This window comes from Micromys minutus (assembly GCF_963924665.1).
Source record: "Micromys minutus genome assembly, chromosome: 2".
Taxonomy (NCBI): Eukaryota; Metazoa; Chordata; class Mammalia; order Rodentia; family Muridae; genus Micromys; species Micromys minutus.
This window is the reverse complement of record NC_137971.1, coordinates 71,801,946-71,874,034: the sequence shown is the minus strand read 5'-3', so window position 1 is coordinate 71,874,034 and position 72,089 is coordinate 71,801,946. Positions and strand designations below refer to the sequence as shown.

At 46.6% G+C, this 72,089-nt stretch overlaps 3 protein-coding genes across 3 annotated transcripts; all 3 read left to right on the top strand.

The window, feature by feature from the left end:
- Nucleotides 1-35,987: 35,987 nt before the first annotated feature.
- On the top strand, nt 35,988-36,733 carry LOC308417663 (protein TNT; the record flags this gene model as incomplete). The annotated part of the gene is given in 3 exon segments (XM_080913002.1): nt 35,988-36,048; nt 36,252-36,679; nt 36,683-36,733. Coding segments are annotated over 3 exon segments (540 nt in total).
- Nucleotides 36,734-57,694: 20,961 nt separating this feature from the next.
- Nucleotides 57,695-58,645, top strand: LOC308417054 (aldose reductase-related protein 2-like; the record flags this gene model as incomplete). The annotated part of the gene is made up of 1 exon (XM_080912150.1): nt 57,695-58,645. One exon carries the CDS (start codon nt 57,695-57,697, stop codon nt 58,643-58,645), a length of 951 nt encoding a protein of 316 aa, XP_080768276.1.
- A 506-nt stretch (nt 58,646-59,151) lies between these two features.
- Nucleotides 59,152-63,268, top strand: LOC308417662 (uncharacterized protein; the record flags this gene model as incomplete). Its single annotated transcript, XM_080913001.1, has 2 exons — nt 59,152-59,643; nt 63,134-63,268. The coding sequence occupies exons 1-2, from the start codon at nt 59,173-59,175 to the stop codon at nt 63,266-63,268; spliced, it is 606 nt and encodes a 201-aa protein (XP_080769127.1). The 5' UTR covers nt 59,152-59,172.
- Nucleotides 63,269-72,089: the final 8,821 nt, after the last annotated feature.

Below are 72,089 nucleotides of genomic sequence, written 5' to 3'. Positions count from 1 at the left end.
GGCCACCTTTGAGTTTGTGGGGGGTTTTGATTTGTATTTTTTCCTATTGGACTTGGGTTTAGTTTGTGGTTTTACTTTAGGCTTATTATCACCCATTTTTATAATCTTGACTATTCATCTATCCTCAACATTTATGTTCTTGTTTTAAAGTTTTTGTTATATTAGTTATACAAAAAGTAATTTTAAATCCCTCTCCAGTGTCTTCTGACTCCTCTCTCCACATACTTTCCCCATGCCCCTAGATCCAACCGGGATCCCACATTCAGTTCCCAGCCTAGTCTTCTAACCCGTGCATTCACAACAATCAGCTTAAATTTGAAAAACAGCAATGGAAATGTACATGGGTTTGTAGAGAAGAAAGGGGGAATGTAACCATATCCAGGAGGTTATTTTTGAAGAAATCTCGGCATGTGTTTTGATCATATCCAACTTAACCCCCACTCTTACCCCCAGTCTCTTCGTGAACTTAAAAGTCTATTATGTTGAGTGTCCATCTATCCTTCATCACTGTCACCTATGAGGCAAAAGATGCCCTGGAGCATCGTGAGTGACAGGACATTTTCTTACATCACAGTAAAGAAGGGGGCCGCCATCCTTTTGATGCCCATAAATTTAAAACAGTTATTTCCAGAGGCCACACTGGCCACCAGAAGTCCAGATCATCAGACAGACTTCCTCCAGCAGTTGGCGGGTGCAGACACAGAGACCCACAGCCATTGTTAGGTGGGCTTGGGAAACCCCAAGGAAGAGGGGGAGGAAGAATTGTAGGAGCTAAATGGGTTGTGAACACCAGGAGAACGCAGCCCTTAGAGTCAACTAAGCAGAGCTCCTGGGGGCTCACAGACACTGAACCATCAATTAGGGAGCCTGCATGGGTCTGCACTAGGTCCTCTGTATTTGTGTTATGGTTGTGTGGTTTGGTGTTATGGGAACCCTAACAGTGAGAGAAGAGGCCTCTTTTGCCTCTTGAGACTTTTTCCCTCCTACTGGGTTTGCCTTGTCCAGCCTTGGGAGTTTGTGCCTAATCTTACTGTATGCTTTGCTGTGTTTGGTTGATATCCCTGGGAGGCCTGCTGTGTTCTGAAGTAAAATGAATCTGGGGAAGGAGGGAGGTGGGAGCTAGGCAAAGAGGGAAGAGAAATTGGTCAGGGTATATTATATGAGAGAATTAGAAAAACAGTATTTCGTGAATATAGAGATGAAGTCTGTACAAGCCTAAAATTTCCAAGAAATTTTAGTGAAGATCACTGGGGCAGCCTACACCACACTCTGCAGAGCTAATCCCCACTTCCATGCCCCAGGGCAAAACAAAGATTTTGTCTGTAGTTTGTCATTGCCTAGGCTGCTCTTATGAAAGGTCCAGATGTCCTCCTTAAGGGTCGAGTGTGAAAACTGTCACAGCCTGTCATGTGACTGACTGAATGCTCAGCTGGTAGTGCTGAGAGGTAGTAAACACATCCAGAGGCAGAACCTACTAGAATCAAGTCACTGGAGAAAACTGAGGTTTCCAAAAACCACAATGCCTCAAATATAGCTCTTCAAACTGCTGGCTCCTCCCAGGACAATCCCTTCCCTGTTCTCTGGAAGCCTGAGGCAAAGCCACCCTTCTTTAAACTGCTTCTTGTCAGGTTTGGTCACAGGCATGAGAAAAAATAACTAATGCACTAATGTGTCCTTGGGGCCAGTGAAGTCACACTGGGTTGTTCCCTACTGCTGTTGGTTCTTTGCTTTGTGACATCACAAAAAAAAAAAAAAAAAAAAAAAAAAAAAAAAAGGTTGTGACAGACACTGGCTTAGGCTTGGATTTGTCTCAAGTTCATGTTTGTGTGGACAGCCATTGGGCTCCAACATTGATTTTGAAAACCTGTATTTCCCAAATTTGTGGGACTTTTGATGTACTGAGTTTCCCACTTTGCTGCTTTGTGCCTTGGTGCATTTTGTTTGTTTGTTTGGTTGGTTGGTTTGGTTTTATTCATGCCCTTATTGCTTTTGCTTTGAACTTTATGCAAGTGTGCATTTCCCTTCACTGTGATTTTTCAGTTTCATTTAGCCTGTGGTGGAACATGTTACTAGCTGTGAAAAATGAGAGACTTTATTGTGACACTTCCATGCATATCAATTTTTATTATTTCCCCCTGCTCTGTGAATTTTTACCAGATCCCTACATGTGGCTAAAATTCTCTTTACATTAAGGCCCCATCAACCACCCATGCATGCCATATTACAAATAAACCAATGTCATCTATGTACCAGAAAATGACAGTATCCCGCTCTTGGTGGCTGAGTTTAGGGCTCTTCCCTTGAACCTGCCTGGACACATGAGTTGATGTGGAATTTCTAGCATTCCTTGCTGAATTCACCTTGCTCATGAAGCTTTTGAATGTGCTGGTGAGCTTGGCAGTCTCATTATGGATTTTCACGTGTATGTTCATCCGGGACACTGGCTTGCACTTTGTCTTGTGTCTGGGGTTTAGGGACGACAGTCATGCTGTCTTCAGTTTAGCAGCATTCCTTCCATTTCTATTTGATGGAGTAGTTTCAGGAGCACCGAGTCTTGCTCATCTTCAACGGTGGACAGAGTACATCAGTGAATTCTTAGTTCATCAACTACTCTTTGATGGGAGATACTCTATTTCAGTGTGTTCCCTATATCAATGTCTTGAAGTGTTTTAAAATATCTTTCTCTCAGTATTGTAATCCCTCTGTAATGTAAGTTGGCCCAATTGTCCCCTGAAGATCCTCTGGATTTTTCTTATTTGGGTAACAACTTTTGTCTTTATTGGTGCCTTCTCTGTTAGCTGAGCTAAGGGGTGTCAGTTTTCTTGATCCTTCCAAATAAGCATCTGTTTCTTTGGTTCTTTGTCACTTTGGTGCCTACTCAACCCTAGCTCTCATCTTCCCTGTGCTTTGTTATCAGCTGTCTTGGAGTTTCCATTGCTCTTGCTTGTCAACAACCTTGAAGAGCATCATTAGGTTATTTGAGGTATCTGGGATTTTAAGAAGTAGGAATTTGTGGCCATAAACTTTCCTCTTAGATTTGCTCTAATTTTTTTTAAAGCATTGTGTACTGCTGCCATTTTCCATCTGTAAAGGTAGCAAACACAGGGGAAGAGCTTGGAGAAAGCCCCTGTGAGGATAGCCTCAGTTTATTATGTCATAATGGCCCTGGCCCACTGCTTATTGTCAAAGGTTAAGCAGCATGCCACATACCCACCAATCCCAGAGTAGCTGTGAAGATCTTGGACAAGGTCATCAACAAAGCCACCAGGATGAGCATTAAGAGAGCAGTCCTAAATCCAAACACTGTGAAAAGTTTCCGGCCGTTCTACAAACCAAAAAAAGACAGATTTGATCATGGAATTTGTGGCATGGGGATGTGGTCAACCATATAGAGGCATGTGGCTATATGTAGAGGGGAGAGATGGTGGCACCTGCAGTTCAATACCTCCATAAAAGAAACATTGCCCATAGGACATGAAAGCAGACAATGTGCTCTTGAATGGAGACAGAAACAACAGACTCTGTGAAGTCCTGATGGTCATAAGTGTCACCTCTCAATAGACATTGTCATGGGCACACTTTTATACTTAACAGTAGAAAACTTGGAGACTATCACAAACTTGCCATAGATATGGGGAGCCTCAGCACTCTGATTTACACTGTGGTCACTGGGCCCATACCATACAAGACTTCAACCTCTTCAGATCTGCACCATCTGGGCACAGCCACAAATATATGAGTCTATGAAACCTACCAAAAAAACTGAGAAAAATTCATTTCATGCCTGTGCATTATAGAGCCTGGGTCCAAGGTGACCATCAAACATGAGACCCCCCATGAGAAACCTATGACTGTCTCACTGTGATGAAGCCTCACCGTGAGCCTCCGGAAAATAGCCTGCACAATCCTAGTCTCCAAGACTGTGGACACTAAGTTATTGCTTTGGCTACAAGGTTCAAGAAATCATAGAATCTGTAGGAAAAAAAAGGCATAATGATATCATGGCTACTTACAATATAATCTATGATCAATTCAACAATGTGTACCTCTATCAGCAAACGTGGAAATTTGTGAAAATCCATTCAAACACAAGCCCTGCAGGCCCTTCTAACCTCCCTCTCCCCATGAGGAGGAGGAAGAGTGAACCTGCCCTGCCTTCCTACCACCATCTCATCTAGAAAACTTCAAGAAGTTGTTGAAAAACAAAAGAACACAGGCCACACAGGGGACAGCTTGCCTGCCATCACCTGATCCTATTGGCAGTGGTAACCAACCCTACTGTGCATCCACAGTCAAAAATCAACTGAAGAAGGGGTAGAAGTGGGTATGGGTGTTGATTCTTCACCTGTTTCGCAGTTTATGTTGTTGCCTCCTTACCCCAAAGAAAAGAAGCACACACCCCAGTGGAGGGACTACAAAAAAAGAAAAGAAAAAATTGAGTCGCACAGGAAACCTGGTAGGCATGGCCACCAAGATTTACTTCTATGTTGTGTTCCCCTTGCTTATTAAATGTATTCTGCCATTGGCAAACTGCATCCATTGGTAGAAGATGAACTTTTAAGATGCCCTGTGGCATCCACCTTATCTGGGAAAGTTAAGCCAGAAACAGACAGCAGTTGTGACCAGGGACTGTGAAAAAGGGAGGAGGGTTTGGTATGAGGGGCATTGGTTCAGAGGGTGAAATTGGGGAGCAAACCATGGTACAGTGGGGCTAGGTTGGTGCAGACTTCAGTTCTGTTTCTGTCATAGTCACTGACTACACTTTTCATCTTCATTCAAGAACTGAAGAACAGACTCACATATCCACCTGTTAAACACTGGAACTGGTTTCCACCTGGTACGGACTGAGAACCACAGGAGAAAGACAGGCTAGAACTTTAGAGGCAGTGCACCCAAACAACTGTCAACCACTACACACCAAGAAACATGACACAACCTCCTATCCACTGCCCACCCTCTAACAGCAAGGTTCGAGCTAATAGTCCCGCCCTCCTTCAGTTCACTGTGACATCAAGTTCTGGAGAGAGATATGGTCTGCATGGCTTCCACCTTTTGAAGTACCAACCCTCCAGGTTTTATGTGTATGACTGAACACTCACACGGAACTGAGTGACCCACAGAGTTCAGAGTCTTTACCAGCTAGTCCCTTCTTCAACACCAACAGTATCCCTGATAAGTAGAACAGAAGTACAGAAGCTGTATGCCCACGAGGAGGAAGAGTTGTAACAAGAAAGGGGAAGGGGGAAGTGAGACAATGTGAAAGAGAGGAAGAGAAAGGGGAAGGGGAAAGGCATCAAGCAAGGTGAAGCAGGAAGGAAGACAGTCTGAGAGGAAATTCTGGTTACCAAGCTGAGGAGAGGAGGATGCACACACTGGCTAGGGGCAGGAGCCTTGAACTAGCAGGAACAGAACCAACACTTCCTTTGTCGAGCAGAGTTGGAGGGCTCAGGGGAAGAACCTGTTCCCAGTGGAAGCCCAGCTTATACCAAAGGGGAAATGTGGGGTGCTGCCCTGCAGATCTACTCCTGGGGCCAAGCTAGAGCCACAAGGTGTGTCAGGTGGGGTGAAGGGAAACCCAGAGCCATCTCATCCTCCTCCTCTTGCCTGACCAATGCTTCAGCGGTTCTGTCATCTGTGTTTGTCTCCACAGCCTTCTTACCCCAGCACCATTTGATGTCATCTCCTCCCTTCCTGAGCTTCCACAGTGGGATTTCTGGTACTTCCCTTTGGCCCAGCTGGAAAGATCATGCGTATCAGATAGAAGTCCTGAGGATGTTCATGGGGCTGGCAGCCAGTAGGCTCTTTGCAAGGTCCTACTGGGGGAGGAGCTTGCAGGTTTCCTGGGTGGCATTCAGTCAAGGGATACCTCCCGGAATGAGCAGGATTAAGCCATTTGCTGACAGCAGGGGGCTAATCTCTGTGGCCACAGGGTATTGACTTCAATACTGAATGGTAGAGGACAATTTTCTGATGTGTGCTCTTGACTTGACAATGGTCTGAGTTTAGAGTAGGGAGACATGGGGCAGCTGTAGTGAGCCTCCAAGACAGCCAGGTACCGTCTGGTATTTTCCTATTGAAGACCAAAGGATGGCTGAGAGACTGCGGAGGTTGTGCTTTGGGAAAGGTCCTGGTATCTGTTGTCCCAGAATGTGGTTGAACACCAGATCACATTGAAGGAAGTTTCCATGTGACAAGAAGGCTGAGTTGTCATGAGCCAACCACTACCCTATGCATTACGATCTACAATCGTGACCACCAAGTGAGTCCCACAAGTCCTGCCATGGGAAACAGGGCTAGAGAACATTGCTTGAAAAGGCCAGAGCAGATTTGGGCCAGTAGGTGACTACTAAGTCAAGCCTCCGGTCTATAATAAAGCCAGCAGCTGGGGAAGGTACATGCTTGCTTTCACTATGTTAGGAAGTCTTGGTGGATAAAAACCAAGTAAACAAGTCAATATAGTACTGACTGAGTCTTTGAGATGCATAGAGGTGTGCACCAAGAGGCTGAGTGACTTTGTACATGGCTGCAGTCATACTGCTTGGGACATGTCCCTAATTCCTTTGACCTTTTACCTAAGAGAATGATGGGTACACAAACCTAGCCAGCTCATAGACTATTTTCTGGCCTTTTCTTCTGTTCCTCGCTTTTCCAGTGGAAGAAGATTCAGTCACTGGGAACTACGATGTACCAGGCATTTGGCAAACATGCCCTCTGAGGAGCCCACAGAGAGAATACACTATACACCTTGTAACGAACTCTAAGTAGTTGCTCTGGGTCACAAAGAGTTTTATCAGAGAATCTTATAACTGTATAATCCCGTCACCGTGCCCTCTGTAGCCAGAGGTCAATTCCAGAACTCTTGGGGCCGTTTTTTCTTTCTTTGGTTTTCTTGAAGTATGTGCTCTCTGGGAGTCATGTGAAGGTTTTGAATGGCGGAGGAGCCATGGTCAGGCATACGGATGAGGAGTTGTTTCTGAATATGTATTCCCACATTCTGGAAGCCAAGACAGTAGCCGGGCAGTGAGCCTCAGTCAGCTCTGCAGAGCTTTCCTAAATAGTGTCTTCCCAGGTCAGGTCCCAAAGGAAAGGACAAGATACTGTCCCCGCTATGTTATGTTAGCCCCTGAGCTCCGGCCAAAATGAACTTGTTCTTTGAAGTGGTGGCAGGCCTGGGTTTAGGAGAAGAGGAAACTTAATGCCAGCTATCCGTTTATCTCAAATGTTCCTTCTCTCTTTCATATCCAGACAGTTCATCTATGTGTCTTTCTCATTCGGCCTGAAGAAGCTCCTCTGCCCTGTAGGAGATCAAGATGGGTTAGAGTGGCATTGTTCATGCCTGCCCTGTTTGGAAAACACAGTAACTGAACACCGTAGGTAAGTGCAAAGCCCAACTCAGCAGAGATGAGACCTCAAAGAGTAAATAAGGCTTAATACTTGCAGCAGGTAAGGAGTATATAAAATCTCAGTCAGATTACAATGTCTTCTTTGACCACAGAAAACATTGGAGTTTATCCACAGAACCTGGACATATTCCTGAATAATTAAACCAAGCATGTTAAGTGGTGTATCCACTACATCACTGAGCTGATAAATACCTTCACCTCTCCTAACTAGTCAACTTTGGAGCATATGAGCCCCTGTGCATGTGTATATGTCTACTTAGGGTGCATTCATTGTACAGTGGGCTTTCAAGAGAAGCACCTTTCCTTCCTAGATGTGTCCCTCTAGGGAAGGAACAGGGTAGGACTAACGGGAAGGTAAAACCTGTGAATGCATACTGTAAAGTCAGCTTGTTTTGCAAATATCTTCCTGGCTTGCGCTCATTAAAATCTGGATGCTTGATATTCAACTGTATCCTATCTGAATTCTCTGTTTTAGCAGCACTGGAGCCCTCTCCCTCATTAAACTATGCATTGTCTCACAGGCTTCAAGCTCGCATCTGGCCCCCGGGTGTTCAAGGCTCTTGAAGGCAACAGTTTCTCCTCATGTGCTCATGAAAGTCAGATTGAGAAGTCACCACCTCTAAAGGCCCTGGCCCTCTCCATGACAAGCTGAGTCTTCAGGACAGAAATTATATCCTCCACAGTTGATACCCTACTCCCCAACACTCCCTAAGTAGACACTATCTCTCTAGTTTTTCCCCAAGGGCCCATGATTGAGACTCTCCATGAGGAGCCCTGTTTCCTACAGTGCAGGGCTAACCCAAAGGGAAGGCTGGGCACTGAAGACAAGGAAGATCCCATGAAGGTAGTACAGGCAAAGCTGTGGGAGGAGGAGGAGGAGGCTTTCATTTGGCTGAAGTTTCTCCTAGGCTTGTTTTGGGGATAGCAAGAGACGGGCGTGGGAAGGAAATCGTAGCAATGGTAGGGATTAGAAACTGAAGCTCGGACAAGGGAGAGGAACTGAGAATTTCTAGGGATTCAGTGGTCATCCCGAGATCTCCTATGAAGCCTTGAGAATACCTGACAGCAGAAACCAAGTGTATGCAGTAAGAGAACGCCGCAGGCCTGGGGCACGCCAGAAGCCCTTTCAGACCAGGAGAGGAAGCCTAGGTGAGGAGGCACTGACACCCCAACCCACCCCCAAATCTGAAAGCCCACCAAGTACCTTGGTGAGCCAGATCCAGTCAACAAAGTAGAAAGCTCTGATGAAGATCCTGGGGTGGACCGAACGCTCTCCAGAATCCCCCTAAGGAAAAAACAGGAGTTAGTATGGGGTCAGAACTACCAGGTGCCTGAGTCAGGGCCAATGCACTGGATCAAACCTCAAGGACATGAGACTGAGCATCAGGCAGCAGCTGAGCCTGCTGGCCGGTGTTATTTTAGGAAAGGCAGGACCTGGTTGGAGGACGCCAGTGTGTCTTTGGAGGGAGGCAGCATCTTCTCTGAGCTGTTCCTTGTTACAGGTCACTCCATTTTCTGTCCACCGTAAAGTGCTGCTCCAGCACAGTCTGCCCTCCAGGACACTGAAGATCCTGAAGCTGTGAGTTAAAACCAACCTTTCAGCCCTTAGCAGTTTCCAGCCAGGCATTTGGTCTCAGCACCCAAGGCTGGCAGGCACACGGTCCCTCCTCCAATCTGCATTCAGAAAACTATCACAAGGGCCACCATGCATCCACAGCAAGCCATGACCAAAAGGATAGGGCACGGGTGCTTTCTTGGCAGCTGTCTAACCCACCCCAGTCCTCAGGCAATCTCCCAGTTTTTATTCCTGCCTTCTGTGCTATATACAGCCATCTTAAAACAAACTCGGCATCTGCTCAGTGCCATCCTTACCAAGCCATGGCCATGCACCCCAATGCCAGTGCCCACCACCATCATCATGGCTGCTTTTTAGGGGAGAAATACAACATCTCTCCATGTTACAGATTAGGAAACTGAGGCACAGAGAGATCGCCTAGTTCTACAGATCTAACCCAGCTACTATCAAGATATGAACCCAGGAGAGCTATAACACCTGAGACATTGGCCAGTCGCACACCCTTCACTCCCGGGCCCGAGGCACAATTCTAGAATCCCGTTTCACCTCCAGAGGCACAGCATGGGTGGGAAGCTATGGGCGGACACAAATTTCAGCTGGGTGAGTAGTTCTGTGCCTCAGTTTCCCCATGGTGAAGTGGGGACACTAACCTTTACTTTACATAAATATGAAGCTTAAAAATAGTGCATCCTGCCACATGCCTGGACCATGGCAGGGGCTCGCCAGTGCACAGCTGACACCATTCACGATGAATCTGGGAGCAAGTAGTAGGTAAATGAGGGAACAGAGGTCTCTTCCCAGCCCCACCACAACTGCCGACTGCATCCGCAAGCTCTCCAACCCCACCCATCCAAAACAAACAGCCGACCCACAGCCAAGGACAGTGTGCCAGCAGTCACTAGCATTCATTCTGTGCATACTACAACCCTCTGTGCCGACAGGGAAAACTGCCTGTAGAGTGCTTCAAGCCCATTTGGCAAATGCAACTAATTTGGTCAGCATTAAATTGTCTTTCCATAATTGCACGTACAGATGCCCAGGCAGGAGAGAAAGGACAGAAGAAAAGGCCATTAATGTCACTTGCTTGCCAGTGATTAGCTGGGCTGGCAGGAGATGCAAAGCCAGCCAGACCCCACAATGGAGGCCCGACTGTCCACCCACTTGCCACACAGGCTGCAGGAAATCCTGGGAGGCAGCAGTTCATCTGCAGAGTGCCTCTGTGCCGCTGGCCACTTGTGAAGAGAGATGGCAGGTTCTGAGGCTGTGCCAGCTCCTCCAAGCCCTGGATCTTCACGTTGTGGGTACATTTCCAGCCACGGCTGTGAGCCAGGTCGGGAGTATTGAAAGGATCCTCTCTCATGGGGGAGAGTCTGGCTGGCCCAGGCTGAGTCTCCTACGCACCTGGAGGAGATCCTGGCTGCTTATACCCACAGAATTCCTACCTCCCCAATCCCAGCCTGAGTCATCCGGCTGCACCTCATAATTAACTAAACTGTGGGGCTGAACAAGCTTTCCTGAATATTCCCCCTCTGGGGGTTCTCACAAGGTGCTACCCCTACCTGAGGATCTATGGGCCTTGCTGGGGGAAGAGGAGGTCTTTTGCCATTGCTGTAACTGATGTTAAGGTGCCCGTGCTCCTCTGTAAATAATTCCTCATTCATGTTCCTGTAAGCAACCCTACTGAAACTAATGGGTTCACCACACACACACACACACACACACACACACACACACACACACGTAAAAGTGAGTGGGGGCACTGGAAAGATTCCTTAGAGGTTAAGAGTCCTGGCCACTCTTCTAGAAGACCTGGTTCAATTCCCAGCATTCACATCTTGGCTCACAACCATCCACAACTCCAGTTCCAGGGCATTCTGATCACCTCCAATCTCTGTAGACCCTAAACACACAGGGTACACAGACAAATGCAGGCAAAAACACTCAGATACAAAATAAATATAAGTAAAAAAAAAAATTAAGTAGAAATGGGACTAGTCAGGAAAAAGGAAGGGATCTACACAAGTGGAAGAGGACAAGAGAAAAATGTGAATAAAAATGGTCAAATACATTTATTAAATACAGTATATAGGGCATGATGGTTCCGTGGTTAGGAGCATTGACTGCTCTTCCAGAGGTCCTGAGTTCAATTCTCAGCAAACACATGGTGGCTCACAACCATCTGTAATGAGATCTGATGCCCTCTTCTGGTGACTAAAGACAGTGTATTTACATATTGAGAAAAATTTTAAATATAATATACATATGTGTGTATATATGAATAGCATATCAAATACATAAACACACACACACACATGTGTTTTTGTGCGTGTAGAGCCCAGGGGCTGATAATTGTAAAATGTCACAATGAAACCCACTATTGCACATAAATTATATATGCTAATATATTAAACAATTGCCCTCCTATGCACACCCAGTGTGTGAGCTCTCTGTATTCATCCAGGCCTCTTAATGCATAAGCAGACCTCCAAGTCAAACAACCCGGGTACAACAGAACACATAAGTGGAGGGCCCAGTTGGAAAGGGCTGGTCTGTCTGAATCATGGCTTTGTTCTATAGATAGATCAGGGTGATGGGCATTTTTCATTGTGATCTGTAAGAGTAGAGCCGTACATGTCAGAAACCCCACCCTCCTCTACGTGAGCCAAGCCTGGCTGGGGTGGGGCAGGACCTAGATCCATCTCTGGTTCCGTGCCCCAGGACATAGCATCATCCCAGGCCCTCCCCATCTCTTTCCCCACCAGTCAGGTCATGAGTGAGATACAGGAAGCCTGGGGAATTCCTGGGGGGACTTCTGGTTCTTCCTCCCAAGGCCTCTTCACATCAGGACTATGCCCTTGGCAGGCAAATCTGCTCCAGCTGCACCCCACTTCTCAGACTTGAGGTTCTAAAAGCTAAGCGCATCAGAAGCACCCGAGGGACTCCTTAGGTATGGCACAGAGAGCCCAACCCTGAAGGCCAGCAGACCTGGGGCCACCAGGTCAGTAGGGTTTTTACCTTTACCAGGCACCATGTGGCATGATTACACACACACAGCATGAAGAGGGGAAGTAGTGAGAAGAGGAGGAAGGAACAGAATTGACTATTCCAGCGCTCATTCCTGCCTGACAGGCCTCCCGCTTTCACCCAGATCACCCTGTCAGTGTCTATGAACGCCCCACCTCTCACCCACAGTACCCCTCACCTCCTTCGGCAGCCACACAGCCAGCCCACCCACCAGGGACAGGGCCACTTTGCCCGATGATTTTGAGACACACAAAGCCCAGAGATGATCTTCCAGATGCAACATGGCCTGCATCCCGTGAGCCTCCTTGTCAGTCCTGGAAATCTGCCACCAACTCCAAACTCTGCTTGCAGTGCCTCCCCTGGGCATCGCTTGCCCGAGACTCCAGCAAAGGAGCGGCTCCCATGACAGAGTGACATGAAGCCAGCACAGCCCACAGCGGGTCTGCCTGGTCTAGAAAGTGTCTAAACACTTAACTAACTCACATTTAAATAGCAGGAAACCACACCAGAACCACCTTTAGCAGGAGAAGATGTAAATCCACGCCCCTACACAGGCCGGCAGCTGAAGCCCCTTCCAGCTCCCTCCCATTCCCATTTGCCACCAAACTATTCCATCTGGCATTCCGGTGTAGGAATTCCAAAGCAATAATGATAATGAACTCCAGATACCCACCTGTTCGCACTGGAAAGGAGGAGATACAGTACTTTCTCTTCGAAGGCACTGTGAGTGCAAGTGTAGGAGATCCTAATTGAAACTGCACATATACACACACAGGTCCTCCTGAGAATGCAAACACATACATGTGCATAAACACTCCTAGAGCTAGGGAGTCCAGTAGGACGTGAGATCTGCACACAAAGGTCCACCGTGTCCTTGTCTACGAATAGTGAACACATCTAAACCGAAACTTAAATACCACATTCAATTACTTTTTTAAAAAATGAAATACTTGGGAATACATTTAGCAAAATACCCCAGGGCTTCTATGCTGAGAACTAAGCAACGAGAGAAAAATCACAGACTATCATAAGAAATGGAGAGGCGCCGGAGAGATGGCTCATCCATTAAGAGCCCTGACTGCTCTTCCAGAGGTCCTGAGTTCAATTCCCAGCAACCACATGGTGGTTCACAACCATCTGTAATGGAATCTGATGCCCTCTTCTGGTGTGTCTGAAGAACGAAAAGAAATTTTAAGAAGAAGAAATGGAGAGGCGTGCCATGTTCATGGGTGTGAGGACATGACCCAGTACAGATTTCCATTCTCCTCACATGAATTGCACAGGGAAGCAATCCCTATCAAAACCCTGTGATGATGTATGTTTGCAGAAATGAAAACAAACAATCCCCCCCACAGGGACAATACATGCCACCCACTTTTTTTTGTCTTTTTTAAAATTAGATACTCAATATTTACACTTGAGATGTTATCCCTTTACCCCGCCCCGCTCCCCTCCCCCTTCCCCTCTATTTGTCTTCACAAAGGAGCACTCCCTCCTGATCACCCTCTCCACCCCATTGCCTTGGCATTCTCCTACATTGGGAAAACATGCCCTCCCTGGACCAAAAGCCTCTTTTCACACTAATGCCAGACACTGCTATCTTCAGCTACATACATGACTGGATCAACAGGTCTCTCAAAGTGTGCACAAAGTTTGATGTTTTACTCCATGGGAGTTTTGGAGGGTTTGGTTGGTTGATAATGTTTTTCCCATGAGGTTGCAACCCCTTTCAGATCCTCAGGTCCTTTCTTTAGCAACCTCATTGGGGTCCCCGAGTTCAGACTGATGGTTAGCTGCAAGCATGCTCAGCTGTATCTATATGACTCCAGCATAGTCTCTGAGGGGGCATCTCCATCTGGTTCCTGCCAGTAAGTACTTTTTGGGATCAGCTATAGTGCTTGGATTTGGTGGTTATGTATGTGGTGGATCCCAAAGTGAGGCAGCTTCTGAGTGATCTTCTCTTCAGTCCCTGTTCCTCTATTTGACCTTGCATTTTCTCCCATGAGAGTTTTTGTTGTTTTTTTGTTTTGTTTTGTTTTGTTTTGTTTTTTCTCTTTTCTAAGGACTGAAGCATCCCATTTTGGCCTTCCTTCTTTTTAAGCTTCACAATGTCTGTGAATTGTTTCTTGGGTATTGGGTATTCAGAGCTTTCTGGGGCTAGTGTCTGCTTATCAGTGAGTGCATACCATGTGATGCCACCCACTTTTGAGACTTACTATAGAGACATAGTATCAAGACAATATGGCACAGATAAAGGGACAGACACACAGACAAGCAGAACAGATAGACAGATGTGGTAGACCCACAAATACACCCCCCACAAACAAGGCCAGAGTTTTTTTTTTTTCAGTATGCAGGGAACTATGGCCTCCTGGACATCCAGGAAATGCTCTACCACTGAGCCACACCCCAGCCCTGGCCTTGACAAGGGCCCAAAGCTCCCTGAAGGAAAGATGGTGCCTTCTGCAAGCACTTGGGGGCCTATAGACAAAAGGCAAAGGGAAGGTCTGAGAGAGAGGAGCCCTTGCTCTGTCCACAGCTTTACGCTGAACACCAGCATCAGCAACAGGCACTCAGTAAGCAGTCAAACGTGCTAAGTGGCTAAGTGTGAAATGGCTATTTTAGCATTTTTAAGACTATCACTTTTTGATACTGTGCATGCCCTGAATGTCTGACATAGTTAGCCTTAACTCAGATGGGTACCACCCTTCTGCCTGACAGAAGGCAATCTGAAGTCCATTATTTCCCAGTATCAGTATCACACAGCAGTTAAAAAGTTCAAGCCAGACAGGGTCCCAGCTCTGAGAAGGGGAAGTGGACATGGGCTTCCACCCCTAACCAAGAAGCTGTCTGTAATTGACACTGGCTTGCAAGTTTTTTCCAGTGGAGTCTCACTGGATCCATTAACCACATTCAGATAGATCTCGTGCCCAGGGGTAGTTCACTAATACAACACAAACTCAATAGTATTTTCATACACGTTTTGTCTCATATTGTGTTTGAGCATTTTTTTTCCTTGTTGGTCTTTTGCTCCTATATTTTGGTCTCTGGATTTTGTGTGTTTGGAGGATGGTGTCTATGGTTTTGTTGTTTGGTGTTGTTTGGTTTTCTTAAAGGAGAAAGGGTCTTGAAGTTGGATGCGTGGAAAGGGAGGGAGGATCTGGGAGGACTTGGGGGAAGAGAAAGCATGAACAAAATACACTGTATAAAGTTTTGGGGTTTTTTTCAATTAAAAAAAGTAGTACCATGAATGGGGAGATATAGCTCAATGGGTAAAGACCCAAGTTTGACTCCCCAACACCCACATAAAAAGCTCCAAATCTTCAGATATAAATGCCCTCGTCCTGCACCAAGGGAGCTTCTCACAGCAACAGAATCCATAACTAAAAAGCACAACCAATCAAAATGCAGAGTTTTAGAACCCAGTCCCATGGATATATCCACAAAACACTCCTGAGACACCCAAGGCTCAGGGAACATTGTACAAGAGGAAACAGAAAGATTGTAAGAGCCAGAGGATTGGGGAGTTTGCTGTGAGATTGTGTCTCCTACACCCATAAAAGCTCACCAGTGTGGCTGTTCAAATGTGAGCAGAGATGACAGTGGGAAAGGGGCACTAAGGCCCAGGGGTCTCAACCTCCACAGAGAGCTACAGAGGACTGAGAGATGCTGAGAGCCAGACAGATAACCTTCCCTAGGGAAGGGCTCGCCAATTGGGTGTCTAGTGCCAGAGGGTGTGCCCTGGAAACATACATACAAGTAACATTGTACAGACTGAGCAGATTCTATTTAAGAATATATATATATATATATATATATATATATATATATATATATATATATATTCATATATACACATATGCATGTAACAATGCGGGGAGGTCATGAATTTAAAAGAGAGCAAGAAGGGGCATAAGGGAGCCTCTGGAAGAAAGAAAGGGAAAGGTAAAATGATGCAAATAAAAACAAATGAATAAATTATAAAGAAAGAAAGAAAGGTAGACAGGACGGAAGGGAAGGAAGAAAGAGAGAGAGAAAGGAAGGGGAGGGGGGGGAGAGAAGGAGGGAGGGAGGAAGGAAGGAAGGATGCAAACTGGGTGTGGATGTGGTGCCCTTAACCTCAGTGCAGGGACTGGGAGCTCACTGGTTAACCGTATGAATCAGTGAGCTCCTAGTTCAGTAAGAGGTCTTGTCTCACAGGAATGGGGCAGAGAATAGCAGAGGAAAACATGTTCTCCCTGGCCTCCAACTGCATAGGCAATGGCAACTTATGTGCATGCAACACACACAGAGTCTTTAAAGGACAACTAGTGGCTACAGGAAGGATACAAACTATCTAGTTTAATCCTTCTGTTCAGCCCTTTCCTCTGAGGAAGGAACTGGAGGCCAGGTATGGCAGCGACGCATACCTGTGATCCTCCAAGAGGAGGAAGGGGAGTTGACTGGCAATGTCCCCAGGCCCTACTATGGGCAGACCAGAGCTTCAAACATTCCCCACACCCATGCTTCCAACCCCTGCCTAGAAACTGCTTGGTGGATTCAGTTTAATACCAGGACTCCCGGCGGGGCACGGTTCACCAAGCCAGCTCATTTATTCATTAATTTGCTTTCCATATTTCCAAACAGAGGCGGCTGCAGGCGGGGCAAATCAATATTGCACTCTGTGATTCATCTTCGTTCCTGCCATTCCCCTGCACCAGCCCCTTGTGCGGGTCCTCTGAGGGTCCCGAGCACTGACGAATGGGATCCTCTGAGGCAGCCACGGCACGTTAGCAGATTAAATCATTAATATCTGCATCGGTCATTTTTACGAGCCGCCCTGTTTAGAGACCCATGCAGACACGCCGAGGACAGAATTGCCACTTCTGTGGCATGATTGGTTGTGAGAGTCGAAATATTGATTTTTTTTTTCCTTCTGCATTTCGAAAAGCAGGTATATTGCCCACAGTTGCAGAAACTATTGAGACGAGGTCTGAATTCTGACCAGGTGACCCCACCCACACCCAATGCCACAGGGTTTTTCTACAGAGGAGGGAAAAAAATAACGGCCTTGGAGTTACAGCTTCAAATTACAGCCTATGGATTTCAGGCTGAGTTCTACATCGGGCCCCAGGGGCCTCCCAGCCACCCACAGAGGAACCACCTGAGAGGAAACTCATGTTCTAAGATTTCCCAAAAACACAGTAAACTTGGATCTTGGGCACCTGGCCCCCAAACTGCCCTGGTGACAGTAAATAAAGAGATGTCAGGTGTGGGGTCTGGTTGGTAAAGTACCCGCCGCTGCAGACGTGGGGACCTGAGTTCTCATCTGCCACAGTCACAGACAAGCCAGGCATGGTGGACCACACCTGGAATCTCAGTACTTGGATAAAGCATAGGTAATTTTCTATAATATGAATAAACACAGACCTCACTCTCCCTCTCCTAAAGCTGGGGGCTATCAGGCAGGCCGGATAAGAATAAAGGTTCTTCCCCACCCCACCGGCTACTCCTGCCACTGGAACCAAGAGAAGTATCAAACCTCCTCCGAGGAACAAAAGCCAACTGGAGCCACTAGGGAAGACATGAAATAGAAACTGAACAGCAGCATTTTATGCTTGACAAGGGGCTCCTGATATCACCCCATGCCTCATTCCCCCTCTATTGCTGACTAACCCCACTTTCCACTCTGACATATACTATCCCAGCCACAAGGACCTCTGGTCTGCTGCATCACACAACAAAGCTTGCTCTCACTTCAGAGTCCTTATGTGGTCTACTCCTTCTCCTTCTGCCTGGGTTCTGAAAGGCCAGCCATATGGAAGAGAGTCTAACAGGACCATGCTGTTAAGTCCCAGCCAGTCTACCCTCGGCCTCAATGAGTTCAGGCAAAATCATCAAAAACCTGCCCCATGTCAGCAGAATACCCCAAGCAAGTGATAGACTCAGAGGAAATCGTCTTAGTGTCTTACATCACTCCATCGTGGAGTGTGTCCCTTACACAGACATGGCTGCTGACACAATAGGCAACTCTGCTCAGTCACAGTGGAACTTGACCACAGCATTTGTTCTATACATTCCTCATCGGAGGGACAAGAGAGTTGGAAATTTCAGTCTGCCTTTGCCTGACATCTCAGAAGTGCTCAACCTTTGAGGCTTAGCCTTTTCCTGAAACTCTCCCTCCCTTGGCTTGTGGGACCTTCTGTGTCTTAGTTTCTTTTCCTGACGCTGTAACAAAAGCCCCTGACAAGAGCAACTGAAGCCAGAACGGGTTTCTTTCGGCTCACAGTCTCAGGCCCACTGTGCCAGAGGAGTTCTAGTAGCAAGAACTCCAGGCAGCCGGTCACGTCATGTTCACAGTCAGGAATCTGAGAATGATGAAAGCTGCTCTCAGTTTTCTTTCTCCATTTCCCCAGCTCTGGGGATGTTGCCCCCCACAGTGGGCAGGCCTTCCCTCCTTAATTAACCTAATCAAGATAACCTCTACAGGCATGCCCAGAGGCCCATCTCCTAGGTGATTCTAGATCAAGCTGACAGTTTAGACTAGCCACCAAAGCCCATGATGATCAGAACGCTGCCCCACCCCCACTCATGCTTCCAGATTCTTATGTTCCTTTAGAAGAATCATTCGCCAATGACTGTTTAAAATACTGTTGAGTTAGATGGCTTTCCTGACCCTATGATAAAATACCTAAGAAAATCAACCCACAGGAAGAAAAGGTTCATCTTGGCTCACAGCTCAGAGGTTTCAGCCCTTGGTTTCTTGGTACACTTGGTTTGGAGCCCATGGAAAGGTTCTCTCATGCCTCATGGTAGCTGGAGAACAGAAAAGCTGAGGCCCCAATATCCCCTGAAGGGCATGTGCTGAGTTTGCTTCCATTAGGCCCCATCTCTCAAAGGTCCCACCGCCTCCCAGAGGTGCCTCAGGTTGAGGACCAAACACATGGGCCTCTGGGGACACAAACCATGGCATTCCTCCAGCCCTGGTCCCTGTCCATGGTACTCCTGACCTATATTGTAACTCAGAGTATTATCCCACTCATAGGTCCGCATAGCTAGATCCAGGGCACACACTTCCCTTGATCCTTCTCAAGAGCCACAGCCAGGAGAGAATTAGCAAGTTCAGAACCCAGGTCATCCAGACTCCAGAACTGAACTCACTTCATTCCATCTGTGATCATCAACTGGGTTCTGGATTCTGGAACTCATTAGGGAGACATCTTAGGAAGCAGGGAACCTGAAAAGAGTCAGGACTTGAGATGCCATGTTCATCTCTCTGCCCACATTTACTCCCCCCAAGAAGAATGGGCCTGTGCATCCTCTAACTGTTCACAGCCTCGCCCTGAACAAGATATCACAGTCCGTCTTACATTTGTCTTCCTAGTTTGTGTGGTCTCCCATGGTTCCCACTCAGGTCTCCTGCTTACTCTGTGATCTTCCCAACTCTGTCACTTAACTTCTCTCTAAATCCTCCAGCCATACTCACTCACTAGAGAATGTCTCTTCAGGGGGCTGGAGAGATGGCTCAGCAGGTAAGAGCAGTGCCTGCTCTTCTAGAGAAACCAGGTTCAAATCCCAGCTCCCGTATGGTAGCTCACAACCACCTGCTAACTCCAGTGCCAGGGAATCTAATGACCTCTTCTGGCTTCCTTAGACACCAAGCACACACATAATGCACATTCATACATACAAGCAAAACATTCATACACATAAAACAAAAATAACTCTCTGTTAAAACGCCCATCAAAGAGCAGTAATGAGGACCTGAGTTCAGGTGCCCAGGACTCATAAGAAAGCTAGACATGGCAACACAGTCTGCAATCCCCGTGCTGGGAGGATGGAGACAAGATGCCCATGGCTTGTTGATCAGCCAGTCTCTCCAGTCGGGGAGCTCCAGGTTCAGTGAAAGAGCTGCCTCAAAAAGAAGGTGCAGGGTGACTGAGACGTCACCTACCATCAATTCTGAACTCCATAGGAAATGTCCACACCTAAAGACAGACAAGGCAGATACACACATTAACTACTACATACCCACTATATACACAGAGGAGAAAGAAAATGTCCCCTCAAGCTGATCTGACTTGGATTCTTTCCTGGCAAGAAGCCAGTGGTCAGATACACCATCCTTTGGTTCAGCCACATACCTGATGATTTCAACTCCTATTAATAACAACTTTGGCAGCTTGGTTTTTTTCCCTCAGTGTTAGTTAATTTTTGCATAGTCATAATCAAAATGTCTAAAGAAAAATAACTAATAACTAAGGATTTAGCTAGGCTCACAGCTGTAACGGCAGTGCTTAAGGGGAAGGAGGAACTCCAGGCTAGCCTACCTCAAACAAAGAACCAAAAGGCTTTTAAAGGAGAGGAGGAGAAGGCAGCTCTTCAGGCTGGTTGAGAGATTTCGATGTGCAGTCCTGGGTGTCACAGATTTTGGGACTGTAGCAAAAGAGAACATCCTGGTTGTAGGTGTGTGTGAGATGCTGTCTGCTTCATGGCGGATGAATGCAGAGGATGTAGAGGATGAAGAAGGGGTTGGAGACCAAGGCTGTTCAACTTCTGCATGGACTTGGATCCCAGCCACTGCAGACCAACAAAAAGGTCCCTGCCATGTCCTCCAAGCCCACCAATTCCACACTCAGTCCTCCTATTCTAGAACCACTGTCCATCTCATTTTCGTCTCCGGCCTCTCTCACCCATCCTCAACACGCCATCGTAACAAACTGGCTCCTCTAGAAAACACAAGCTAAGCCCTCCCCTCACTGGCACCTCCAGGACCCCACCCCCCCCCCCACACTCCAGCTCTTACCATCTCATCCGGTTTTGAAATGCTATGAAATTTGGGTCGAGACATGGTCATCTAGGATTAGCACTGAGGTCACTGAGGCGTGGGGGGGGGGGGGGTTGTGAGACAAAAGATTGTAGATCTTAAAAAGGCTCACTCGGACAAGAGAGAGGAGAGGCATGGGGAGTGAGGGACTCTAACAGTGAGACTGCTAGAGATCTGAGGTTAGGAGCCCTGAAATTGCAGCCAGACAGGTGAAAAGGCCAGAGATTTACAGGTTTCCGGACACAAAGTAACAGAATCCCGTCTGCTGGCTGTCCCACCCTCTAAGAGCAGTTACAGACCGGTGGGCAGTGACAGGCATAAGAGCGCTTACAGATCTAGGAGCAACCAGCAGAGTGAAGGCCACTGAGAAGCACCAGGCTTGGAAGATTGCTATTAGAACAAACAATTCACACCCCCTTGATTAAAGATCCCCCCCCCAGTTAGGGACCCACCTAAGCTCTGGGTTTGACTTTTAGAGGCTCCAGGGGTCCTCCTCTGTCTTGCCTCTTATGGGTTGACTCTTCCCTAGACTTTATTTTAACAATTGCAATCTCCTCCAGAATATGGGTGGAAACAAAACAAGGAGCATCCCTGCTTAAAGGGGCCAGTCCCTGTTTTCCAGTTTCCTCTGACCCTCCTTTATATACACCATCAAGCCTTATCTCTTTTGCCTGGTGCTTTCCCTGTGGAAAAGTTAGCAAATGACCGCCCGTCCCAGATCAGCCACTGACAACAATAGAAATTATATCATCCTCATCTAGCTCGATCAACCAATAAATCTATTGAGGTTACTTACCATGAGTGTGAATAAGGTGTTACAGGCATCACTGGAAAGCCCACTCTCAAACCTGTATCTCTGAAGCTGCCCCCACACTAAGCAGGCAGCTCCACCCCAGCAGAGTCTCCCTTCTTCCGTATAACGTTGAAGAGAGGGATTGAATGTCTTATGACTGAGCTTCCAGAGTAAGGTTTTTCAAGTGTTTTGGGTTTCCGGAACCTCCCTCCTCTCTCCTGGGGACAGGAGTCAATTCAAAGAAACAGTACACAGCACACTAGGGTTTTGCCTTGCCACCAGACCCCATTCTGGTGCTGTGAATGGCTGAGCAAAGACACCTGAGAACTGACGTATGTCCGGTACAGAAGAGACAGAATCTCTACCAGTGGCCAACTGATGGGACATTGCTACGATATGTACCCCACGCATCTGACGAGCTTACCCAAGAAGATGAATCTTTACTTCAGCACACTGCTCACTAGCTGACAAGCCTGAGTTTCAATTCCTGATTCCCTACTCCCTGTGGTGTTTCCGGGTCAACTCCACATAATACTCCATCCTGTTTGAGCACCCGACTGTGAAGGACCAGAAAGTCCTCATCTCTGGGTACCACGCCCCCCTCCCCACCACTTCTGGGCGCACAGGGGTGCATGTGTACGTGTGTGTGTGTGTGTGTGTGTGTGTGTGTGTGTGTGTGTGTATTGCTCTCATTTTATTCTCATGCCCTCTATCAGGTGCTGAAGTCCACTGTCTCACCCAAACTGACTTTTAACTATACAAACACAGTCCTCTCTCGTGCTTGATTCTTCTATAATGTTCAGTATGTGTCACTCTCGGCTCCCATCCCTGGTTTCATATCACCCTCTGCTTTTCCTTCCACCTGCCATCCCTTCCCGAATACTCTAACTACCCTTTGAATATCAAAGCTCCCAAAGGCTCCACACCTTCGGCCTTCTCCTCTTCTTTTGAGTGTATATGTATCCACACTTTCCGGCTTCTTTATTAGGTATTTATATCTACCACCCTTCTACCTAAGTTGCTGCCTTCCTGCTGAGTCACAGGTGGCTCTCCACTGCCTTGTCCATATTGAGGACCAGGCCTTAATTCTAGCTATCAATCAAATCTCTCTTGTTCTTCTCTGATTAATGTCCCAAATACCCACGCACTCACCAAGGCATCCCGTTTCCCACCTCGACCAGCCCAAACACCATAATTTGAATATTAGACCCATGTTGTCCCTTCATAGACCCATGTGTTTATGTTTAAAGCCAGGGCATCTGTACTATTTGGGGATGTTCTGGAAACTTCAAGAACTCAGCCAGAGGAATTAGGTCACAAGAAGCATAGCTTAAATCTGGAACCCAGTACTTTTCCCTCTGTTTGCTTTCAGTCTACCATGAAACAAAAAAAGCTCCTTGGCTCCTTGCAGCCAGGATGGTCTGTCCAAGTAGATGGGGCTGAGAAATAATGGGTGGGACCCTCTAAAACTATGAGCCAAAATAAGTCTTCCCTCCCTTCAGTTGTTCTCTTGGGGGTTGGTTCACAGTGATAATAAAGCTAACACCACAAGGTTCATATTCTAGAATTTTCCATATCGCCTCCTATGCCTCTTCTGTCTATTGGCACCGACTTTGCCACTTGGTCAAGCTTTGTCACCATCACCATTTAACTGTTTATTTGCCTCCCGAGGCCATGTCCCCTCATCCACAGTCAGTGTTGCTATAGCACAACTGTGAGCAGTTAGCTCCTGATCCTGCTGTAGTCTGTGCTTATTGCCAATCCCAGGCTTCGGTGACCCCGCCAGCCCCCACTTCAAGGCTGTCCTCCTCTCCAGTATCTCTTCTCCTGAAAAGGAAAGGCTAATAATTTTCCACCAGCCTCAAGGAGCCAAGTAACCCCTCCCCTCCAGGAAGGAATCCTTCAATCTTATCTAGCCACAGTTCTGGGACTGTCTCCAGGGCACCAAGCAGTCCTTCCTTCCAGGAAGAAATGTCCCAACCTTATCTAAACACCCACCCCTATTTCGGCACAGCTTAGCCCCTGGAGTATGGGCAGAGAACCCCCAGCAGCCAATCACCTTAAAAGTCAAATGAGCCCACCAATGCTTGTATGCCTAATGACCACAGCTATAGCCCACCCTTTACAACATGTATAAAAACTGTACTAACGAGAAGTTCAGGGTTGCCTCTGGATGTAGGACACCCCAGTGCACAGGACTAAGAAACCTCTTGCTTTTTCATCGATCCCCTATCTCTTGTCTTATCCATGGGAATCTCAAGTAAATAAGACTCAATTTGGGTTTTACACTCCCACAGTGGACAATCTCTACCTTAGCAGCTGTCCATCCCAGCTAAACATCACAGCCTCCCAGGAATACACCTTCCACAAAATGATAACTTAGAGCATCAGATATGGGACAGACATTTGCACGTTTTCAAAGCCCCAAGTAAGACTAGCAGGAGCCCAGACTGAGAGCACTGTCTAGGTCAAAGGATCAGGGTCTTTCATCCCTTCAACAGTAGCAGCCAACACAGTGTAGCCCACCTTAAATAGTACAGGTTTGCTGAGTGAGTGAATCATCTCTAGCTATGAGCATGGGAACTTTGTCATCTTTGCATCTCCCTATCCACTTTCTCTATTTTGGTTCCATGGCATATAGTAAATGCTCAATAAATAAACATTCGTTGGGTGAATTAATACAGAGAAGGCAGAGTCAGACATCCACCTAGCCCTCATTTTTATAGGCAAGCTCTAGGGGAATAGAGACAAATCAAACTAAACTTCCTACAGTTTTGCTAAAATGGAATTTGCCAAAGACATGCTGAAAAATGGATTTAATTAGGCCCTTTAATAGGGGAGCCATTGGTGGCAAAGATTTAAAGCCAGGGCTAGAAAAGGTATCAATAATTTTACCATTTTAAATTATAAAGGAGGTTATTTCTCACTCTTGCCTTAATTATAAGAACACTTCTCAACAAAGCCTCAACTTTGGAGGGAAATAAAGCCAAAGGTAGCAATGAGAGCTGATATATCTCTGAGGCAGCATCTGAGGCAGCAAGGCAGGAAAGGAGCTGATCAGTCCTGGATGCCCACCAAAGGGGAAGTGTGGCATTGTGGGCCACACAGCTGGGTCTCATTAACATAATGACTGTCACTAAAACCCAAGTGACTCTTAATTGCAAGATCCATCAGTAGAGGGGAGGTATCTATCCTTGCAGCAAGTGGGGAACTGTGGCTTTGGCCGTGGGTCTCCCAAACCCCCCCCCTCCTTTATCTACATTCAAATTCCAAGTTCAGCTCTGCTCCACCATCAGACCCTGGTCAGGACATTCTTGTCCATCATTTACTTGTCATTAGAAATCACAGCTGCCCCCAGATTACGATGTTCAGATTGGGGCTTTGGCTTCCTTCAAATACACGGGGTATTGAGCAATCATAGGATGCAGGAACCTCTGTTATCTGTTAACTCGGGAAATGAGCCTCCATATGTCCACAAGGTGCCATTCACTGTACAAGTCTTCATTGACTGTTGACCCATGACGTAGTGTGGTGTCCACAGAGGAGTAGGGTGAAGCAAGAAAGAAAAATTTTAGAGAGCACCAAATATATAGTTACTAAAATAATCAAACTTTTAGCACAAAATGATTAACAATAAAAATCAATTTTAAATCTTCACCGTAGCCTGGTGAGGTGGCATACACCTGTGATCCCAATACTCAGGAAAAAGAGGTCAGAGGATCATGAGCTTGTGGGGTAGCCTGAACTACAAAGTGACTCAAGACTGTCCTTTCTCACCTGGACTACATAATGAGACTCTGTCTCAACAATACACATTTGCATGTGCTCACAATGAATAACACGCAAAGCTTTTTGCTGTAACATACAGGCCTGCACTTGGGAGAGCCATGCGCACTCCCCCTCCAAGCTCTGGGAGCAGGCACCAGGGATACAGCTGTGAACTGAGTAGCCTGTTCCTATAATTGCAGGGCTAAGAGGAGAAAATGAGAATTGGGTATTGGAGAAAAGCACGGAGGATCAAAGGAAGTCATGGGAGAGGCAGCCATACTGAAAACATCTCCAGGCCTACCCCGGGAGAGGCGGCCATACTGACATCTTCAGCCCCCAGTCCAGCCCAGACTTCTTGCCATCAGTTGTCAAGAAAGAATTTATGATTTTTTTTCAATTTTTTTCCAATCTATGATCAAAATCCTGAAACCATTTCTGAAAGGAGGGGTCTCATTTTCTTATTTTGGCTCAAGTCCTTAATGGGTCTTAACCCACTTCTACCTGCCAGGTCCCCCCAAGCTCCCCAAATAATACTACCAGCTGGAAACAAGCATTCAAAGCATGAGCCTGTGGAGCTCAGGTTCCAACAATACAAAGGAAACTCCTTCTGTCACCCACTGCCCTGTAGCCCACGCAGCTGTGCCCTCTTGGTGTGTTGTGAGGTGAGGTATGGAAACAGTGGCTGTGACTCAACCTGTCCCTGTGCTCACCTGTCCCCTACTCCTAGCCTTGAGCAATCTGGGGAGGGGTGCGCTTCTGCAGTGTGGGAAGCCACTTTAGATGAAAGGAGAAGCTTAGGCTTTGGTCTTATTCAACCAACACAAGTTCCCAGTGGAATGCTCCATACTTCAAGCTGAAGCCAGACTCCATCCCTAAGGGTCCTGAACTAAACTTCCGGATCTTTCTGAATCTTATTGTCCTCATCTGGGAAATGGGAATCAAACATTGCTCCCATGTCCAGTAATTCTACTATGAAGTGCAAGTGTTCCTGCTAGGGCAGGCACGAAGGAAGTGTGCATCTCTCTATAGCCAGTTCAGGCCAGCACCTCTGTCTCCAAGGTGACTAGACTCCACAGGTGAAGTTCAGGGGCAGCCCATTTTCTGTTTCCCTGACAGCCTATTTCATGGATCACAGAGGCAGATACAACAACAGCTGCTTATCCAACGGAGAGAAGAACAGATTCATTTTCATTCCTTAATGCCCACTGTGACCTATTCTCGTCGATTTCTCCTTTTGGTGGCTACAACTCCTTCCCAGGACATTCAATTTAACCAAAGACAGAAAACAGGCTCTAATGACAGCAGGTCCTGATGGGAGGGTGCCAGGAGTCCAATGGCTGCCTCCCTGGGAATAAGTCCAAAAGAAAGATATTATGTCACCTCGTCTGAATTAAACAGAGGAACTATCATCCTGGACCATTAAAAATGAACCGGTGTGCTGGAAAGCAACCCAGCACTCTGTGCCTTGCACTCCCCAAAACCTCCAGGATCCAATGGGGTTTTACATCCTCATCTTCTGCCAATAATTCTGCCTTTTCTAACCCCTAGGGATGAAATGGCCCTTCAACCTTCTACATACGAAAACATCCCACAAGCAGGGGCTTTGAAGGAACTTGAGAAGCACCAGGGAGTTAGGGGAACACAGAGCAGACACCCAAGTGAGTCTGGGGGCCATGTGATGAGTAACTGTCCCCTGGAAGTGTTCTCTATATGGGATCAGGGGTGCCTGATCTGCACCCCAAAACCAACTTGTTGTCTCTTACAAAGGAGGAGTTCTGGACAGTGAAGCTCCCGGTGCCTGTACCTTCTGAGCAACCAACTCCCCACCCCTACCTTCCCTCCAAGGATGCTGTGGTCTCTCCTCAAGAACTGCCACTGTTGTGTATGGCCTGACCAGGCTCCTCTCTGAGAATCTCCTCAACCCGCACACCCTTAACGGGTCACTAGAGTGGGTCTGAATCCTAACTGCTGCACACAGCACAGACCCATCACCCAGGTAAACTCCACCCCAAATGGGCAAATCCAGTTTGCCTTGGACTGCCCACGGAGAGTAATAAAAAGCCAGGGCAGCCGGTGGTCAAGGTGTCCCTGTTATTCAATCGCTCAGCACTGATCTTTCAGCACGTGTCATAGGGGAAGTCTCTCCTGGGCACTGGGACAGCAGGGACAGAATGAACACTTCCAGGCTGGAGAGTGTTACAGCTCCCACTGAGCAGGCCTACATATCTTACGGAGGAAGACTCTGAAGCTGAGACAGATGGAGAATACTGGAGCCTCCATTTACCCTCAGGACCTAAGAGTACTTAAAGATATAGCAGCCTTTTCTTCTCCTTCTCCCTCTCCCCCTCCCTCTCTGCATCTCCATCCCCCTCTCCTTCACTCTCCTGCCCTATTGGGTTCTCAATCTTTTGTGTGCCTCGGTGTGAAGAGAACCAACAGGTTAGTTCTTCAGGGGCATCTTGGATACACATTGGGATGAGTAGCTTTCAGCTTTGATGACAACTGACCTTATGAATGACTTAAAGATCCATGTGATAGTAGCCTCTCATGTCATGTGCTACATGAAAACAAATTAAGCTGAACCTAAGTGCTCAGTCCCTGTGTGATCTGTGCCAACCCTCAGCTGGCCAGAGTGGCTGCTCTGCCCGCAAGGCCACTGCTTTCTCTCTCTCTCTCTCTCTCTCTCTCTCTCTCTCTCTCTCTCTCTCTCTCTCTCTCTCTCTCCCTCCCTCCCTCCCTCCCTCCCTCCCTCCCTCCCTCCCTCTCTCTCTCTCTCTCTCTCTCTCTCTCTCTCTCTCTAGTCCTCTGAGACCCACTAGGTTTCATGTGTCCTTCCTGAAGTTGACATGAGAGATAGACATCCTATATCCACCTATGAGAGCTGTAGCCACTCTGGGCCTGCATACCAAACCCACAGCAACCTGGGAAGACTTCACATCCTGAGGCTGCAAACCACGGTCCCAACCTCTAGCGGTCTGTGACCAGGGTCAGTTTCGCACCATCTCTCTAGCCTTTCACTTCAGTAGGTCTTGCCATGGCCTTGCTGCAGTATAACATAGAGTTCTGACATTTGGCACTCAGTGAACACCTTCTGTATACCATGACTGGCTTCTTAGGATCCTCACCACAATCTACAGCAATCAGTCCCCTCTCCACCCTCATTTACAAGTAAGAAAAGTCCTCTAGTGTCCTCATATCCTATGACCTTCAAAGAACAGAGTCTGGGGGGTCCCTGAGTACTGCCTGATGACTTGACCCAACCCATATCTGCCACCAGACCTGCTCAGATGTCATCTTGGGAAAAGCCAGAAACACCGGCAGCCACTACATAGGGACACAGCAGTGGGCAGCAGTGGTGTCAGAGGTACATCCCATAGCTCTCTGAAGCCCCACAGAACCAAGCTCACATGACACATTCTCCCAAAGGTCCCTTCCTGACTTTCCTCCTCCCCTGTCTTGCTTGCTGGGTCTTGCTCTGGATCTCTTGCCACAACAAAACTTCCAAACTTGCCAAAGAAACTTCTGGTTCCAAGCCCTTCTCCCAAGCACTGCTTTTTAGTGAACACCGAATGAGCACAGAGGGGCACAGGAAGCTTGTCCAGAGTTACTTGGCTACTAAGTGTAGAGTCTGGAGTTGAACTTGAGCCTGTGGCCTCATATATGCAGGCTCCTAGTTACACTGCTGTGTGGGCAGACCTCGTTCTCCTTGGAGATCATCACACCTTGGCCCTCTGAACTCCTTGGATATCTCTGTCACCATCTGCCTTTTTCCCTTCCCACCTCCACCTCTGAAGAGAATCCATAACTGAGAGTGTGGAACAGTGTCAAAAACTGGGGCATGGGAAGCTGTGTGACTATCCTTGAAGAAGAATAAAAACATCTTTGGTGGCCTGTCACCTTTGAGCCTCCTCCTACTAGCTTCTCCCCCTGTTCCATCCCCTACCCTACCCAAGTAAGTTAATTCTGTGACCTCTCACTTAACCAAAACAGAACATCCTTGAAGGACCATATTCCATGACCAAATAACAGGCAACGGACATCTTGCTCATCCCTCCAATCCCTAAGCTGGACCTCACAGAAACTTAGAAGATGAGTCCCAGGGGATGTGGAGAAGTGTCTGCCATGTACACTAGGAGCAATTGAAAAAAACTGAAGCATCATGTTCTGTTAAGTAGCACATTCTCAGAAAGCCTTGGGGAGGAGGGACAACATGTGACAGGGTCACATAAAGGAATCTTTATCGAAGTAATCTAAAGGTTCACCAGTGGGGTGAGTAAATGACATTCCTATAGAGAACACAGTAGTGGATGTGAGCTTGAGATGCGTGTATCAGCAATGACGATTGCATAAATGTTGCATTGATGCAGGCAGCATGCAAAGGCTGCCACCTACACCAAGATGAATGGCAGGCCAAGTTTTCCCCGCCCCCCCCCTCCCGCATACTTCAGCTATAAAGACGTGATGTGTGTGACAATGCTGGGCATGGCATTCAGGGTTTTCATAGAGACACACAATGTGGAGGAGTAAATAGATTTGGCCTACGTGTTAGATTTCCACCACTGTGACAAAATATCTGGAAAGCACACTTTCAAAGTGAAAAGGTTTCTTTGGCTCAGAGTTTCAGTTCATGATCCCATGGCTTTGGGCCTGTTGCTGTACCATACACCATGATGGGAGGGAGCCTGAGAAAGAGGTCTGTTCTCCTTGTGCCAACTACAAAGTAAAGATAGAAGAAAGGACTAAGTCCCAACAGCCTCTTCCAGGACATGGTTCCCAGACAGTCACCTAAGGGTCTCCCACCTGGCCCCTCTCCTAAAGATTCCACCATCTTCCCATTGTACTGGTATCAGGATGACAACCAAGCCTTTGACACATGGGCCTCAGAAGACATTCAGAATCCAAACCACACGGAGATGTTTCCGAACGCCCCTTTCTCACCCTGGCCATGAGTACGCGGGTCTTCTTAGTGTTTCTCCATTTTACTTCTCCAAAGCAAATGAAATAAAGATGGAGCAAGGGCCCCAGGTCAGTCCACTTGCTGGTTCTTCAGTCTCAAGGGGACCTGAGAGGCAAGCACTGCTATAATATTAAGATGGCACTTGTTGGCCTGTGACAAAGTATCTTGTAGTCTAGTCAAGTTAGTTAGGAGTGGGGACTGCATTGTAGACTCTGATGGCTAGTGCTTTGTCATCTTGACATAATAGAATTATTTGGGAAGGAGAAGATGTTCCCACCAGATTGGCCTGTAGGTAAGACTGTGATGCATTTTGTTAATTAATGATTGATATGGGAGGGCCCAGCCATCGTGGGTAATGATATCCCTGGGAAGGAGGTTCTGGGTACTATAAGAAAGTAGACAGAGCAAGTCATGGGAAACAAACCATTAAGTTTCCTCCATGGCCTCTGCTTCAGTCCCTGCCTTGATGATGATGATGATGATGATGATGATGATGATGATGATGATGATGATGATGGTGGTGGTGGTGGTGGTGGTGGTGGTGGTGGTGGTGGTGGTGGTGATGATGATGATGATGATGATGATGATGATGATGATGATGATGATGATGGACTGTGGATAGAAATATAAGCTGAGATAAGCTCTTTCCACCCCAAGCTGCTTTTGGTATTCATGTTTTATCACCATAGTTATTCAAAACAAGGTACAGAGAGCAGAATCATCAGATGTATGGCTTTGATCTCTGCTTATTGCTCATCCTCCAAACTGGTGATGCAATCACAGCATCCCATGAAGCTATGTGAGTAAAGAAGACAGTACAGGGAACAATAGTCTATAGTGGCTGCCACAGAGCCAGCTCTCCAAGCCTTCGTGGAACTCTAGCTGTGATGCTGGAGGAACCCTCCAGGCTGGGGTCAGGTACCAGTCCCATGTTGACCCTGTGAGTGTAGGGCTTCCCTTGGCTGAGGACCCGGCATGTGCTCAAGACTTGATGTGGAAGTGATGGAGGTACTTACTTACCCAGACTGAGGCTCCATGGGAGGTGCTCAGTGGAAGAGAAGGGCGAGCATCAGAGGAAGACAGGGGAGTCTTACATAGGAACCAAGTTCCTCTCTCTCTCTCTCTCTCTCTCTCTCTCTCTCTCTCTGTCTCTCTCTTTGTCTCTCTCTCTGTGTCTGTCTCTCTCTGTCTGTCTCTCTCTTTGTCTCTCTCTGTGTGTCTGTCTCTCTCTGCTCTCTCTGTCTCTCTCTGTCTCTCTCTTTGTCTCTCTCTGTGTGTCTGTCTCTCTCTGCGCTCTCTCTCTCTCTCTCTCTCTCTCTCTCTCTCTCTCTCTCTCTTTCTCTCTCTCTCTCGGTAGGTATTCCCAAGTAGGGCTTCCTGAAGGATAGAGGGTTTGCCATTTGAAAAGCTCCATGACACCCTGACCAAGCTTCAGGGAACATTGCAGAAAAGGGAGCAGAACCAGAGATTGGGGCAGAACGCTTTGTAACGTCAAGTCTTCTGGGAATAGCAGGGCTGTTTTTATGTCTCAATGAGTTTGATTTTTCTTTATTTTAAAGAAGATGCAAAGCAGGGAGGGTGTGTACAGTGATCCAGGGGGAGTTAGAGGGGTGGATATGATCTAAATATATTATATTCGTATATTAATTTATCAATAGTAAATTAAAATTAATTAACTGAGAATTTTATGACCCACTGCAGCTGTGACTACCTGGTTGAGGCTGCACAAGATTAGCCCCATAACCCTTCCATTATCATGCATGGAGAACATATGCAAATGCCTTTGTCCCGTGCTGAAGGGTCCAACGAAAAGGAAAAAAAATGTAGAAAGTGGATTTTTGAGAAGACGGCAGGATGCCATGGGAGTCAGGAGAGAGGAAGATGAGATTAAAATGTTCCAAAGTCACTATATACATGTATCAAACTGCCAAAAGCAAAACACCTCAAGTTGTACACTCATGTACACATTCATACACACTCGCATGTATTCCCATACACATACTTCCATGCCCACACGCATGGCTGTGTGCTATTCATATGCACACACATACACACACATACTCTGCTTAAAGCAGAAGGTTCCATGAGGGCCAAAGCACCATGTGTGGAGCCTGAAGGAGCAGGCTGGTCCTGACTACTGTGTCAATCACATCAGCCCTGGGGGAGCAATACCCGTTACCACTCATTTTCGGCATGTAGGGCCTGAGGTTTGGTCAAGTTAAGTGGATGCTGCAATGTCTCCTCAATGGTGGTCACAGATTTTGAACCATAGCATGCAAGAGTACAACCATTTCCCTGTCTCTGCTGTCCTGGCCCGAGCCACCTCATGCCCAAGGTTACCATATCAGTCACTCTGTGCATCAAGTCATCCTGGCTCCAAAACTACCATGCCGACCTTGCCCACCTCACTGTTTGCCCTGATCCCCCAGACTTCCCTTCATATGGTATCCTGAGCCAGATGTTGTGCTGGAAAGTTCCAGCAGTTCCCAGGGCATTTAGAAGAAATTCCAAAGCCCTTTCAGAACCGGCTTCTAGAACTTGTTTGTTCTGATTGCAGAAATGAATGTGTGCATTCACACACACATACACACACACACATACACACACACACACACACATACAGATGCACATACACATGTACATACACATACACATGCACACACACACATGCACATATAGGCACATACACACATATACATGCACATACACATATACACACATACATGCACATACAGGCAAACACGCACACACACACATACACATACATACATGCACACACAGGCATACACGCACATGCACATGTGCACACCAGTACTCTCTACTCTCTTGTTCTGCTTTATTGTCTTCCTAACATTTCTTGTCCCATAGCACATCCGCTCATTTCCTCATGTCTGCCTCTCTCCATGACTGTCATCTCACCGAGGGCAGATAATGCCCCACCTAAGCATTACCCCATACATGTCTGTGGAAGAAAAGAAGAGTAAGAATCTAGACATCACTTTGGAAGGGTGAATGAACTTCAGACCTAGCATCTGACCCAGCCAGTGCTTCTGCGTCAGTGTTGGGGATGAATGAGGCTACAGGAGAGGGCTGAAGCTGAGGGCCAATTTTCCGAAGTCATGTTGACTGCTACTGTCTTTCCTCCTCTGGATATGTAAAAGGGCAGTATCCCTATCCAGACATTTTGCTCTGAGATGTCCAGTGTAGGAGAAAGCAGAACAAGGAAGACATTGCAAAAACCTCAGGAATAAAACTGAATTCTGCAGAAGGTACACTGGCCTTGTTGGAGTAGGTGTGGCCTTGTTGGATGAAATGTATCTCTGTGGGAGTGAGCTTTGAGGTCTCTGATTCTCAAGCTACCTCCAATGACTAAGTCTCCTTCTGTTGCCTTTGGGTCAAGATGTAAAAACTCTCAGCTCCTTCTCTAGCATTATGTCTAAATAGACACTGCCTGGCTTCCAACTATGATGATAATGGACTAAACTTCTGAAACTGTAAGCCAGCCCAAATCAAATGTTTTTATTTATATGTTCCCTTGGTCATGGTGTCTCTTTACAGCAATCAAACCCAACCTAAGAAAGAGGTTGGTACCAGGAGTGGGGTATCACTATGATAGGCTTGACCATATTGTTTGGAGGAATATGAACTTTGGGACTGTGAATTAGAAAAGCATTTAAAAGCTTTAAGCAGGCTTAATGGGCCATTCTAGTAGGAACATACAAGAAAGTAGTGCTGAGGGTGATTTGAACTGTGGGAGCCTGGCTCAAGAGGTACCATAGGAGAAGAATTCTAGTATGTTGCCTAGAGGTCTTGTTATATTTTGATGAAGTGTGTGACTGCTTTGTGCCTTGTCCAAACATTCTAAGGTGACAAGATTTAGATTAATTGCACTGGCAAAGGAAATCTCAAAACAACTTAGTATAGATTCTGTCCTGTGGTTCACTCTTATAAAAAGTATTTTAATCAAGCACAGCAAGCCGAGGAAGTAAAAATATGGTTCAAGGATTAAGGGGTACCATAAAGTGAAATGAACCTAAATCCTGTGTTCAGGGGGGATAAACAGATTAAAGAAAGTAAATGGAACTAAGGAAGTGGTGGCCTTGAAGCAAGATTCCCACGAAGCTAGGCTTCCATTTTGTGAAAAGGAATTAAAGAAAAGCTTAGGTCCAAGCCTGGTAGTGGATACAGATCCTTGAGTTCAAGGTCAGTCTACAGAGAAAGTTCCAGAACAGCCACGCTTAAGCAGTGAAAGAAACCACTGAAAACAGAAAGCTGGTAAAAATAAAACTGTAGGAGGGCTCATGTTCAGCCAGCAGCAGAACTTGGCAGCTTCAATCATGTGGTTTTGGCTTTAGAGTCAAGAAGAGAAGAAAGGGGTTAAGAAATCTCCCTCTGTGACTAAGGCTGCTGAGTTCAAGTGTGTGTCAGGGGGTCCCTGCATGGCAATCCAGAGAGGCTGCTGTGTGAAACTGTGAAGGTGAAGCCTGGAATGTTTTGAAGACTCCAAGAGGTTAGAGATGCCAGAGCCCTGGGATACCTGCCAAGGAAAGCTGCTGAGAGGGAGTGGAAGTAGCCCAAGGGAAAGAAGTGTGCTGCAGCCCACAAAGCTGAAAGGAGTTGATCTGAAGAGTATTTACACATCAGACATGGAAAAGTAGAGTTTAGACTTTGCCTGGATGATTTTTTGGTTTTTTGTTTGTTTGTTTGTTTGTTTGTTTGTTTTTTGTCGTCCTTTGGCTTTAGTGTTTCCTCACTAGTCTTCCTTCCCTGCATTCTAGAATGGTAATGTATATCCTGTGCTGCTGTATATTGAAAGTATGTGATCTGGTTTTGCTTTTGTAGGGGATAACAATTAAGAAATTACATGAATCTCAGAAGAGACTTTGAACTTTGGACTTTTAAACATTGTTGAGGATGTAGTAGGACTTTTGAAGTTGGACTAAATGCATGTTGTGGAGTATTATAACTACAAGTGCATGGGAACGTGGTTCTTACCACCAGGATGATAATGAACTGAGCCTCTGAAACTGGAAGCCAGCCCCAGTTAAATGTTGTCCTTTACAAGAGTTGCCTTGGTCATGGTGTCTCTTCACAACAATGGAAACCCTAAAACACTCCCCAGCACCTATCAACGGTCTTTTGCTTTCTGAACAGACCTGTTCTGAGAAGGGGAACTTGGTTTTTTTTCAGTGATGTGAGAAGGAAGAGGTTGTCAGTTATCTACTGAGCCATCTCTGAAGACCAAAGAATTACCAAGAGAAAGGAAGACTCGACCAGCATGACTGGATGTGTAAGGATACAAAAGAAATGGCTATACCAAGACTGGGAGACCCTGGCTCAGCAAGACCTTGGAGGTCTGGAAGGGAATTAGGGTTTAAGCTCACCAAATCTCTATAGTCCTCATAATTTCTTCATCAAGGATACAGAGGCTTGAAAAGCAGGCTGAAACCATCCAGTCCCCACACAGTGCCTGGTCTTCTCAGTGAAGCACCCAGGTGGATAGAGAAGCCCAGTGTAGGTGCCTGCACATGTGTTTCCCGAAAGAAAATCACCCACAATGTCAGCATCAGCCCTTTGGTCTGTGAGCATGAAGTGTATGCAGAGGAAAATGACAAAACCCATGGCTCAGATGTCCTCCCTGCCTCTGTGTGCTGGTTGTCATGGTGGCCTGGGACCTTCAGAAGCAAGGAAACAAACCCTCCCTCCTTAAGCTTCTCTCAGGTGGGTCTTCCCTTACAACAACTAGAACTCCAATATGGCCACTAGCCCCTTTTCTGCCCAGGCTGACCATTATCACTGAAGTGACTTAAGTTGTGTCAGAGAGGCATTGTTCTCCCACCCACCCTGCCTCCACCTCACAGGTGCCATCACCATGGGAACCAAGCTGGCCAATGAGAACAAACCCTGAGCCACCTCTCCCCAAGACAGGCCACAAGCAACATTCAGAGGCCTCCAGGGCCCCCTCCTGGATAAACCAATCCCACTGCCCCCACCCATCAAGGTGGAAAACAGGGGGTCTTCTGTCTGCAATGCTCAAGAGAAAAAGTCAAGCTCATCTTTATCCAGTGTAGAGGACCAGGTACGTGTGGGGTTCTGCCATTCAGCAACCATTCAGAAGCCCCTAAAGATTGTCCGTAGTACCTCAGGACCATTCCAAAGCGCTGAGAGCCTCAAGAACACACAGTGCAGCACCTCTGACCTGTCGAGCAGTGGCTATGAAGCCGATACGGAGAGCAGCAAGGACAACCTGGTTAACAGGAAGCAAACAGTGAGGCTGACGAAGCGCCTCACCACCCGGGCGGAGAGCAGCAGCGAGCTAGTCCCTGTGCCCCATCCCAGCCCATTCAAGATCTGAAGGCTGGCCAGGAAAGGCCAGTGCACCCAGAAGTCTGGAGGGGAAAAGTGAGACCAGCCTGCCAGACGGCAGAGGCAGCAGCATGAGCAGCATCAGCTTCCTCAGCCCAGGCAGCAGTTTCCTATCCTACCAGGTGAGCAGTGGCCTTCTCAGCTCCACCACCAGCAGCAGCAGCAGCATCAGGTCCTCTAGCAAGGCCAGCAGCAGCCAGAACATTATGGTAAACTGTAATGAGCAGAGGGAGCCGAGAAGCAACACCAACCTCCAGGAGGAGGACAAGGCCAGGGACACTGTGGAGAGCAGCAGCCAGTCCAGTCAGGCTGAGCAGCCCACCCAGGAGCCCATGCCTTTATGAGGAGATTTCTCAGCCGCTGGTATCTAGACACTAGGGCCCAACAGACACCGGTTCACCTGGGACTTAAGTAGGAAAAACTGAAGAAGTGGAGGCTGTGCCTTCTATGGCCGTGACCATCAACAGATAGGTCATACACAGGACCATCTGCTGAGAAGTGGCTGTCTGTATGAGGTGTTGTGGGAAGAGATGGAGCAAGAACCATGCACACCAGGCCATCTTTATCAAACCACCCCGTAGAAAGAGCGTCAAGTACCGTGAACCTCAGCACAGGCTATCCATAAGATCTGTCCAAATTATCAGCACCAAGATCGGTAGTGACAATTGACAACTGTTTTAAGAACCATTAGAAGGTAGAATCTTCCATGATGAACCCATCATAAACATTGAGCACCATTTACAACTGCCATGCGCTCAAAAGAAGCATGTCACCTATACTGGGAGTGGCCCAGGTCCAGAAGCATCTGGAATGATAAGGACCCTGAATGGGGATCTATAACCGTGGGGAACCCTGTCCCTGCTGAGCTCTAATAACATGCAGGCACGTATTAGAGATACTGTACACAAAGAACGTCCATGATTCCCAACTGGCCCATCTCGGGGATCATCAAAAGCAACTGAGAGTACCACTAGTCCAGGGGCAAAGTGTCTAGAAAACTTCTGAGAAGATGTGTCAAAGGACTCAGGTGCCCAAAGAACATCATCCATTGGAGAGCTGTGCTTCCCTGTCTAATTCTTTCAAGGCAACCGTACCCCACATTCCATCCAGGATCAAAGGCTGAGAGCACTGTTCCTGTCTCTGTGTTGGCTTCATAAAAGCAGAAATCAGAAGCCAGGGACAGCCCTTTGCTGAGACGGTTGGAACCAGGCTCCCTGTGGCAGTTTGTCACTGTAACCACCACCACAGACCCAGAGACCAGTCTGCAGGAACTGCCGGAGTGGGAACCCTTCACCATGGATGAGTGCTACAGACCTGGATGAGAGGACTAAGACTCTGGCCCTTCCCTTCTCAGAACAGTGGAACCCTTCCCCCGGCTAAGCACGTAGATTCGGAAAACAAGTGGGTGCATGAAGAGAAAAAGCCAGGGGTAGCCAATGGAAGCATCCACTGGGCACCAGAAGGAAATTTGAGGGGGCACCAAACACAATAAATGGTGTCTGGAGAGGTCACATGTACATGGGTCCGTGTGTGTCTTCCTATCCAGGTCATAGAGAAGGCAGCCCAGACTCACTAAAGAAACAATAGCTACCACTTGGGCCACTGCCAAGCCAGCCACCTGGGGTAAAATACAGTTTCAGAGCCATGTTTCTTACAGGCTTCGAAGTCCAAGGTCAAGGCACTGACAGGAGGGACCACTTGATCATAGATGGCTACCTTTTTCCTGCAATATCACAGGGAGAAAGGGCGCAAGGATACTACTGTCTTTGGTGCATCTCACAAAGATGTTAATCCCATTCATGAGGGCTTCACCCCTGTGACTCCATTTCATTATATGATCAGTAGCTGGAGAGATGGCTCAGCTGGCAAAGTTCTGTCATACAAACATGGGGCCTACTCTTGATTCCCCCAGAATCCATGTTTAAAAAAAAAACGAAAGTCCAACAAGATGGCATATACCAGCTATCCTAGTCTTGAAGAGATGGGAGTGAGATGATCCCTGTGGCTTACTGGCCAGTCCACTCTGCCTGCCAGCAAGCTCCTGGTCCAGTGCCTGGTCCTGAGGAAGAAACTTCACATCAAACATCAAACTCTGTGTATATATATATATATATATATATATATATATATATATATATATATATATGTATGTATGTGTGTGTATGTGTATACATATATATGTATATATATGTATACACACACACACACACACATATGTTGAGTGGGGTACAGAGACCCGACTGCAGCACTGAGGCCCCCTGTTCTGCATGCCTAGCTGTGAGGCCTGGTCACTCCTCTCCCATCAGAAAGATGAGTACACAGGTAGAGATGGAACTGTGGGAGCTACAGCACTGTATCTCTCATCATGGAATCCACAAGCTTCTTAAAAATGACACCAAGACCAAGCCTGGTCATTTCCCCAAACAACCTCTCATGTCCCTCACCACAGATACATCCTGATACACAACTGTCCCAGCAGGACCCTGTGTGAGGCAGTGTCCCACCAGTCCCTGACACTTCTCCTATCCATTGAGACACCCAACCTACAACTTCATCTTCTTCTGCACTTGTGGGTACCCTACCCCATGGGTCCTTTGTGTCTGTGGGTCCCCTGTACTTGTCGGTCCCCTGAATCTGTGGGTCCTTTGCACCTGTGGGTACTTTGCACCTGTGGGTCCTTTGCACCTGTGGGTCCTTTGCACCTGTGGGTCCCCTGCACCTGTGGGTCCTTTGCACCTGTGGGTCCCCTGCACCTGTGGATCCTTTGCACCTGTGGGTCCTTTGCACCTGTGGGCCCTTTGTACCTGTGGATCCTTTGCACCTGTGGGTCCCCTGCACCTGTGGGTCCTTTGCACCTGTGGGTCCCCTGCACCTGTGGATCCTTTGCACCTGTGGGTCCTTTGCAACTGTGGGTCCTTTGCACCTGTGGGTCCTTTGTACCTGTGGATCCTTTGCACCTGTGGGTCCTTTGTACCTGTGGATCCTTTGCACCTGTGGGTTCTTTGTACCTGTGGATCCTTTGCACCTGTGGGTCCTTTGCACCTGTGGGTCCTTTGTACCTGTGGATCCTTTGCACCTGTGGGTTCCTTGCACCTGTGGGTCCTTTGCACCTGTGGGTCCTTTGTACCTGTGGATCCTTTGCACCTGCAGGTCCCCTGAACCAGTGGATCCCTTACACCTGCTCATCAGAATCACTGGAGACCATTTAAAACTCCAGATACCTAGGCTGCCTCACACTGTGGACTGCGTGTCAGTTTTTAAAGTTCCCAGACTGTGCCAGCCTCATGCTGATGACAAAATTCCTGCAATGATCAGCTTGAAGATGAGGCTTGTGGGGGCAACTTGTTCCAGAGTGTTTCATGCCTCCCTTCCATGTTCACTTGGCCTGCCTCTTTAGACCTGTGCTGCATAGTGCATTATGGGAAAGCATGTAGTAGAAGAGGTTTATTGACAGCATCACAGACAGGAAGGAGAGGAAAAGAAACTATGACTCCAATATCCCCTTCTAGGGTGGTCTAAAGGTAGAACCACCTCTTAATGGTGCTGCACAGTGGGTCTTTGAGGGACACTCAAAATCTAAATGCCAGCATCAAGTGATGTTTGTGTTCAAGCCAGAACTGGGGAATGTGTCTCTTTTTATTGCCTTTAAACCTTGAGTGGAAAAAAAAAAAAAAAAAGCAGGGCCAAGGAGGTGGGGGTGGGCAAACTGAAAAGAATAAATTCTGTACAGAGAAGCTAGAAGTCTGAAGACAGTCTCCTGGGCTTTACATTATGCTCCCAAATTCAAATGAGAGGAAGGGAGGGTCCTAAAAGGACACAGGGATCTCCCTGAAATAAGCATCTGCTTCTACTTCTCAGCTGCTGGGGGGGGGCACCAGCACTTTCCCAGCAACTCGCTACCTCACCCCTGGCATCTCAATAAACCATCACCTCCTTCTTATCAACCTCCACCCCTGAGCCTCCCATAAGGTGCATGTAGCAAACCCCACCCTGGCTAATGTGCCACTGTGACTGTGGCAAACGCATCCAGTCCCACACCCCTCCCCCTGCCATAGAGTGCCAAGCAGCTTCCTGATGCTCTGTATGCATCCGGGTCTATTCCATACAGCATGAGGTCTCTCTGCATTAGCTCTCCTTAGGCACTGAGAATCAGCCCAGACCAAGTCCACTGCAGAGAGTGGTGCACTGTGCGTGTGCTTTCTGGCTGAAAGGCACCTGCGCTGCTCCTAGTTTACACATTAAACTCTAGAACCATTGGATACAAGAGTTTGTGTCACCAGGAACTGTACAGCTCACTGCATCAAACTCTGGGACTTGAGTTTGGGATAGTGCAGTGAGTGACTTTATTTAAAAATGAAAATGTTTGGAGTTGCCAGTGAGCAGTGTGAAACTTATTACCCAAGAAAGCCAGAAAGGCAGGACTGTGACTGTGAAGTCACATGTATATAGCAAGAATTTGTCTCAAACAAAACTCAGTAATTTTCCCCATCCCAATTCCTGCCCGCTTCAAGTCTCAGCAACCCTCCAGGATCCAAATTCACAGTGCTATAGTACTAGAATTTGCAGGGTTCTGGGATCCAAACTCCAGTCTTAACTGCTATGTGTTCTCTGCCTGCCTGCCTGTCTGTTTCGGTAGATATACAGATATAGACGAATGGATGGATGACAGACAGACAGATAGATCTTCCTTCTCTCTGCCATACACACACACATATATATATACATATACACATACACATTACATATACATATACATATATACATATACATATACATCATATACATATACATACATATACATATACATCATATACATATACACATACACATACACATATATTCCTTCTCTCCTCTATTTCTCCATCTGTCTCCCCTTCATTTCCCATATTTTGAAAGTTGCTGTCAATTTGTTCACTGTATTGTAGTTTGGGGTTTTCCTTAATCATAGATAAGGGTAATTTATGTAACTACCATTGTTAATTACTTTACCTATGGGGATCTGAGGCATGGATAGCTCTGTGTATGTAGTAGAGAGATTGGGATTTAAATGCAGAATGTAGCTCTGGAGTGCTTGACCTTAACCATTAAACTCTGCACCCTGACACTCTGCTCTAAAGGTATTTGCATACTCCAGTGGTTTTGGGGACTCTGGTCATAGCACCTCTCCTTCCTACCTGAGGCCTGTGTGCTTGCAGCTTGACCTCATCTTTCACCTCTCCAACACTCAGTTCTGTGTCTTCAGCATCCCTGAACAGAAGTTGGATGAACAGCCAAATCTAAAGAAGCAAGTTGCACCTTCCAAGGCCTAGAGTATGGTGTGATGTCACAGATGCTTCAGAATCCCTCCCACCCTAGGAGAGGAACCAGGCAGGCATGTGAAGAGAGTGTTTGTTAAGTAGACAGGTGATTTTTCCTTTCCTGTCCATTGCCCCAGCACTGAGGGTGTCGGTGGGCTTAGAGTAATGGGTGGCTGTAGGTGCTGGCTCCTGAATTATTAACTGAGCTGGGGAGAGAGCTGCTTGCCAGTTCTGCCTGACCAGCAGACAAAGGAGACCCCAAGACTCTATATAGGTATAAAATAGCAAAGTATGAAAGGCCAGTAGACCTCATAGACCTCAGCAAGGCCTCCCTTCCCAAATTCACCCTTGGCCTCATCCTGCAACCAGGAGGTACTTTATCTTTTTCCTTTGTTGGAGTACCTATTGCTCCAGAGATAAGCACACAACAGCTCCTCCACGGGCTCCTCCTGAGCAGCAGCTCAGTGCATACAATGCCTCAGGCTGGGTCCTCCAAAAGCTGGCCCAAGCTGGGGACTGTACCAGCTTGTACCCCAAGGAGGCCAGTGACAAGGGAAGACTGGTGAGAATGGGAGGAGGGGAAGTATCTGGGTGTGACCTAAGCCTGGTTCAACCTCAACTTAGAGGGACTCTGGAGTGAGAGCCACATGGCAGAGCCTGCCCAGCTCCAGCCTTTCCTACCCAATGTGCTGAATGTGAGCCCACACCACCAGGGTGTCCATGTGTAAATCTGTATGTATCCTCAGGCATGTGTGTTAAATGTTCTATCCTTTGCTTGCAGTAACACTTTGAAGGCTGTGCAGTCTTTATGAAGGAGCCCCTGGCTGGTAGACATAGGTCATTAGGGGTAGGCCTTTGAAGGTTATATCTACCCCAGAGTTCCGGCCTGTGTGTTCCTCTTTCTGATTAGGCGTGATGCGAACAGCTTAGGTCGTTCACTCCCATCGCCCCAGATAGAATCACTCTGCACTACCTTCCCCAACCAGGAGGGACCAAATTCTCAGTCTTTGCTCTTGCTGGATGTCTAGCCAGAGAAACACAAATATATATATAGATATTTATACAAATGCTAAGTGGTGAGTATCTAGGAGCCACCAGCAGCCTTGGCCATAGCCAAGTTCAAGGTGATGCTGTAGCTCCCAATTCCCATTCCTTCCAGCCCTACAGTCGCTCACACTTCAGATGGCATCTGGGTGAAAGACCCATAAACAAGCCTAGTAAAGGTGAGCTAAGCACCAGCCAGACCTGAAAGCCACCAGCTGAGCCCAGCCAGGTGCCAACCTGCAGGTCTCTGAGCTGCAGATGAGGTTGTGTGCGAACACTATTGCAAAGCTGGGGCTGATGTGACCATTCTCCTCCATTTCAAGCTAGAATTTTCATCATGGCCACCAAAAGGCCTGTCCTTGTGACCACTGTGGTCTCGACCCCATCTCCTCACTCTCTGTGGAATCTTCACTTCTTTCAACTGCACACATCCCACCCCAGGCCCTTTGCAGTACCAATGTTCTGGACTGGAATATGCCCAGCTCTCCGTCCCTGATCACTGCCCATGCCTCCTTCAGAACTCAACTCGGGTCTCTGTGCCCTGGGAAGGTTTTCTCCCCAAGGCTATATCCAGCTTGTTTGCCTGTCTATACTCTCAGAGATGTGAGATGAGACGGATTTGTGTGACTCTCAACTACAGTCTGCCTCCCCCGTGAACCTTTAACTCCATGGGAGGACTGTGCATGGCCACAGTTGTATCCAAAGAAGCTACAATAGCACTCTGTTCCCAGTGGCTTTGACATGGTGTCCTCAGTACTGATAGCCATGCCTTGTATTCAGCAGGTGTTTAATAAGCACCCTGGAACGAGCCATCTGGATCCAAGCGCTGGGAAGTCTATCTAAGGAGAATTAGTCAAACCATGACCACCTGTTAATTCTTGAAATACCCACATCAGTTTTAGAGACTGCAGAAGGTAAAGCCATCACACCCAGGCACACACACAAACACCCAGATGCTATCTGGGAGCTGGATATCATCTTCAGGTTGTAAGATGAGCTGACATGGATCCAGGACCACTGTCCTACTCAAAGGATAATCAAATGCATTTGTGAAGGTCTATCCAGAATCCCTTTCTTTCTGATAAAAAAAAATCTTTCACATACAACATGTCGGCCAATGTAAACACAGGGTGTTGAGTTCCAATTCTGGATTTCATAGCAGCCAGGAAAACAGACCCTGGATAGAGACTCTTCAGGTACAAATCTTTGATCTACCATTTACAAACTGTGTTTGACAGCATGTGTTCTCAGCAGCCTTTTGATCCCCCATAAAATGAAAAGGCAGTCCTGCCTCAGGAGGTCAGTAGACAAGACAGTTTGGACAGAACACTTGGTTCAGCCCATAGCAGGTCTTCAACCAAAGTTAGTCATTGTTACAGTAGATCCCAGATCAGGGTGATCTCTGAGACACCTCCCAGCATGCCTTGTTCAACCCACCTTGGCATCTGCCACTAAGTGGATGGCATGAAGAAGCCAGAACTTGAAGAGGAAGGATGGTATTCAGCTCACCTGACTGAGCCTTGGCAGGGAGAGGAGGGTTGCTCAGCCCATTCAGATAGCATGGAAGCATGAACTTTCCCACGGCTGCTTATAGCCCAGATTCATGGCCTATGCCCCTCCTGTTCATGGGGGATTTCCCTGGACAGTCATACTACCAGCCTCCTGGGGTTGTGATTGTAATGAGCTCATGTTTCCTTGGCCTGGAGCCTCAGAGTCACAAGCCTGGTCTACAGGGAGGTCTGGTGGGTAAATGATGCTGTCCAGGGTATGATGTCATGCTGAAGAGACAGGAGCACCCTCAGGACCTTGACCATCCTGGAGTGAGGGAAACAGGCTGCTTTCAGTATGGCTGTTCATGGGTGGAAATGAACAACTGGCCTCCTCACCTAGGCGTGTCTCCCTGGGAGTTAGGGAAGGCTAGATTGCTGGGTGGTCCAGGTTTGCTGCTGCTGTTGTTGTTTTGCTTTATCTCCTTTTATAAGAAATGAAACCATAGTCTTCCCTTTAGACTCCTCTTCTCACGCAGTCCCTCCTCCTATGTCCATGTCAGGTCATATACGTATGTACGTATGTATATATGTACACTTGTTCCATGTCATGTATGTATGTACATATCTACGTATGTATTGCCTCTCAGCCCGCAGGAACGGCCGTCTTTGAACTGGCCACTCAGCATAGGAGGTGGCTGACTTCCGAAGCCCCCAACTTTTACCTAACACAGAGAACAGGGTGCTGAAGCAACAGAACGATCAGAGAGGCAAGTAGACATTGGAAATAGCGAAAGGCTTGTCCTCAAAGGGGCTGGAGACGACCACAGGTTGCAAGGGTGTAAGCCAACCCAAGAGTTCTCACCACTAGACAAAGGCTGTAGAGTTCCCTCCTCCCTACTACAGACATCTTCCCAAAACGGTAGCTCCTGCTTTAGCCTTCATCCATTGCCCACAGCGAAAAGTTCAAATGCAATAAAACCAAACCCTTGAAGCCTTCTCACACCCCAGCCTCTGCCCAGCCCATTACACTGTCCTCCACACAGGCAGGATGGAAGGGTTTTCTTTCTTTCTTTCCTTTTTTATTTCTTATGGGTCTCTATTATTACAGTGTTTCCCCGTGGAAAACACCTTTTCTCCCTTCCCTATCCACCCATATGGTTTAGATGTGGTGTATCCCTGCTAACCTCGTGCTGAAATCTGGTCACAATGAGGTGTTAAGATGTAATTGGGCCTTGCAGGGGTGTCTGTGATGGTCCTTGTGTAGGGTTAATGCCTCCCCCTCTCTTTTCCTCTCTCTGAGCTAGATTCTCATTTGTGACTTTTATGAGACATTTACTTACTACAAGAGCCTGTCGTGTTAGCACAGCTTGCTCACATCATAGGTCCCCTGGCCTTTTCACCTCTTCCACCAAGTTGTGACACAGATGCCCTCACCAGAAGCAGAGCAGATGGGAAAACCACACTCTTGGACACCACAGCCTCCAGAAGGAAGAGCCAAATAAACCATTCTTCTTTATCAGTCACCCTTCCTCCGGCATTGTGCTACAGCAACAGAAAACAGCAAAATCCCTGTGTCTCTCACCAGCAGGGTCCAGTTCAGGTCTACTTGCCACCAGAAAGTCCTCACTAGTCACCCTAAGGCCAAAGCTGGATGTCCTTACCACATACACTGCTCATGCCCACCTTTGTCTGGGTGACCCTGCACCATACTTGTCCCCTGGTATTGAGATTCTGTCACAGCCCACAGTAACGGTGCATTGGGAGAAAGAAGAAGAGGTGACCAAGTGTGAGAGAGCCATCTTACAAAAGCTGTGGAGTCAAGGCCTTGCTGGCTACTCTAGACCTCTCCTGCCACATGAGCCTAGGGTGATGCCAAGTAGGGCTTCTGTTCACAGAGGGGCTGGATTCATCAAAAGTCACACAGCAAGAAGAAAACGCCAATAGGATTCTGTCACTCGCTCCTGCCACTTCCCCAGATGACAGGGCCCCCATCTCCAAGAGGGGTCCGAAAAATAAGATAGAGCAGCCAATGGCAAGAAAGACGGACACCAAGGATTTGTTTCCCGGGGCCTCTGTGGACTCTGACCACATGAATTATTCACCAGGGAGTCAGCTGGACGTAGTTGGTGTCGTAATTTTCAATTCTCCTAATGCGGACCGATTCTCTGCTGAAAAACGTCTCAATTATTAATGTTTCTAAAACAATATTTGTTTTTCTATGCACCTAAGCAACAAGCAGAAGCCTCACAGCTAAGATCCTGCTTGGAGCTCCCCAGAGAAAAGCTGGACAGGGGTCAGGAGCACTCCAGACTGCAACAACTGCTGGGTTCCTGTGGAGCCTATGTGGAAACGGGTCCTGAAGGTTTCCCGACATCCATCACTCCAGAAATAAAAGAAGCTGCAACAACAAAAAGCAGGACTGAGCACCCAGCTCCTCCGTGCCAGCACCCAGCTCCTCCGTGTCAGCACCCAGCTCCTCCGTGCCAGCACCCAGCTCCTCCGTGCTGAGCACCCAGCTCCTCCGTGCCAGCACCCAGCTCCTCCGTGTCAGCACCCAGCTCCTCCGTGCTAGCACCCAGCTCCTCCGTGCCAGCACCCAGCTCCTCCGTGCTGAGCATAGCCATAAAACTTTCATTTGCTTCCTTGCTTCTCACCAGAACCCCCTGGCATATGGTTTCTCATTCCCTTTTACAGTGGAAAAAACATAGGAGTCTAAGGCCCAGCCCCAGGTCATGTCCATAATGCACAGGGGACAAGAGATTTTGGTTCAGTTCTACAGGATACCATGGCACCCAATAGTGTGGCCTGGGATTGTCATTGTATCTTGAGAGATATGAAGAGACTATTGTTATGGGCACAGATCTGAGTCCCAAAGGACACCCACTAGAGCATTCAGGTTCTCATGTCCCACTGCTAATGGATACCCCCAGGGACATGCCGTTCAAAATAGGAAAAAAGATAGTTCATTTAAAAAAGAGAATGTACGGGCTGGAGAGATGGCTCAGTGGTTAAGAGCACTGACTGCTGCTCTCCCAGAGGTCCTGAGTTCAATTCCCAGCAACCACATGGTGGATCACAACCATCTGTAATGGAATCTGATGCCCTCTTCTGGTGTGTCTGAGACAGTGGCAGTGTACTCACATAGAGAACTTGGGGAAAAGCTCAAGGAGCTCTGGGCCACAACATGTATGATGCTCTACAATGTGTTGTCATAGCACCTGCCTCTCTGTGGTATTTATATAGCACGGGCTATTCTCACACACGCTCTGTGTGTTGTATGACGTCCAGTTAGGAAAGGGCTTCCGGTCTTTATCATGGGGCTTATGATTGTGATTAACTTACCTTATGAAAGATAGGTTAATTTTGATGTAGCTTTATCTGATGACTAGCCTCCTGCTGGGACTCCAAGCATAGCATTCTAGAAATATATTTTACTGCTCCCAAAGAGCAAGGCATTGTTAGGATGAGAGATGGATTAGACAAAACTGGAGACAGGACAGTGGGGTGTAGAAAATGCTATTGTTCTTCCCTGTGACATGACCTACATCTTCTAGGTCTTGTGGGTGACACGTGTGGGAAAGGGATAATAATCCCTGAACCTGTGTCAGGTATCTGTGGGCCTCAAAATAGACAGGTGCACAGTGGACATTCCAGAACACAACAGAATAAAAGACCCGAGCTTCTTACCCAAACAGCCAACAAATGCAGACAAACTAGCCGCCTCTGACCTTCTCCTTAACCTTCCTAAGCCTTGCTTTGTCAGGAACAGGGCGGCACCAAACCCCCTCTTTATGTGGCCATCATGTTGCATGTCTGAGATAAACCCACAGGGAGGTTGGGACAACAAATGCCAAGTGGCCTTTCCAAAAACAGCTGCTAAGGGATGAGAGGAGTAGAAAGGAAAAGAAGGGTCCTAGCTGGCACAAAGAGAAGACAGTAGAGACAAAGGGGCACCGGCTGTGAGGACAGAGCAGAATTGTTAAGCAGAACCACGTCAGCAGCAGGCTACTTCCCATAGCATCTCCACTCTTCAGAACTCCAGCATCTATGGTCCTGTCTCTTCCAAAGTCGGCTTCATGCCCCATCTATGAACCGCATCCGTTGCTGCTTCTCTGACAGACACCTAGGGCCACCAGGTTCTTGAGTTCTTATGGAAGCTGGGTTGCATCGTTCCAATTCCTGACTGTCCCTGACTGCTGTCGGAGACACTCTGAGTCAATCACATGTGCTGGGCAGGCCATGAGTGCAAACGTGACCATTTCCCCTATCTATGGGGAAGGCTAGTAGGGTACCTCTGAGGCAGGGCTCACACTCCTGGTTTCCATGGTCCCTTCCACAGTGCCTGTTGTTGTGACAAAAAGCAGCACAGGGAAAGAAGGAGCAGATTGGGTTTATAATGCCAGGTCCCGGCCCACCATGGGGGAAATTAAGGCGGGAACTTGGGCAGTTGGTCATATCACATCCACAGTCAGTCAGAGAAATGAATGTAGCCTGCCACCTCCATTCTTATACAGTCCAGGACCCCAAACCTGAAGCCAGCCATCCACAATGGGCTCCATCCTCCATTAACAATCCAGATAGCCAGTCCCCCACAGACATGCCCACGAGCCAAGCCAATCTGGACAACTGAAACTCTCCTCCGAGATTATTCTAGGTTGTGTCAAGTTGACAGTTGAAACTTGTCAGCTCAATCCCTGTCCCCTGTAGGTTAGGCTTGGTGACTGGCAAAGTGTCCAAGTGATGGCTACCTCTTCCAAAGAGGAAACTAAGAAAGGTTGGTATCTGTCTGTCTGTCTATCTGTCTGTCTGGTATTCTCTGGGTCCTCTTGCACTCCTGCTGGACAGATGCCACCTGCCTTGCTGTGAGCCGTCATGATGGAGATTGAGGTCTCCAGTCAACTGACAACTTGAAATGGCCTTGTCCCTATCACACCTTGGGTCACTGGCTTGGCCACTCAAGGAAACCGAGATGATGTGTGCTATGTCAAGCCAGTAACACACCGCTGCTGCATAGGGGACAGGGGCGGTATCTCTGGTGGCTGTAGAGGCAGCTGCTCCATCTCCAAGCAGTGCAACAAAAGCAAGCCTCCATGGCTAGCATGCAGCTCTCTGTGACCAATTCAACAGGCCTTGGGCCAATCTCCAGGACTTACATGGACATTAGTGAATAAAATGGATTCCTAAGGAAAGGCCTTGCACATGTCCTGCCCCTTAGCCAAGGACAGGTCATATAAGGACACTTATATGCAACACTAAAAATGCACTGTAATGAAATTCTTAAGAAAATTGATGCATCTAGAGAATATCATCTTGAGTGAGATAACCCAGTCACAAAAGAACAGACATAATATGCAGTCACTGATAATTGGATACTAACCGCAGAAAGCTCTGAATACCCCAGTAACAACTCACAGACTATATGAAGTTTAAGAAAAAAAAAAAAGAAAATTAAAAACCATTATGCTTAATCTTTACACACCAAGAAAACTTTGACTATTTCCAGGTTACATCTTGTTTTACATGTACTTTATGCTCATTGTAATTAATAAGATCTTAATGCACACTATCAAGCCTTTAAAAAAAACCAAGTACTGACAAAATGTATTCATATACTTTTATGCAAAAATGCTTAAAATCTGTACATTTATCTTTGTTTTTTAAAATAAAGTTATTCAATTAAAAAAATACACTGTGAGGGGCCTGGAAAGATGGTTCAGTCATTAAGAGCACCTGCTGCTCTTACAGAGAAGCTGGGTTCAGTTTGTTCGGAAAGTCAGTTCTGTCAAATGATGTTTTGCTGGGGCACACAGGTGAAAGGGTGTTTGGATATAGCAGGCATGGGAAAGGACATGTGACGAAGAACTATAAATATGACCTGACAGACCATGGGAGACAGCAAGCAGTGAGTTCTAGTTTGATTTGCTCCGCCTCCCTATTCTCTGCTAACAACACACATGCATTGGTTCACCTTATATACTGTTGTTGCTCTCCACTAGTGGTAACACCAGAGAGGAACTCGCCAAACAACCGCTCTTGAGGCTCCTGCGGCAGCTTGTTGCTTACACGGTCTCACCTCAGGTGACTAACAAGCCTTTCAGTTTCTTCAGGATCAAATTACAGCTGCTGGATCACGTGTAAGACTCGAATTGAGCCTTAACTAGCGGGAGATTCCCATAGATGAGACGAGAGATCAGGGATATAAACACAAAAAGTCTATTATTCCAGTGCGCTGGGGATGACCTACATCCAGAGGAGAGGCAACCCTGAGCTATCCCATTAGTACAGTTTTTATACACTTTGTAAAGGGTGGGCTACAGCAGTGGTGATTAGGCATGCAAGCATTGGTGGGTTTAGTTGACTTTGAAGGTGATATATTGGGTGCTGCCAATGTGGGCTGCATCTCAGGGCCTTTGACCTACATTCCAGGGGCTGCTGCTAGATAAGGATGGGACACTTCTTCCTAGGAGGAAGGGCTGCTTGGTGCCCTGGAGACATTACAGGACCTGGGGCTAGATAAGATTAAAGCATTCCTTCCTGGAGGGGAGGGGTTACTCTGCACCTTGGTGGAAAATTACTAGCCTTTTCCTTTCACTTGTAAGGTGTCTGGCTATCTTCAGGACTGGTCTGCAGCTGCTGAGTCATATTTGGTGTTTGCTACAGGACTGAACTGCTGCCAAAGAAGACCGAGCTCACTCCCCAAAGAACTATTGCTTAACAGGTCCACTTCCCCATATCCTAATAACTTTTCTCTTTCACTACCTCTGATGGGTAGTGGGCAAGAGGAGGGTTATTAAATGCTTATTAAAATAGGTTACAAAAAATTTACTCTTTTATAGCTCAATGGAAGCCTTGACCTCCATTCATGTCCCTGGATTCAAGCTCCAGTACCACAAAACAAGAGGAGGATTACTAAGCTAGGGGTGGTATCTGATCCCAGCAGTCCAGAAACTAAGGCAGGAGATTTTTGAGTCCGATGTCAACCCAGGATGAGCAATGTATGTCTCAAAAAGATATATGCATGTATATATTTCTGATCATGGGAAATGTTTAATTTAAAATCAGAATCATAAGACAGTGGAGAGACCAAGCCCTCCCTCCCAGAATGCCACCTACTGTGAGTGTGAAACAGAGAATCCACTATACAACTACTCAGTAACATCTTCCGGAGCCACATACATCCCTACCCTATGACTGGCAATTCCACCCCTATACCCAAGAAAGTAGTGCTTATATTCATCAGGAAGACTATATGGAAATATTCACAAGAACCCGAAACTGAAAACAATGAAAGACTCCCCTTGTTGGGAGCAGTTAAAAGGGACTTGTTTAAGCTCAAGTGCAAGTGGATCAAAGATCTCCACATAAAACCAGGTACACTGAAACTATTAGAAGAGAAAGTAAGAACAAGCTTAGAAGATATAGGCACAGGGGTATTTTCCTGAACAGAACACCAATGGCTTATGCTCTAACATCAAGAATCGATAAATGGGACCTCATGAGACTGCAAAGTTTCTGTAAGGCTAAGGACACTGTCAAGAAAACAAAATGGCAGACAACACACTGAAAGGATCTTTACCAATCCCACATCTGATAGAGGTCTAATATTCAATATATACAAAGAACTCAAGAAGTTAAGACTCCAGAGAATCAAACAATCCTATTTAAAAATGGGGTACAGAGCTAAACAAAGAATTCTCAACTGAGGAATATCAAATGGCCAAGAAGCACCTACGGAAATGCTCAACATCCCTAGTCATCTGGGAAATGCAAACTAAAACAACCCTGAGATTCCACCTCACACCAGTCAGAATGGCTAAGATCAAAATTTCAGATGACAGCAGATGCTGGCAAGGATGCGGAAAAAGAGGAATACTCCTCCACTGTTGGTGGGGTTGTAAGCTGGTACAACCACTCTGAAAATCAGTCTGGCAGTTCCTCAGAAAATTGGACATAGTACTACCTGAAGCCCCAGTTGTTCCACTTCTGGGCATATAACCCAAAGATACTCCAACATATAACAAGGACACATGCTCCACCATGTTCATAGCAGCCCTATTTATAATAGCCAGAAACTGGAAAGAACACAGATGTCCTTCAGTAGAGGAATGGATACAGAAATTGTGGTACATTTACACAATAGAGTACTACTCAGCTACTAGAAACAATGACTACAAAATTTCTAGGCAAATAGATGGAACTAGAGAATATTATCCTGAGTGAGGTAACCCATTCACAAAAGAACTCACATGATATGCAGTCACTGATAATTAGATACTAGGCCCAGAAAGCTCTGAATACCCAAGAAACAACTCACAGACCATATGAAGCTCAAAAAAAAAAAAAAAAAAAAAAAAAAAAGAAGAAGAAGAAGAAGAAGAAGAAGACCAAAAATGTGGAAGCCTTAGTCCTTCTTAGAAAAACGTAAGTGTATGCCACCTTCTCAGAGTGGGGTACACCTAGACCTTAAATCATTAATAATTCAAGAGCTAAGAATGCAGCCTTGTGGAAATCCTTGGTATTTAAAAATTATTATGTTTAATCTATACACACCAAGAGAACTTTGACTATTTCCATGTTACGTTTTGTTTTACATGTACTTTATGCTCATTGAAACTAGTAAGTTTTCAATTAATACTATCAAACCTTTAAAAAAAAAACAAGTACAGACAAAAAATATATTCATATAGTTTTATGCAAAAAAATGCCTTTAAAATATGTACACTTATCTCTGTTTTTTTAATAAAGTTGTTTTTTAAAAAGAATAAATATTGTAGAAAAAAGGAGAAAAAGGGACTTGTTTAAGTACTATCATTTGATTTGGGGAGCAACAATAGCTCCCCCCACCCCCACCCCATCATACCTGTTAGAGAGCCCCTCTCTAAGCAGCAAGAGATACCCGAAACATAATCCCTTTTCCTAACATCAGAAAGAACAAATGAATTTGATTGGTTGGCAAAAGCACTTATGTTCAATGTCAGTTGACAATGATGGAACACTGGGGAAAGTCTCTAATCCCTGAGCTCTGATTGGTGAAAACTATAACTGTAATTTGGCCCAGATGCTTCCAGGTTTTGTGCTTATAAACCCTACTTCAGCCCCTACTCTGGGATTCCAAGCCCTTGTCTGGCCTTGATCAATTTGTGACTCTGTTTATGTAGTGAGAATAATAAAAAAATTGCTGTTATACAAACTCACTGGTGTTTCTCTCCTCTGTCTTATGGTGCACAACAGACAGAGAGTGTGGTGTGTGTGTGTGTGTGTGTGTGTGTGTGTGTGTGTGTGTGTTCTCTATCTGCAGATCCGAGATAGCCCCTGGGCGGGTGTGCACATTCGACAGGAACTTAAAGCAGTGTGGACAAATCTACACAGTACAGCTTCTTGTTCTTGGCCGTAGTTATATGAGATGGCCAGGATGAGAACTGAGGATTTAGCCCTTTCTTCAGAAAGAGAAAAGTGAATTTCTATAAGACACACAGAATCAATTACATGATCACTCAACCCTAACAACCACAGGTAGAGGTAACACTGGGATTCGTGAACAGGCAAGTAGGTGGAATGGCTATGTTTAAGTGTGTGTGTGTGTGTGTGTGTGTGTGTATCTGTGTATCTGTGTGTCTGTGTTTATGTGTCTCTGTATTTGTACATGCACATAGAGAAAACAGCAAAAAAGAAAAAAAAATCCTGATTGCTCTTAAGAACCTTTCTGGACCTGGAGAAGCAAATGGGTTTGAGCTTGGCCAATAAAAATGACTAATGATGTAGGTACCTAAGTGAGGAGAAAGCTGGGTGCAGAGCAACGCCCGCCCTTTTTAACATAGGTGTCTGGGACAGTAGCAACGCCTGTCTGGGATAAGGTTGCTGTGGCGGTGATGTGAATTCTGTGGTTACAAAGAATCTACAGGTTTCACCTGCCCACCATGCTAGCCATAACCACTGTGCCCTCTATTTCCCTCATCCCAGGCAACTTAACCTCTCTTGCTTCCTGCTGGCAGAACTTGCCTGTTTCTCCTGCCCCTCAGCCTTCAATAAATCTTCATCTCACTAAAACCCAGTGTCACCACCATAGATGTGGCTTTTCTTAGATGTGCACCGAGCCCTTGTGAGGTATAGATTCTTCGTCCCCTAAGTCTCCTCCTTAACCTCACCAGACACACCCTGCCCAGGACCTTTATCCTTGTTACTTTTCATCCCAGATGCCTTTCACCCTGTTCTTCCAAGCTCCACCGGATCCTTTCTTTCTCGGGAGACTTTCCTTGGCCACCTCAGAGTTTTGAAGTTTGGGTGTCAGTGTACTCAGAGAGAGGTGATAAGCCCCACCCTCCATCCAAGAGCCTCACACAAGTCTTCTGCCTGGGGGAATAGCCCCAGGGCCTCACATATATATAGCTGCAGGAGCTACCTGGTTGTCTGACCCACATTCTACCCAGAGACTCATTGCACACACGTGCACCCATGCAGAGGACTGCCAACATGCCAGGCTGGATACTTTCAAATGCTACATGAGCCAGGGTCAGGATTTGTGGAGGCAAAAAAAGCATTTGCATCAATTTTAAGAAAAGTACAGAGCTGCAAAAAGCTCAAACTTCATGATAGATATTTTAAGGAGGGATTTTTTTAATCAAAAATTAATTCAAAGAGTCCTTGATGGGTTTATTAAAATAAATTTTAAATAGAGTCAGGATAGTAATCATGCTGGGACAAGCCAGGCCAGAGTACAGGGTAGGGAATTAACCATTCCAATCCTGTCTTTATTCAAACTGTTTGTGTTTGGTTCACCCCTGTATTGCATCATTTGTGGTTTTTTAATAAAATAATACCTTAAAGACTGGAGAGATGGCCCAGTTGGTAAATGCTTGCTGCCAAATCATGGAGAGCTGAGTTTGAATCCCCAATCCTTCTACAGGAGGCTGTGAGAGACATTTTACATCCAAACCACAAGAACCTTCAACTTGGATGGAGAAATAACTAACAGATGCCAACACTGGCACAACAGCCATCTGAGAATTGCTGTAAACCCAGCACCTGAGAGGGTGAGGCAGGAGGATGATGTGTAAGGCCAATGGGGAAGCTTATCTAAAAAAATAAAAAAGAAAAATAAAGAAAAAAATCAGAATTACCTGGGAAGGACTTCAGAGCAGTCATCATGCAGTGCTCCAAGCACACTTACCCACCAAACAGCGGTGGTTCAGTGGAAGTCTCTGAAGAAATAAAAGGCTGAGCAAAGACTCAGAAGACACCTAGAAGAACCACCGGACACCTTAGAGCCGGAAAAGCATAATAAAGAAAACTGAGAATGCACTGACTAAATTCATTCTCAGAAAGAAGGTGCCTGAGGAAAGGATCAGCTAACAAAGACAGAAAGGGTTGGTTTTGTTTTTGTTCTTGTTCTTGTTTTTGTAACCACCCCATCTGAACAGTGGAGAATAAGGCAAGCTGGAAAAGGTTGGCCAGAATATCAAGGGCTCCTGAGTTTTCTATCAAAAGAGCGAGCTGTGGAGACTCAAAAGAGACAGGGGACAGAGCTAAGAAATCACTCTCAGATGAAGGGCAAATTCTTTTTCGTGAATTCTACAAGGTGTTTAAACTTGCAGAATCAAAATGCACAGCAAATGCACACACACACACACACACACACACACACACACACACACACACAGACACACACACACACCAATCTGCCCCAAGATGTACCACAGTCAACTCCAGACACATAAAGAAAAACAAACAAATAAAACAAACAAAAGACCAGAGAGACAAGTATGAGATGCGAATGAGATAGCCCTGGGTTATAGCCCTGGGTTTTAGTTCCTCCTCCACAGGAGGAAGTAGCAGCCTCAGCACCAACAAAAGAGCCGTGACCCTAAGTCCCTAAGGAAAACTGCACAGCAGAAATTTTTGGGAGTAGGGGAATGGGATGTTTTGAGGTAAAAAAAATAAAATAAAAGAGGTTTGTCTCTAGCCGACCTGCTTTAAAAAAACAGTTATGGGAAGCTTCATAAACAAACAAACAAAACTACAAATTAAAAGGGGGAGTTGGGTATCAGGAAGGGAAGGCGAGTGTGTGGTCTCTGAAATTACTGTCCGATCATTTCTGTCGTGTTCCTCAGTTTACATAATGAAAAGGAAGTGTCATTCCATAACCAAAAAATACTAAGTCAGTGAACAAACACTCTTTAGAAAGAACATTTTTTCCCAGAAGAAATACAAAGGTATAAAAAACATTCTAAGGAAGGAAGAGGGGTGAAGGGAGGCGGAGACTAGAAACACAGGCCAGTGGTTAAGAGCCCATAAAGCTCTTTCATAGGACTCAAGTTTGGCACTCATATTGAAAAGTTCAAAACCCCCAATAATTCCAATTCCAAGGGATCTATCTAATATGTTCTTCCAGGGGACTCACCTGCATATCACACACACACACATACACACACACACATACTTCAAAATAAAATCTTTTTTAAAAAAATAAAAGTTAATTTAAAAGGCAAAAGAAGACAGAAAGGAGGAAGATGGCTAAATGCATATGGTTTTCTTTGCTTCCTTATTCAAAATACCTTTGACAGTTAGTTCAAAAAATTATTATGCCATCTAATATGTTTCTAAATGTCTGCAGAAGGCATAGGGAAGGTTAGCATACCACTCTGGAGAATGAGCCTTTAACACACGGAGGACACACACAATCCACATCAAGGCAAATATGCTTGTTCTCAAACACACTGCTAATAAGTCAAAATGGAATGCTAAGATTATTCCAGTAACCCACTAATACATAAAAAAGAAAAAAGAAAACAAAAAATTTAAATGGCAACTTTATCCCATAATATAAGTACCTACATTAAATGTAAGTTAGTCTAAATTACATCACAGAAAAGATAGAGATTGTGTACTGGAGACGTTAAAAGCTCAGAGGTTAAAAGCATGTGCTGGTCTTATAGAGGACCCAAGTCCAGCATTCATTTAAGATCACTCATAAGTGCCTGTAACTCTAGCTCTGGGGACTCTGACACCATCTTCTGGCCCACACACACAAATGCACATACCCCTCCCATTTACACAGATGTGTGTGTGTGTGTGTGTGTGTGTGTGTGTGTGTGTGTGTTAAAAAAATAAATCTTTGAGAGCCTCAATCTTTAACCAGGACACAGTTAAATCTGCTCTCAGACATCTGCAACCATGACCACCTTCGTGGAGCTCAGCACCAAAGCCAAGATGCCCATCATGGGTCTGAGCATCTGGAGGTCTCCCCCGAACCAAGTCAAAGAAGCTGTGAAGGCGGCCATTGATGCTGGGTACTGCCATATTGACTGTGCCTATGTGTATCAGAACGAGAATGAGGTGGGGGACGCCATCCAAGAGAAGATCAAAGAGAAGGCTGTGAGGCGGGAGGACCTCTTCATCATCAGCAAGTTATGGCCCACCTGCTTTGGGAGAAAACAGCTAAAGGAAGCCTTTCAGAAGACCCTCACAGATCTGAAGCTGGACTATTTGGACCTCTATCTCATCCACTGGCCCCAGGGATTTCAGCCGGGAAAGGAGTTGTTCCCCAAAGACGATCAAGGCAATATCCTCACCAGTAAAACAACGTTCTTGGAAGCCTGGGAGGGCATGGAGGAACTGGTGGACCAGGGTCTGGTGAAAGCTCTGGGTGTCTCCAACTTCAACCACTTCCAGATCGAAAGGCTCCTGAACAAGCCTGGACTGAAACACAAGCCCGTGATTAACCAGGTTGAGTGTCACCCTTACCTCACCCAGGAAAAACTGATCCAGTACTGTCACTCCAAGGGCATCACTGTCACGGCCTACAGTCCCCTGGGCTCCCCAGACAGACCTCACGCCAAGCCAGACGACCCTTCGCTGTTAGAGGATCCCAGAATTAAAGAGATAGCTGCAAAGCACAAGAAAACCTCAGCCCAGGTTCTGATTTGGTTCCACATCCAAAGGAACATGGTGGTGATCCCCAAGTCTGTAACACCAGCACATATACAGGAAAACATTCAGGTATTTGACTTGCAGTTGAGTGACCAGGAGATGGCCACCATCCTTAGCTTCAACAGAAACTGGAGAGCCTTCCTGCTGCCCGAGACAGTAAACATGGAAGAATTTCCCTATGACGCAGAATACTGAAGCTGACTCTCTCCTGCCTGACAGCGCGCTGTAGGCAAGGCTGTGTTTAATCCCACACTGAACCAGAACAGACTGTCGCAAGCAAGTGTGACTCGGAGAAGCAAATGGACATTTCCTTCACTCATTTGGTCTGACCAAATGTTTGTCAAAACCCAGGAACTCTGGTAACATGTGAGTCTATACAGATAAAATAATAAAATTATAACATGAACAAACATTTTTTAAAAATCTTTAAAAGGACAGTTTGGCAGAATAATGTGACTTTATACCCTTTACAAGAAGTCAGCACTGAGATCACAATATGGGTAGTTGGATAGTAAGATAATATAAACATGTATATCTTGCAGATATTAACCAAAAATTATATTAGTCAGGTAGACAGTTGAGCAAAAATAATTATCAAAACCAAAAATCAACAAAAATGAAAATAGATATAGACAAATATGTAGTCAGAGGCACCAGTGCTGGCCGAAGTTGTCAGAAAATGAGGGAGGGGAACCCGGGTAGCCAACGGCCTGAGAAGCAACATGCCTAAGTTTTATTTCGACTACTGTGACACGTATCTTACCCACGATTCTCCGTCTGTGAGGAAGACACACTGCAGTGGTCGGAAACACAATGAGAATGTGAAAGACTCTTACCGGAAATGGATGGAAGAGCAGGCCCAGAGCCTGATTGACAAAACAACGGCTGCGTTTCAACAAGGAAAGATCCCTCCAGCTCCATTCTCTGCTCCTCCGCCTGCAGGGGCCATGATCCCACCTCCCCCCAGTCTCCCAGCTCCTCCTCGGCCTGGTGTGATGCCTGCACCCCACATGGGAGGCCCTCCCATGATGCCAATGATGGGCCCTCCTCCTGGGATGATGCCTGTGGAACCAGCTCCTGGGATGAGACCACCCATGGGAGACCACATGCCCATGATGCCCAGGCCTCCAATGATGAGACCTCCCGCCCGCCCTGTGATGGTGCCCACACGACCTGGCATGACCCGGCCACAGGTAAGAGCAGAAGCGCTCACTCTTTATCGTTTTGTTGTTCTTGCTGTTTCACTAGGAGCTCTTGGTGCTGAGCCTGAGGGTTTAGTAGATGCAGGACAAAGAACTTCCTTCCTAACAGAATGCTCCTGGAGAGAGAAGTGACAAATATGTGCAGTTTTTACTTGCATTGTGAAGTGTGAAAATAAAATCCTCAGCTCTTTTGGAAAAAAAAAAAAAATGAGGGAGGGCCAGAAAATAGAAGGACCCCACTGCCAACAGGACTTTCATAGCACTTTTAGACACCCCACCAAATATTAACAATGTATACACTGTTCCAAGTATGCACAAAGCAATATTCAAATAGACTGCATCCTAAGTCATAACAACCCTCAAGAAATTTAAAAGAATTGAAATAATACAGAGTATTTTCAAAGACTGAAATAGGCTAAAACTAGAAATCAATAACAGAAAGAAAAGAGTAAAAATTTTAGAAGCTAAATAAGGGAGCATGAAAACAATCCCATGATTCAAAAAGAAAATCTCAGGGGAAATCTCAAGGTATGATGAACTGAACAAAAATGAAAATGTGGTATGCCAAAATTTGTAGACACGGATAAAGCAATGATGAAAAGATATTTATAGCACTAAATGCTTACATGAGAAAAGAGGAAAACTCTAAAATAACGAACTAAGCTACTACCTTGGCAACGTGTAAAGAAAAGATCAAAATAAATCTAAAGAAAATATAAGAAAGGTAAGTCAATAAAATTATAAATAGATAAGTAACAGAGATCAATTAAATGAAAACTTGATTATCAGATAACTCAATATAAATTTAAAACATATAAGACTGACAAAGTCTACTAGCAAAGAGAAAGACAATCAGCGTCCACAATGAAACAGAGACATCAGTATAGATCCTACAGACATTAGCAGGGATATGATGAGTTTGCCTCACACACAAACTGAACAAGTTAAAGTTACCAAAAAGCACAAACTACCATAACCTATCTGGCGTGAAATAGATAATCTGAATATCTATATATCTACTAAGAAAAGTGAATTTGTAATATAAAATTCTCCCCCAAAGGAGTCTCCAGACCCCAGAATTTCACTGTAGAATTTCATTAAACAAAAAAAGTCTACATTTCTGCATAATTCTCTTCCAGCAAACAGAGCCAGGGTTGCCTTATAATTTATTTTATGATCCTAAAATACTAATTTATCACTAACACTAATATTAGGCAAAAACTATATGTCAGAAAGAAAAGACATACACCAATTCCTTCATAAGTACAAAATGAAAAAATCCTTTTAAAATTTTTATTTAAAATATTTTAAAATAAAATTTAGTAATTTAGAAAAGCACAGATAGTCTTAGCAAGAATGCTATGGATTGTTGCAGAAGAAATACACTCTTCCATTAAGTACATTCTTTCATTAGAACCTTTCAAAGACAACTGCAGAGAACCACTTCCCACTTCTACACTTCCACACAGCTGTCCATTTATTTATTTATGAATCACTAATAAATTAACCTGTTGACCAGATCAGAGTCCTCATAATCCAGTCATCTCGTGATAATTGTCTCTACGAGTTGGGGACCAAGCTCTCAACACACTTTAGGGTGCCTTTCAGCCCCAAGTCAAATGAAGTGTCTATGTTGGCACATGCTCATTTTCTAGGAACATCAGACTTATAGGCGTGAGGTATACCCTGATGGTCTCATTTAACCTTAATTACCTCTGTATCCTCAGACACACTTGCACTCAGAGACACTGAAGGCAAGGGCTTCAACATAAGACAAAGGAGCCACAATTCAACTTGAGGCAGAGAATTCATGAAGGGTTCAAAAATGAGATTGGTCAAGGGTTCATATTTGTCCTTTGACTTCAATGTGAACCAGGCAAGAAGGAAGGTGGTGTGGGACACACATTAGGAGGCTGGCACCATCCCCAGATAAAAGGCAGTAGGTCTATTCCAAGGCAGAAACAACTGGGGAGAGGTAGAAAATTGCTAATGCTGATATAAGTAGATCTGAAAACAGCCCTAAACTCAGACTACAGACAAGAACCAGGATGCACAGCTGGCTTGTTTATGACACAGCCTCAGGAAATATGGCGAGGTATGGGGAAAAGAGAGGCAGGGAACAAAGTGGATCAGTGAAGGTGTGCCAAGGAGCAGTTAATACTGTGGGCACCTGGGTGCAAGCCTGGAGAAAACTGTCTCCCTATGATCAAAATACAATGTCAAGAAAAGGAACAGAATTTCCCACTAGGTGGACAAGGATTCCAAGGATTGTATCTACTAATGTCCATCCTCCCCACCCCAGTGGCTACAGGGCACAACCCTTCTCACTGAATTGAGCCTCCAGGCCACATCTCCGTAGCATGTCTGAACCTTGTGTGCATGCAGCTGAATGATCTTGAATGTTATACACAGTCACTGTCTACTAGAAATTTCCAGAGAGAGCATATTGTCTCGTGTTGCTGTTCAGTGCTGTGTGTTTTTGTGTTTTTTGTCTCCTTTTGAGCTGTCTTGGTGCCACTGACATACAGGTTAGAACAGGACGGGGAAAAGTAACAAAGTCTAAAATTGGTGGGGTCCACAGTCTGCCTCTTCCAGTCCAGTTGGGAGTCGGGGGTGGCACTTTGTTGCAGTAAATATTAAAACGATGGCTTATCCCTTTATTGGCCCCCATGGTCTCACTCTGAGGACTTCACTCTAGTGTGAAGCTGAGCACCCAGACTCTGTCACATCGTCCGAAAGCCGCACTCTTCACACGGTTCCCTTCACTCCACCCCGTTGGTTCTGCCCCAAATGGATACAACCACCCCGGCATGTTCCTTTACTCCACTGCCGGGCATAAAAATTACTCCAAAGAAAAATGTTTGTCACCCAGAGAGACTTGACCTTGTAAAGGATATGAGTGTATGGCTGCTGGGGATGAGCCTTAGCTCATTTGAGGCTCCCATAACCAAGAGCCCTGAAACAGAGACCTCTAAAGGATAAAACTTAATTACCTCACAGTTCTAGGGCTGAGGCAGCCACAATCTAGGCTTTAGCTTGTGCAGCTACCTGAGGAGGAATGCTGAGTTCTTCCCTTAAAATGAGGTTTGCTAGAGCTAGACAAGAGTATGCAGGCACTGTCCCCTACAATCTAGGCTAGCCAGTGTTACAGAGCTTATGCCTACCATAGAGAAGAGTCCAGAGCTAACACCAAGTGACCCCCCCACATGGCTCTTACAAACAAGACTCACAAATGGCAGAGTAGTCAATGACATAAGGAAGAGAATTTAGAGCATTAGTGTATTTTGGGCCTCCCACTGATATTTCATCGTGCTATAAAGCTGAACATAATTAAAGCAGAATTTCCTCCAGAAAAGCAAACAAGGTCCCCTCCTAAGGGAAGGGATTTAAGTAGACATTCACTGTTTGTAGACTTGGCAGTGCCTTTGTGGTGTCTACATGCAATTGGCATGATACATTCTAATTTCGTCCTGATTGCTAGATATACTCCCTTGCTATTCAACCTGACTCCTTTGAAAACATTGCCAATGGCCCAATTAAACAGCGAGCTAAGCACATGAATGGCAATTTGCCCCTAAAGAGAGTCGCAGAAAGTGCCTTTCTGGGACCTGGGTAAACCTTGCTTGGCCCTCTTGACTACATACCTAACAAACCAAGACGCCACTGCCAAATCAAGGAGGAGCCGAGACTGCTCAAGTGCAATGGTCAAGTCTTAGGCTCCCTTACACTGACATAAGAAAATGCTGTAGGTTGGTTGGTTGGCTTCAATGGTTTATTTTCTTACACTTCTGGTGCTGGGAATTCAAGATCAAAGGTTCTGTTTCATGTGAAGTCTCTACCTGACTTGCAGACAACCTTCTTCCTGTTGTGGCCTAGTGGCTCTTCCTCTGTGTACCAGCAGAAAAAAAAGGGTGCTCCCTAGGATCTGACTGTTCCCTAGGACACTGCACTTTCTCCGGATGATCCACATCCTACCCACCATCACAAACTGGTTTAGCTCCATCTCTGGGCACGTGAATGGTTAAAACTTCAACGAAGAAGTACAGAATGAATACAGGATATTTGAAGACCAAGAGTTCAACAATGCCACATGCTGCAGCAAGCAAAGAAACATAAAGGACCTTGGATCTCTCTGCTGTGTGGCATCAGGGATGGCCCCAGTGGACTTGGCTGTCACAGTTCCAAGCTCACTGAGGTAATATTCATTCAGTGTTATACCAGTAGGGGCAAGCTGTTGCTGCTGCTGCTGCTGCTGCTGCTGCTGCTGCTGCTGCTGATGATGATGATGATGATGATGATGATGATGATGATGATGATGCTTCACTGTGAATGAGGCATGCTTCCCAACCTTGGAGTACAATTCAGTGACAGAAAGTGCAAGACACCAAGAGAACTCATGTGTCAGACAGAACGATGTGGAAACTGAGACCTAAAAGCTTGACTGTGGAGTCTCCTAAGTGAGGTAAAGCAGGAATGGAATGATGTGCCCCAAGTAGTGGAGACAGAATCTCTATAAAGCTGCTGAGCTAAGAGAACAAGGCCCAGGGAAGAATGCAAGCTCATCAGGTCTGAACTGCTGCCTTCTAGACCCTCTGCAGTCTCAGGGTCCCATGGACTTCTGCCCAGGGGTCAAACTCTGGCTATTACTGAAGTTTTCACTGACCAGAACCTCCGGCTTTGTCTTCTAGGATTCTCTCTGACCCCAGGCGTGTGGAACCTCACCAGGCAAGAACCTCAGAGGTACTTCTAAGACATCTGCCTTGGGAGACCTGGTGTTTTATGATCAGGTAAGAAGTGTCACTTCTGAGTTGACCTCAGCTTCAGGTAGACCTCTGGTGTGCAGTATCCCCATGTTAGGAGCACTGTGTCATGAAACCAGTTTCTTAATAAGAAGGACCCACATCAGCAACCCTGTTCTGCCTCTTCTAGCAGTGGCTATAGGGAAAATCAGTCACCTCTTTGAGCCTCTATTTCCCCTCATGACATGGTAATTCATCCTACAGGTATCTTTTGGCACCTACTGTGTGTTAGGTACCATTGATGAAGACAACAGAGGGACTACTGCACGCACATCACTTGTAGCTAAACCAACAGGTAATGGTAAAACATGACCAAGTCAATTGGGGGAGGGACACAAAGGTTGGAGCAGGACAGCAAGAACCATGAACTCTTTACAAAGAGCATCAGAAAGGTTTCTATGAGGGGACAGATGAGCTAATATCAAAGGGTGAAAAACAGCAGTGACAAACCAAAGCAATACCCACAAAGGCATGAGTCTTTTTGCAAGATTAAGGCTGGGTCATCAACAGAGCTTAATAAACGAGTTGTCATAGCAATGGGAGGAGTTGCCTCAGTCTATGACATACCACCATAGACCAGTTAAGTTACAAAGAGGTTGATCTGGGCGCAGGGTTCTGGTCCAAAGTCAAAGGGCTATACTTACTGATGGCTAGGAATAAGGAATGTGAGACAACCCAGTCAAACTGTTTTGGTTTTTGTGTTTGTGTGTGTGTATAGCAGACCACTCAAGATGATGCATTAATTAATCTATTCTTCATTGTGGACATGAGGGCAGAGGCCTCGCCACCTCTTGAAGTTCCTATCTCTCACTACTGGAGAACTCAGATTAGATTTCAACATGAGTATCATGGGAAGAGGGAAAGGACCATAGTCAGCATAGCAATGCCGCAGTAAGAAAAACATCTGTTGTTTCAGTCTGAAATGTCTGACACAGGTTCATGTGTTGAACCCCAGTTCCTAGCTGGCGATGCTGCATGGGGAGGCTGTGGAAGCTTTAGCAGACAGATTGGAGTTTTTGAAGGTCATTGCTCATCTCCAGTCCCCTCCTTGCTCTCTTCCTCCTGCCCACCCTCATGTGATTAGCCTCTACCACATGTTCCCCATGCCTGGAAGGTCTGCCTCGCCAATGGACCCAGAATCGTAAAGCCAAGTACCACGGGCTAAAGCGAGCCCTCCCTCCCTCCAGGTGCTTTGCTCGGGTGACATAAAGCTGGCTAACCCAACTTCTTATCTGTACTGGAAACAGAAGTGGTAAGGCTAACACAGCGGTGAGGAGAAAATGGAGGCACCCTTACAGGTTGGCTGCCCACTACTGGGTAGTTGAGGCCTGTTTACTTCTCATGCACCTGGCCCAGAAAAGGCTCATGCACACCTGTGTGTCACCACCAGTGTTTTCTATCTCTTCTTAACTTGATTGTTGAGACAGGGTCATCCACTAAGCTTGCTGATTCTGCTAGGCTGGGGCAGGCCCCAGGGATGCTGTCTTCCTCTCCCTAGCCCTGGGATTACTGCTGAGTCCAGATCTTTGCCAGGATGCTAGTGACATGAACTCATGCTTACCCAGAGACCACTTTACTGACTGAGCCATCCCCAGAACCCCTGAGGTACAAGTTCTCAAAGGAAATTCCAGTTGGCAGAGAATACATGTAACTGTCAAAAAAGATTAATGTCAACCAACAAATAAAAAGCAAAACAACAAATAGTAATACCAAAATAGACAGGGTTTGTCATCAAGCAACCAACACTGAGGTCCAGCTAATGCATGAAAGGAGCAGAAGCAATGCAGGGAGGAGAATGGACTATAAAATGGGCAAATGGCCAGTGCCTAGAAGCATCCTGGTTAGCGGCAGTGGGTAGACATTTTCAGTATTGTCTCTAGAGGTGACCAATAGGAACAACTCGAAATGAGGAGAGAGACCCTTTCACCTACAACTAAGGGTATCCTGAGAAATATCTATGCAGGTAGATTCTGGACACAGGCAGAAATCCTCCGGTCACACAAAAACCTGTATAGTGACAACAGTAGGGACCTGCAGAGGGGCATCCTCTGTAGCCCAGGCATTGTCTACTCTGCTGCCAATGGACTTGATCTTGAAGTCCAACTGGGAGTTTCCTCTAGCTCTGATAGTTCAAATCCAAGGACAAAGGCTGGTGGGCTGAGCCTATCTCTGCAAGCCAGCTCACACAAGCATATCCAGTGGGACAGCCTACAGCCCAGCTGTCTTCCTACTATGTGATGGCTGCTGCTCCAATCAGTCATGGCTATAAAGAGAAGGGGTGGAGCTCCAGCCACAGGTGGTAATAGTGTAAGGAGTCCAAAATGATAAATATCAAGGTAAGGCTCCCACAGAAGAGTGTGTGGCTGGTGGTGATTAGCATCTCCAATCCCAACAACAGGAACACTGCAGTCAGAATGAGTGTGCCTTATTCAAGGGGTAGCCAGTGCCTGGGCCACTGAGGATATCAGCGACCAGCTTCAACACCATGGTAACTAAGACAGAATAATTTATAATAACTATAATATAGTCACTGCACAAGACCAGGCTATTAGATTTCCATCACGGGGAAGGGGGCGGCACTTTTGAAGCCCCAACCTAGCTTAGGAGCTGTTGCTAGTTAAAGACAGCTGTGGGAGGAGGCTTCATTCCTTCTGAGCCACACTGGTGAGTCATAACAATCCTCCCCAGTCCTCCCCACTCATAGCGATACAAGCAGCGGTCAGGAAAGGCATTGCTGGGGAAAGGGAGGTCAGTGGAGTGGACTTATCTAAGATTGGGTATCGAGGAATGAATATTGTCAAAATCCATTAGATCCATGCATAAAACCACCAGAAAACAAGAAAGAAGAAATAGCAGAAGAAAACTGTGCAGGCTGAGCAGACGGTGAGCAACAGAAGCCACGTCTGCCACTTACCAGCTGTGTGTCCACGGACAAGTAGCTCAGCTCCTCCGAGTGTTTCCTCAATTGCACAAGGCAATTAATACTACATAGCTTTGGATTACTTTAACAAAATACCGGCGATAATGAATTTATAAAGAAGAAAGTCTTCTTTTGGCTCCAGGATTTGGAGATGTCAACCAATGATTAACTCGCTGTGTTTCTCTGTACCTGTGGTGAGCAGCACAGCAGAGCACATGGTGGAGGAAAACCACTCCTTTCATGGATGAGAATCTAAAGAGAGAAGAGGGAGAAACCTGGATCCCTTCAAGGTCACACACACCTTCAAGGTCACACTCCCTCCCAATAGCCTAACTTCCTTTTACCAAGTTCTACCTCTTAACGATTCTATCTCCTCCCAATAGTGCCACGTGCCAAGGACCAAACCTTCAGCACAAATCCCTTTGGACCCCAGCTACAGCCTGAGCACAACAGAAAAGTCCCCAGGGAAGCATACAGTGTCACAGCCCATGGTCCAGGGCAGAGGAAAACAGACACAGTGTCTACACCTTCAGAGCAAACACCAGGAATTATGGTCTTACAAGCACAGCTCCGTGACAGGGTGAGACTGGGAGACTCTGTGGGAGAAGGTGGAGTGGTAGTGATCACAGGCAATAAATAGGGTCTAGAAGCAAAACAAAACAAACAAAAACGGCAGTCAAGTCATGAGGGTCATTCACAAATATTCTAGCCTTTCTTCTTGGTATGCAATGAGATTTCATTCTCTTTTACATTGAATGTGTCCCTGTGATGTATTTGAGCAGCAGTGAGTCAAAAGGAGTGAATTTTTTGTCAGGCAACAAGCTGGCTGTGTCCCCCAGGGTCCCTGAGAGGAAAAGAACCAAGCAGAACTGGGCAGATTTAAAAGGAACCTTGGATAAGCTGCTGGGAGTGAAGTGGGGACTTGTTTATTATTGCAGCATAACACACTCTGCTCTGACTGTCAGGGCTCAGGGGAGAGCTGAGGTGTGGAGCTCACTAGTAGCATTCTTGACTGGTTTGCTGTAGCCTTGGTTTCTGCTTCCAAAATGGCAGGGTAAGGGGCAGTGAGGGTACTTGGTTAGGATGAGGAAGGATTATTTTCCTCCCTTTCTGTTTCATTAAAACTTGGCCGGGCAAGCAAAGGTGCCACATGCATCCAGACGGCTGTCAGCAGCTACCTTAATCTTTATTCCAGAAATTTCACTTGATTTTCCTGGAAGGGGTCATGGGAATTCTCCTCATTACATCTTGAGGCTTCCTCTTTCCCTCTGAAGAGCCTGCATTGTCCCCATTTCTATCAGCTCCACTGATTAGCCACAAACCTGGAGCTCTTGGAAGGAGTTTGTAGAGAATATCAAAGCCAGGAAATCAGGGGAAGGGGGAGGGGCAGTAAGACAAGAGCCTCCCAGGTGGGAAATACTCCTCTACACAGCAGGCCCTCCCCTCAGCAGGTTCCTCCCCTCAGCAGGCTCCTCCCCTCAGCAGGCTCCTCCCCTCAGCGGTATCCTCCCCTCAGCAGGCTCCTCCCCTCGACGGTATTCTCCCCTCAGCAGGCTCCTCCCCTCAGCAGGCTCCTCCCCTCAGCAGTATCCTCCCCTCAGCAGGCCCCTCCCCTCGACGGTATCCTCCCCTCAGCAGGCTCCTCCCCTCAGCAGGCTCCTCCCCTCAGCAGGCTCCTCCCCTCAGCGGTATCTTCCCTTCAGCAGGATCCTCCCCTCAGCCTGATCCTTCCCCAGAAGGCTGTAAGGTCTCAGATACCCCAGAGAGCAAAAGATGACAACCCTACCTCTTAAGTCCACAGAAACATGTGTTAACAAATCTCCAATACATTATCGATGGAAAAGTCATCTTTACGTATCACTAAGAAAGAAAAAATGTCGCCAATTAAACTACAATACCAAGCTTTGTTAGCACTCGGGACTTGTATTTTGTATGTATCAAAAGAACTTTCTTAAACTTAGTGAGCCATAGGTTTATGATCATATATTATGCATATAGAAAGTGGAAAATACCCACAAAACTAGCTTGCCAGAATTTCCTCATGAATCTTCACACTGGACGTCGCGTTTAACTTGGCGTCACTAATACTGTTGTGTGTTCATTGGCCATTCTCCTCTGGGGAATAGAGAGCATCTGTGGTAACAGAGCTTTCTGTGAGAGTTTTCTGGTGTTGACGCTCATTAGGTTCCTCTGCTGGCATGGTCTTGGCTGTAGTTCCTCGGGAGCTGCCCACCTTGGTGTTTTGGTTGGTTTTTGTTTTTTAATTATTTGCTTCTTTATATTTTTGAGTGTTTTGCGTGCATGCATGCAGTGCCCAAGAAAAACAGAAGGTTGTGAGTCACTGTGTGGGTGCTGAGAACCAAACCCAGGACCTCTGGAAGAGCAGCAGGTGCTCAACGCTGAGACATCTCCTTAGTCCCTCCACTTTGTTCTCTGAGACAGGATCTCTCAAGCAGACCTAGGGCTCGATGGTTGGGCCCATCTGCCTAGCCAGTGCATTTCCAGGGACCCACCTGTCTCCGCTTCCCTGATACTGGGATTACAAGCACAAACCACTATGTCTGGCTTTTTAACATGAGTCAGGGAATCAAACTGAGGTGCAAAGCAAGCACCTTACCATTGAGCCATCCTCCAGCCCATGATTTTTAAAAATCAAATAGACAGTTGGGTCACACTTCCAGCAGGACCAGCAAAGACTATGAGATGTCATTGATTGTAATGAGAAAATTAATTTCAAAAGTGTGAAAATGTGGAGGGAAAAATATGCTCCGTTAGATCAACTGACCTGCAAACCTTCCCCCAGTCTACATCTGAGGCAAAAGAGAAGAATCCAGGGTCAGAAAGAGTTAAACTGCAGTCCCAGCCACACCTCTCCCTAGCTATGTGATATAGCAGTCAGGGTGGTCCAGGATCTGCAGCAGTAACATACAGTACCCAGAGCCCAGTGGCTCAACATCATAAAGATGTCTGTCTGCAGGAACATCTACTGCAGGCTGGGCAACATGACAGAGGGTTGTCCCCTAGTTTCCATCAATAGTGGGAGGAGGAAGAGCCTAGGTGGCCACAGAGGAAGATTCCTGTTTGGACTGAAAGGGTACCCCACTCCCACCCATGTTTCCCTTTGCCAGAACAAAATACACAGGCTTAGCTAACTGCAGACAGCTGGAAAATGAGGAAATGTCCTCAGGAAGAGAAAAAGAATAAAACATACCAATAGCAGGGTCGAGCACAGTGACCTCGTGGAATTCGTTAAGTCTCCCCAAGTCTTGGTTGATCCTGGTAGAAAAAGACGGGACCTGTCCCACTATGCAAAGGGTGCTGGGGACCACTTTGAAATGTTTCTGCCACAGAGCCACAGCTTGAAAACGCTGGCTGGGACTCACACCGCTCCTTCCCACCTGCAAATGATCATGGAGCCTCTCCCTCACCCACCCCCACCCCCATCACCTCTTGGGTCAAATAGCCCCACCCCACCCCACCCCCATCCATTTGCTTTTCCCAGATGACCTTGGACTCAAAGACCTCTTACTTTCCTCCCAAGAAAGGAGCAGCAACAGAATCAGAATCAGTCCAGACAGCCACAGGGTCTGACTCTGGAAGTCTCTCCCCGGGCAACTCCTCCTTGAGCCAAAGGAGTCCTCACAGCAGAAAAGGGGGGAGGAATCCAGGCCGGGCCTCTGGAAACCTACCCAAGCTCTGCCCACTGGGGATCCCCAGCACCAGATAGGACCCACAAATAAATAGGCTTGGGACACAGAGAAGCTGGTTGCTAATGGAAAGTGTCCAGGGCAGGAAGGGCATCCAAGAGCACAGCCTCGCTGGCCTGAGGGTGGAGACCTCGAGACTGGAGCTAAGCCTGAGAGCTGCAAATTCCTGCGATTGGGTAGAAAGAGGGTAGCGCTAAATCTGAATCCTAAGCAAATGCTTCTTTCCCCTCAAGCCCCTTGTCAACAATCAACATCGCCAGCCTCCAACTGTAACTCTATGTTGCAGGCTGTTTGTTAGGGGAAAGGGCGGTGAGGAGCGCAGGACTTCCCAGGACTCAAAAATTTGCTCATGGTGCTGGGGATTGGATGACGCCAGGGTCTCTCCCGCTTGCTCTGCTTGTACTGTGTCTACCACCAAACAACCTAGCCCAGAGCTCAGCAATGTTTTAAAGGTTTCTAGAGATTGTCGGCACAGCTGGAGTCTGGATCCAGAGAGCCCTGCACATTGTGGACTTCCAGCACACAGCCTCACACAGCCGCGGAGGCTGGTTTGGGACGCAGAAAAGCTGACCGCTAGTCTAGTCGGCTGGCAGGAAATCCAAAGTTATTCAGGCCAAATCCAGAAAGAGAGGAGAGTGGGAGGGCAGAATAGGCGGGAGAGCGAGAGAGGAAGGGTGCCTGAAGGAGGGAAGCAGGGGTAGGTGAAGACACTGTGAAAGGATGTGCAGAGGGAATGGAGAAATGAAATAGGGAGAAAACGGGAAGGAGGAAGGGAGGGGAGACAGGGGGGGGGGGGGAGAGAGAAAAGGAAGGAAGCTGCACATAGGTCTGACGAACTGAAGGGGAAAAGGGTGAATGAATGAGTCACAGATGGAATGGAAGGGAGGGGGGAGCGCGAGGCCCTGCGCCGGACTTGCTGGGGGCTTGGGACGCTGCTGCGAGGAAGGTTGGGTCGCAAAGCTCGCAAACCTGAGCACAGGCCAGTCTCACCGATGCTGCTCGATTTCTAGC